Source organism: Amblyraja radiata, chromosome 33 (assembly GCF_010909765.2).
Source record: "Amblyraja radiata isolate CabotCenter1 chromosome 33, sAmbRad1.1.pri, whole genome shotgun sequence".
Classification (NCBI taxonomy): Eukaryota; Metazoa; Chordata; class Chondrichthyes; order Rajiformes; family Rajidae; genus Amblyraja; species Amblyraja radiata.
In genome coordinates this window covers 15,542,564-15,603,511 of record NC_045988.1, presented here as the reverse complement: position 1 = coordinate 15,603,511, position 60,948 = coordinate 15,542,564, and the positions used below count along the sequence as shown (strand labels likewise).

The following is a 60,948-nucleotide window of genomic DNA, read 5'->3' as shown; positions in this document are numbered from 1 at the left end:
ACTTTATCAAAATGCTTCAATGGGTGAAAAAAACTCATTTGAAGTAAGACAACCTTGCTGCAGCGAATTATAAAAGGCACTGAAGTCACTCTGACGGCGCATTGACTGGGGCAGCTGTTTTGGATGCTGTGACATTGTTTTTGATTCAGTTCTCTACCAACACGCACTCTGTGGATTTCATTGACACAGATCCTCAGTGTTTGCTTGAACAAAGGCAGTGATATTAATCTGGGGAAAGTGAAAACTTCCTTCGGCTCGAACGTAACTTCCTCTGCTCAGTACACCCTCTGGCATTTCACAGTCTCTGATATTCTCCGTCTAAGATGCGAGTTCACAGCGGACGGATCATCCTCACTTGACATTTGCACGATTGGATCTGGCCGCGGGCGGAGAGTTTAACATTTCCAGGGACGGGCAGAACCAGGCAAAGATGCAACTCCTCCTGAAGCTGCTTTTCCTCCTGCATGCAGGAACACAAGGCAAGTTATGTTGATCGGACAATCTGTGGACCAAGGAGCCGTGATGAGGATCATCATTATGTGGCATATTGCATCGATAGGTAGTTCAGGAGATAGTCTGTTATTAAAACAGCAAGTCGATTAATATCTCTGTGAGGCCGAGAAACCCTTCAAAATGTTTAGTCTCCATTAAATCTATATTTTTAATGTTGGAATAAAAGTTTTGCATCTTCATTGACGGCGATTGCCTGCAAAGATTCAATGAGTTAAAACATTTGAGATATAGTTCGGTCACTACAACTCCATCAGAGAGCACAAAGCAGGAAACTTACGAAGGTGTAGAAACGAGGAACGACAGATTCTGGTTTGCAAGTGAAGACACAGAGTGCTGGAGCAACTCAGCGGGTCAGGCAGGCAGCATTCCTGGAGAACATGGATAGGTGGCGTTTCGGGTCGGGACCCTTTTCCAGACTTTGAAAAATCATCTCATCTATGAGCTCCTGAGATGCTTCCTGACCCGCCGAGTTACTCCAGCCACTTGTGTATTTTCTAGCGTCCAAATATCACGGTGCCACCTGCCACCGAATCTGCTGAGAGAAGGCATTTGCAACCATCATGGAAGCGAGAATCGTTGTTTGAAAACGTCAGATTTGAATGTGTTTCTTTTAAGTATTGTTTCCGTTAGAAAACCAATCCCTCGTTCAGTGTGTAAAGTGGATGTTTATTGAACTACTAACGGGAGTATAATTGACAAATGTATTTATTTTCCACCAGGAGTTCCGCTAATCACAAATTTGATCCAGTCACGTCTGGTCAAGGTGTGGAGAGGCGAGTCCGTCACGTTAAACTGTACCTTTAGTTATAATGGAAGTGTGAATGCCTGGCTCCGCGTTTCATGGCATCGGACATCACCTGGAGGGTCTACTGACAACACGAACAACCCGCTCTGCATTCCTCACCCCCTCTGGGGTGGTTTCAAACACTGTACGGCATCACTGAAGATTGAAAATGTATCGTTTGGTCACTCTGATTACAACTACATTTGTGCGGTGAATGTACCACATGTCTTCCCTCCAATTCATGAAAAGGGCCAAGGAACACGAATACAGGTTTATGGTAAAGTATTTGTAATACTATGATGATCTCCAGTCTCTGCACTTTATGTTTATGAAATCAATAATGTTAAACGCAGTGACATTTGAACCAGCCATTTACAGATACTTTAACAGACATAATACCAAGCAGACCCAATTAGAAATAAGATGAAATGAACACATGTGTTTCAACCTAAATTAATAAGGCATATCACGACACAAAGGGCTGGAGCAATTTAATGGGTCAAGCAGCATCCCTGGAGAACATGGATATCATCTTCAGACCATGTTCCCCTGATATGCTGACTGACCCGCTGAGTTACGCCAGCACTCTGTCTTCTTTTGTAAACCAGAATCTGCAGTTCCGTGTTTCACAGAGGTACTTCAAGGTTGGTGTTTCCAGCTTTTTTTTTGGAAAACACAGCTTGTGTTATTGTTGCGTTGTCTCATTGGATCTTAAATCGTATATGAATACCAACAGTGACAATATTGCTCCATTTCTCTTTCTTTTCACTTTCTATTCTGTCCATACCAAAGGATGAGCTGGTTTTACAACAGTTAAAAAAATAACTCTTTGAGATAGTTTGATTGACTGCATTCAGTTAGGATTCAGTTTGTGAAAGATCTCACTGGCAATGGAGGAAGGGATGACAGGTCAGTATGGGAATGGAAAAGCGAATTGAAATGGATAGCAATTGGCAGCTCTTTCCCAGAGTGAGCAATGGTGGGTAGATGGGGATGGTGCATGGAAGGGGACATTTTAAGGGGAGTTCACTTCTTGTACTAAGAATTAATGGAAACAGAGCTTAGCCAAATCAAGCTGTTTATTGTCATTGGCACAAGAACGGTGAGGTACAGGTGCAACAAAAATCTGCACACAGAAACATAAATTATAAGTAAATTTATTACATAATCACATTTAATCACATAAAATTCTACAAGACGAAAAAATGGAAGAAGACTGTAAAACACAATAAGTAAATCAAACAAGTCCATGGTGTTCCATTGTCGTGGGAGGATTGGGGTCGTGTGGGTTGGTTCAATAAAAGTTGTAGGACAGTAGTGGTTTCTGAACCTGGTGGTGTGATACTCTAGGCTTTTATATCTCACCCTATGGTAACAGTGAGAAGAGGGCAAGGCCTGGATGGAGGGATAATAGATGCCACCATCTTGAGGCATGTAGGTGGGGAGGCCTGTGGTTATGATTGCCTGAGCTGAGTCTAGCCTCTTGAGTTCCTATGCATTGAAATTTCCATGGCAGCCCAAGATGCAACCAGTCAGAATACTTCCTACAGTACATCAGTAGAAGTTTCTTTGCATGTTGCATAACCTGCCAAATCTTTTTAAACTTCTAACAAAGTTGAGGCAGTGGCAGATCTTTTTCATGATTACAGCTATGTGCCCTGCTTAAGAGAGGTCATCTGAGATGTTATCATCCAGGAATTTGAAGTTGCTAACTCATTCCACCATTGACCCAACCTTAAAAACTGCATATTGTTGCCCGACTTTACCGTTCCAAAGTCAGTGGTTCGCTACTTGCACACTGACTGATCACCACCCATAATTCAGCTAACCACAATGGTGTCATTGTTGAGTTGATAGATGGCATTGGAGTTATGCTTAGCCACATAGCTATGGGTGAGAAAAGAGTAGAGCAGGGTGCTAAGGGGTTGGAAATTATATGACTGCCTTGGTCTCCTTTGTTTGCAACAATTTAGTCTGAGGAGCAATTAAATTGCAGTGCATTAAATTACATGAGGTCTCAACACACAAACCAGAAAGGACTTGGATCTCGTTGCCCGGAGTAATTTAGAAGCATAGATGTAATTTAGCTGGTAGAAGAATTGGGTTGATGTTGTGAACAAATAAATTCACTCTTGAGGTACACAAAAATGCCTGAGAAACTCAGCGGGTGCAGCAGCATCTATGAAGCTTCCTTCGCTCCATAGATGCTGCTGCACCCGCTGAATTTCTCCAACATTTTTGTGTACCTTCGATTTTCCAGCATCTGCAATTCCTTCTTAAACAAATAAATTCACTTAATCAGTGGCAGTGACTGGAACTCATCATCAGAATGGGTAAAAGAAGTAGAAATCTTCACCAAATTTCATGTACCTGAATGAGCACTTGAAGTGCATCACTTGCAGGGCTTTGAACTTGAGAAGTGAGAGTAAATTAAAAGTATGTTTTAGAGCAGCATGTATTCAATAAATCGCCTACATCAGGGGTTCTCAACCTTTTTCGTCCCGATTACCACTGGCAACTTTAATAGCACATAACAATGTTATTTCACTTGTATATGAACAACTAATGATGAACAGATACCGGTATGCCAGAACCAAACACAGTCAGTCAATGAGAAAAAATATGTACAAATCCAGACGCAACAAATTTACCCCCTGGGTAGGCGACATTTACCCTCTGGGGGTATATTTATCCCAGGTTGGGATCTCTTGTTCTACACCATAAATTTCTACAGTGATTATCATTAACTCAAGTTACCACTAGTTTCTCACTGAAATGTTTTACTGTGCATTACTGTGCATTACAAGTATCGTCAATACTAACCAAAAGACTACCGCATGTGAGTCTGTTGGATATACATAATCTCATTTTGCCAGGACCATGGAGTAATATTATAATGGTCCAGCATATATTTGACCCTTGATGCTTCTCAGCTAAAGAAGGGCTATATTTTTTATAATTCTACATCATTAATTTAACATTCTCTATGAAAATAGAGCAGAATTTTGGACAACTTACTCTGTCAGTAAGTTTCACTAACATTGAAATGTGTGATATATAGTTTAATACTTTATGCTTTATCTTCTCTCAGATCTTCCAGAAATGTATATACGGAGTGATACTTTGGTTGCTGGTCATGAATCCACTCTAAACTGCTCTGGCAAGGGATTGTACGACAAGGATATCTCCTTCACATGGACATGCACCTCTACAAATATCACTGCACCAACTTTTGAAACAGACAGGAATGGCACACTAGTTGCCACCAGTCATTACAAGATTGTCCCAAGAGTGGAAGACAATGGAACTGTTTGCAGTTGTCAGATTTATCATTCCGTTTTTGGACGGCCAGTTGTAAATACGATCAAACTAAATATTATGTGTAAGTATCATCTTTAACTTTTGAAGTGGTATTCACTGTATTGCTAATTTTTGAATTCTTATTGTATGCACATTATTGTGTTATAACTGATATGCATTGTATATCACCATCTATACCAGTGTAACTGAATATCTTCTGCATCTACTTTAACTGCTCATTGACCCAGTTCCATTAGTTTTATCACTTACATTTTCTCTCATTTATATTGTTCTTGGTTTCTTCTATTTTGCCTTTCTCTGTTGTCCTGTTACGCAGACCCAAAGTTTCAATTAATTCACCTTTCTCAATTGCTTTTAATTAATCTGCCCCAAATACTCTATCTTCTAACTATGATGATTATTTCCCAGATTTGATCATTCTCAGTTAAGTTTGAAGCTTATTTATAGATATCTCTTGGTAATCCTATGTGTGTGTCTCCCCATCTCCACTGAGGCAATCTTAAAAGCTAATCCTGCTAACCTTCCTTCGCAATCAGAGTTTATGACACTTACAGGGTGGATCAATATTCATCATCCCTCTCCCTTCCATATTCATGTTCTATCCTTTTTATTTTAGAATTGGACTTTTGCCATCTAAGCCCTCATTGTGCGTGTGTGCATTGATAAAAATATTTCAAGTATAACCAATTGCTCCTTCTCCAAACTTCTTGGCTACGGTCTCACAGAGGTTCTATGTTCCCATTCACCAAAACTCACTTTCTTCTGTCCTTATCCATCTCCTGCAACACTTCACCCTTTTGCATCTCTGCTTGTTTTGTACTTCATATCTCTCCATTAAATTTCTCTTTCTCTATCAACAAAAGTTCTCTCCCAGCTTTTGCAATGAGTAGTATCTTCTTCTCGCTATTTTCAATGCCCGTCTTATGTACTTGTCTTAACCTTAGGTCTTTGAATTCATAGCCCTCTGTCCTGCAATAACTTTGTTTTCAATATCAATTCCTCTATTCATGGCCACACCAACAATATTCCTTTATCATGTGTAGGAAGAAACTGCAGATGCTGGTTTAAAAAGAAGATAGACACAAAATGTTGGAGTAACTCAGCGGGAGTAGGGTCTCGACCCAAAGCGTCACCCATTCCCTCTTCAGAGATGCTGCCTGGCCCGCTGAGTTACTCTAGCATTTAGTGTCTACCTTCCCTTCAAAGGTGGCCCTACTACTCTCACCATATGCAGGGGTATCTGTGATCATTTGTGGTAGCCGTATAAATCACTTACAACCCCACACCAACCTGTGTTCCGACAGGCGAAGGAAATCACCTAAGAATTATATTAGTGGGTTGACTCTTCAAACGGTTAGGAATTTGGATCTCCATTTGCTACGTTTATCAAACACTTCATCTCTTTACTACCAGCTGTATAACCATCGAACAATTCTACATTTCTCCAGTCGTAATGTCGAAGATTCTCAACTTTCATCGTGCAAATGGTTCATTAAGCTCTAGCATTCACTCCCCTTTCCTCTCCGCATCAATCCCTCACTCTCCATAGACAAGAACAAGCTTAGCTTTTTGTTACGTATTCGATTCTTTCCAACTTGGCTTCAGTGGCAGTCCGAGTTGTACTGAGGTCCCTTGAGAATGATTAGCTCTCAGAAGTGCAAAATTTGATTGTAAATAGCTGTTCTGTGTCTACTTGCATGTTAATTCTTTTCACATTGCTTTAATCTACAATGAAGTGTACATTATCTTTACCATTAGATGGACCACAAGATCTATTAATAACATACAGGTTGAAAGCAGTGGATACTTTTCGACTGATCAATGATAACATCATCTTTGTTGCTGCTGATTCATTCCTGGAACTGAATTGTCGCGTAGATAGTAATCCGGTCTCCACTGTTTTCTGGACAAATGCCACGGAGAATCATAATGTAACGTTGCAAACTGGAGTCGGGTTCAACAGTTCAAAAGAATGGACACGTTTCCAACGTAAAGATGAAGGAATGTATTGGTGCATGGCAAAAAACGGCTACGGCTGGAGAAACAGAAGTATCTCGATAAACACAAAACAGAAAGGTAAATAGAAATGTAATTATACATGTGCCTAGGTAATTGAGGTGGAATCATTCTTAGCAAATAACACCTCAGCTTAATTAGTTCAATGTCTTTTTTCTTGATCTTAGTGATTGATCAATTGTAATATTTTATTTATTTTACAAATCATATATAGTAAAGACTAGTTAGTGCTGTCATCTTCAAATGCTTTGATTTTATAGTGTTTTTCCATTGTAGATTTTAAATTGTAGATTAAAAAAAATTAAACATTAGAGTGCTGCAGTTTTGTTTATTAATGGCTGTGTATCTCTTCTGGAATTGAAAGAAATATGTACCCTGCTGTCAAATAATGTAAAACGATTGCAGTGTTTTTTAAAAAACTTTTTATGTCTCTCAGAGCTGAAACATTACATGTAGTTGACATCTTGAATTTTCTTTCACAGATTATCCTTTTCTTTATGCTCTGGTCCTGATCCCCCTAACTACTGCCATGATTTTGGCAATAATATATGTTTGTCTGAACTGTAAGAGGCAACGGAAAGGTAAAACGTAAAATAAATCGTTGGTTGTAGGTGTTAACCAAATCGACAACAATAGCCAGCTGAAAAATAATGTGGTTTTCAATCAATCGTGTTTTTACACAATCTGTTTTGATATCCTGTGTGTTGATTGTTGGGTTAATTTCATGGCCAAGCCTTTCTTTGGTTAAATAAGTGTTACATTTCAAGTTAGAGGCTCATGAAAGATCTTGTTTAATATTTTCCAGCAATGCCCTGATCTCAAAAATGAATTTAGTTTAGTTTAACGATACAGCGTGGAAACAGGCTCTTCAGCCCATCAAGACAGCATCGGGCAATGATCACCCTTACACTAGTTCTGTTATCCCACTTTCGCATCCTACACATTTCCCATGGGGGGAAATTACAGAGGCCAATTAACCTACGTCTTTGGAATGTGGGAAGAAACCAGAGCACCAGGAGAAAACCCATGCGGTCACAGGGAGAATGTACAAACTCCATATAGATAGCACCCGTAGTCAGGATTAAACCCGGGTCTCTGGTGCAGCAAGTCAGTAATTCTATGGCTGTGCCACTGTGCTGTCCTAATTGAAAATAATATTATTTATTGATTCATAGAAAAACACAAAACTTGGCAAGCCATTTTCAAAATTGGAATCAGGAACTACATTACAAAAGAGGCAAATTTTAAAAATATGAGTTGGAGTAGTGCAGAAATTTTGAGAGCGCATTTTGGAAATAAAAATTAAGACTTTTTATGGGAAATATTTAAATTAAGATAAAGAGATGCACTACAATGTGGAAAAACAAGTAGTTCAACTATGTTCTGTTTTGCATTCTAGAGACATTGGGGTTTTTTCTACAATTCTTTGATTCTCTACGAGCCTTTCAAATTTATTGGCCATTATAATAGAAAAGGAAATGATCTTGAACTTGTTTGACCTACTGAAGTTAGGGAGGAATTCTGTAGAGGAAATTCATTTCTGGAAAAAGTGCAGCATGAATTCTCCACAAAGCCACCAGGACGTGGAATTGTTCATTAAGAGACTGGGAAGGAAAAGCCCTTTTATTTAGTTAACTCTGCAACGGTTAAAAGGATGAAAGGGCAAGTTGAATTATGAGAGAGTGACATAACATTTCACAAGGGGAGCAGCAAGAAAGTTTTGAAATGAAATTCGTTGAGAGTAAATTTAGAAAGAAAAAGTCTAATTCTCTGTTTGCTATTAACAGTTTATGATGACTTTGAAAATAATTTAGTTGTTTGGAAAAAAGAGACCTTTAAATATAGCAGGTAGACAAAAAAGCTGGAGAAACTCAGCAGGTGAGACAGCATCTATGGAGAGAAGGAATAGGCGACGTTTCGGGTCAAGACCCTTCTTCAGACTGATAATACAACAGAGTGAGACTGGATAATGTGGAGCCAATTTGATTTAATTGGGTTGATTGGATTTGATTGGACTTTTTCAAGTCGTATATGATTCTCGATATTAGGCTGCGTGACAGTTTATCTGCCCCCCAGCTTATTAAATGAATATGTGAAATTGAAGCTTGAATGCCATCAATGCCATTGGAATATTTTTCCTGCTGTGAATCTTATCACTGGCGTTTATTTATTGTCACTGCTTTGCTATTTCTTTTCACTTGCTTCACTCAAGGCTAAATACACCATCCCCCATGCATTTCCTGTTCAAGAGTGCATTGGAATCACCCCAAAAAAAAATCCTCAAGACAGCGGAATGCCTTGCCTTCCACTGCAGTGCAATTATAGTGCAATGTACGGGCCTTTGTTAACCAAAGCGTGATGTGTACTGACCACTACTTCTCCATATTTCTCATCACCCAGATCGTTTCAACATGAATGTACAGTATTACTTCACCACAACTATAGACCTGAAAATTTAAACATGCAGATTTCTGAAGAAATGAAATGCTGCTTTACAAAACCAGGCCAAGGTTAGAGGAAATTGCGTTCGAAATACATCCACCTTGATGTGGGAAGGAATCTATCGATGCTAATCCATTCTCGGCAACGTGCAAGAGAGAATATTTAGCATATGTATTTTGGGAATTTTGTTCATAGCTGCAAGTTTGACTTGGGCCTGGATAGAGTGGATGTGGAGAGGAGGTGTCCACTAGTGGGAGAATCTAGGACTAGAGGTTATAGCCTCAGAATTAAAGGATGGTCCTTTAGGAAGGAGATGAGGAGAAATTTCATTTGTCAGAGCGTGGTGAATCTGTGGAATTTATTCCCACACAGGGCTGTGGAGGCCGGGTCAGTGGATATTTTTAAGGCAGAGATAGATAGATTCTTGATTAGTATGGGTGTCAGGAGTTATTGGAAGAAGGCAGGAGAATGGGTTTAGGAAGCATGGGGTTAGATGAATCAGCCATGATTGAATGGTAGACTGGCCTAATTCTGCTCCTTTCACATGAACTCATGAACAAGCACTGCTTATCCAGTTGCAGTATTTTCTTTTAAAATTTACAATATCTTGCACCTACAAAAAGTGAATATAAACTGAGTTTAATATATGCCTTCAGTGAAGACAAAAGATTGCCTGCCATTGTATTGTCCTTACTCTAAATCAAAGCAGGTTTACTTTCCAATCTTTGACAGGATGGTCCAGATTTTGGCTTTTCGCATTTCTCCCTGAAAATTGTATGGTTTTCTTGACTGGGTTTCATCTTTCTGCTCTGCATTCTCATTGGATGAGTTTCCTAACTCAACTAGGATTTAGTAAAAACCTGTATTCTCTGGCAATGACCTTATCTGTTCCACCCTTTATGGTTTGTTGTATTGTTTATTTGGAGGGCAATTTGACTAACAGCCAGCGGATGGCCACAACAGGTTTTAAATCAGCAAATCTGACACTATTTACATGCAAAAGTAGAAAATTGCACTGAAGTAGCAAAAAAAATGGGAGCTAATGTATCAGCTACACATATACTGAATATTGGCCAGATTATCTTGGTTGGTTTGGGGAAGATCTCATGCTATACTACCCATTTTGCACTGAAAAATCAAGTCGCATTTCTACACCAATAATGATGATACTCAGTGAAAAATCAATTATTAAAAAATAGCTGAGTATCGATATCCTACATGCATTCTAGGTCCCAAATTTTAAATAAAAGAAAATGATGTAGCAATTAAAAAATGAATAAAACAATTTACAAATATTTGTTATTCATTTGAATTTTAAAACATCTTGAAATTATGATTAAAGTAATCCTGCTAATTCAGATTTTGGCTTTTCCTGTTAGTCACTGAAGCAAATAAATTGGATTTTAATCACAGAAATATAGCATTGGTCCATTGATACATCATTTCTTCCATCTTAAGGAGATTAAATGGTGTAATAGGGCAGGATTTGAAAAGTCCCAGTGTTCTACGCTCTAAGTTGTTCTTGTCAAGGAACAGAGGAAATAAAAAGTGGATGGAACAATAGCAGCCTTCATACAAGAAATCGCATTTCAGCTTGCTTGTGCAGTGAACTGTTACAAGAAGCCAAAGTAAAAAGGAAATTTGCAAAGATTGGAAGGGACAGTGGCTTTACGCTTGCAGTTCTTATGCTTGGCCTGGTTTGGAACTACAGTTGTACAATGTGGTTAACTGCAGCATTTGTAAGTGAGAGCATTGTGTGGTATGCAGCTGGATGTGCCTTTTGTATAGCTCTGGTGACCACAGTAAAAAATAGTAGTTCACTACAAATTGTCTATTTTTAAATTTTAATCATTTTATCTCAACTAGAGATAAAATATCATAACATTTTGGGTTTGGAGTGAGATATACAATCAGAGAAATCCTTTGCATAGTGTGCAATTTATATTTTAAACAAATTCATTTGGGATAATATTTTTTACTTAAACATTAAATGTTGCTTGGCCTTTTTTCGAATCATTTCAATTTGTTACCTATTATCACAGATAAATATCATGCAACAAAAGCTTTGTGACAAAAAAAGCTTGATAATTCTAATAAGTATTATTAAAATTATTCAAAGAAGATCTAAAATAAATTAGGATGGATTCAAAGTAAACAGGATATAACATTTTCCAAATTTTGAGAAGAATCTTTTTGAGAGGTTCTTGTCGCGACCCATCACGTTACCACAGATACAATTTACTGTATGAAGGCTACGGAACAGTGCTCTTCTTATTTTTATTCTTTGAAAATAAGATGAATTTACTATGTGCAATGCCACAATTTATCAATTACTTTATTCACTGAAATGGTGAATTTATACCTGTAACCTGATTCGAACTTGGAGATTTATAGTAATGGCCGCTCGTCGGTACTCGGGGCTCTCGTGGACATTTTTCATCATGTTGAAAAATCTTCACAAGTCTTCCCATGCTTACCTGCTGTTAGCGAGTCTTCCCGAGTACCTGCCGTTAGCACTAAGAGACGTCCCCGAGCTCCAACGTACCCGCTACGTTCATTCTCCGTGCTTACCACGAGTTTGATTTTTTTTTAAACTCGGGAGAGCTCTTGGAATGAACTCGCGCCGTGGGACAGGGCTAATACTCCCGGTATATTAAGCATTTGAAAAGCCTCTATGATATTCTCAGTGTATTTTATAACATTTTTACAATGGTCAGGTTTTTTTTCCTGAATTGGTGCCACTGGTGTTCAGCATGGAAGCATGATGATAATTAGTTTTCAAGATATATTCAATTGTACAATGGATGACTGCATAATCTGATTTGCTACTGATGATTGAATGAGGAAACAATACCTTTTGCTGTTAGTTAGTTTGTACCACATGGTTTTGTGAATTCATCTCAGCAGCAAGTCTTTATGTAATGTTTCCTCTGCTTATGCAACAAGGCAGCATGCACAGTTACACTGAAGTATCGAGCGGCACTTGGATCTGCAGAAGGACTTCTCACATCCTGTGTTATAAGGATGATATTATTATCAAGCAGGCCAATTATGACTTTACAAATAATTAACAAGGAACAAGCTAGCAGTCAGTGTGTGAGGCAGGAGGCAGAGAATGGTAGCACTCTGACCCAAAATGTAGGGGTGAGAGAAGAAAAAGACAATAAACAGAGAATAAGAGAGGGTGGGTTTCTTAAATGTGTATATTTTAATGCTAGGAGCATTGTAAGAAAGGTGGATGAATTTAGCGCCTGGATTGACACCTGGAAGTATGATGTTGTGGCGATCAGTGAAACATGGTTGCAGGAGGGCTGTGATTGGAAACTAAATATTCCAGGATTTCGTTGCTTCAGGTGTGATAGAATTGGAGGGGCAAGAGGTGGAGGTGTTGCATTGCTTATCAGGGAAGATATTACAGCAGTGCTTTGCAGGATAGATTAGAGGGCTCGTCTAGGGAGGCTATTTGGGTGGAACTGAGAAATGGGAAAGTGGTAGCAACACTTATAGGGGTGTATTATAGACCGCCAAATGGGGAGCGAGAATTGGAAGAGCAAATATGTAAGGAGATTGCAGATATTAGTAGTAAGCACAAGGTAGTGATTGTGCGAGATTTCAATTTTCCACACATAGTCTGGGAAACACATTCTGTAAATGGGCTGGATGGGTTGGAGTTTGTAAAATGTGTGCAGGATAGTTTTTTGCAGCAATACATAGAAGTACCTACTAGAGAAGGGGTGGTGCTGGACCTCCTGTTAGGAAATTAGACGGGTCAGGTGGCAGAGGTATGCGTTGGGGAACAGTTCGGGACCAGTGATCACAATACCATTAGTTTCAATATAATTATGGAGAGGGTCAGAACTGGACCTAGGGTTGAGATTTTTGATTGGAGAAAGGCTAACTTTGAGGATATGTGAAAGGATTTAAAATAAGTAAATTGGGACAGTTTGTTTTATGGGAAAGATGTGGAAGAGAAATGGAAGACATTTAAAGGTGAAATTTTAAGAATACAGAATCTTTATGTCCCTGTTCGGTTGAAAGGAAATAGTAAAAATTGGAAAGAGCCATGGTTTTCAAGGGAAATTGGACACTTGGTTCGGAAAAAGAGAGAGATCTACAATAATTATAGGCAGCATGGAGTAAATGAGGTGCTTGAGGAGTATAAAGAATGTAAAAAGAATCTTAAGAAAGAAATTAGAAAAGCTAAAAGAAGATATGAGGTTGCTTTGACAAGTAAGGTGAAAGTAAATCCAAAGGGTTTTTACAGCTATATTAATAGCAAAAGGATAACGAGAAATAAAATTGGTCCATTAGAGAGTCAGAGTGGACAGCTATCTGCAGAGCCAAAAGAGATGGGGGGAGATATTGAACAATTTATTTTCTTCGGTATTCACCAAGGAGAAGGATATTGAATTATGTGAGGTAAGGGAAACAAGTAGAGTAGCTATGGAAACTATGAGATTCAAAGAAGAGGAAGTACTGACACTTTTGAGAAATATAAAAGTGGATAAGTCTCCAGGTCCGGACAGGATATTCCCTAGGACATTGAGGGAAGTTAGTGTAGAAATAGCAGGGGCTATGACAGAAATATTTCAAATGTCATTAGAAACGGGAATAGTGCCGGAGGATTGGCGTACTGCGCATGTTGTTCCATTGTTTAAAAAGGGGTCTAAGAGTAAACCTAGCAATTATAGACCTGTTAGTTTGACGTCAGTGGTGGGCAAATTAATGGAAAGGATACTTAGAGATAATATATATAAGCATCTGGATAAACAGGGTCTGATTAGGAACAGTCAACATGGATTTGTGCCTGGAAGGTCATGTTTGACTAATCTTCTTGAATTTTTTGAAGAGGTTACTCGGGAAATTGATGAGGGTAAAGCAGTGGATGTTGTATATATGGACTTCAGTAAGGCCTTTGACAAGGTTCCTCACGGAAGGTTGGTTAAGAAGGTTCAATTGTTGGGTATTAATGGTGGAGTAGCAAGATGGATTCAATAGTGGCTGAATGGGAGATGCCAGAGAGTAATGGTGGATGGTTGTTTGTCAGGTTGGAGGCCAGTGACTAGTGGGGTGCCACAGGGATCTGTGTTGGGTCCACTGTTGTTTGTCATGTACATCAATGATCTGGATGATGGTGTGGTAAATTGGATTAGTAAGTATGCAGATGATACTAAGATAGGTGGGGTTGTGAATAATGAAATAGATTTTCAAAGTCTACAGAGAGATTTATGCCAGTTGGAAGAGTGGGCTGAAAGATGGCAGATGGAGTTTAATGCTGATAAGTGTGTGGTGCTACATCTTGGCAGGACAAATCAAAATAGGACGTACATGGTAAATGGTAGGGAATTGAAGAATGTAGGTGAACAGAGGGATCTGGGAATAACTGTGCACAGTTCCCTGAAAGTGGAATCTCATGTAGATAGGGTGGTAAAGAAAGCTTTTGGTGTGCTGGCCTTTATAAATCAGAGCATTGAGTATAGAAGTTGGGATGTAATGTTAAAATTGTACAAGGCATTGGTGAGGCCAATTCTGGAGTATGGTGTACAATTTTGGTCGCCAAATTATCGGAAGGACGTCAACTAAATAGAGAGAGTACAGAGGAGATTTACTAGAATGTTGCCTGGGTTTCAGCAACTAAGTTACAGAGAAAGGTTGAACAAGTTAGGGCTTTATTCTTTGGAGCACAGAAGGTTAAGGGGGGACTTGATAGAGGTCTTTAAAATGATGAGAGGGATAGACAGAGTTGACGTGGATAAGCTTTTCCCACTGAGAGTAGGGAAGATTCAAACAAGGGGACATGACTTGAGAATTAAGGGACAGAAGTTTAGGGGTAACATGAGGGAGAACTTCTTTACTCAGAGAGTGGTGGCTGTGTGGAATGAGCTTCCAGTGAAGGTGGTGGAGGCAGGTTCATTTTTATCATTAAAAATAAATTGGATAGTTATATGGACGGGAAAGGAATGGAGGGTTATCGTCTGAGCGCAGGTATATGGGACTAGGAGAGAATACGTGTTCGGCACGGACTAGAAGGGTCGAGATGGCCTGTTTCCGTGCTGTAATTGTTATATGGTTATATGGTTTTGGTTATAAGTACACATGCTATTGCTGAAGATAATACTCAAATAATGGTCTGCCCATTCCACAAACTCAGACAGTATTCAAAAATTGGTAATCCTATTTTAAAGTGTTATAGAGTCATGCAGCATGGAAACAGACCCTTCGGCCCAACTTGCCCATGCTAACCAAGATGCTCCATCTTCACAAGTCCCACCTGCCCATGTTTGGCTCTCTAAACCTTTCCTATCCATGTACATATTTGCTGTGTGTTCTGTGTGTTCACTATCATTGACACCATAAGTGTTATTGGATGAATGTCTTGGTTTGTCTTAAGCATTCCTGTGAGTTACTCCAGCACTTTGTGTCCTTTTGTGTAAACCAACATCTGCAATCCCTTGCTTTTACACTGAGAATTCTGCTGGACTGGACTTGGAAAGACCCAAGATACAGTAGAAAGGCAGATGTGGGAAGCAGAGGGCAGCTGAGTGAATGTCAATACAAACAGATACTGTAGTTAACAAAGTTGCTTGGGTGGAATACTTGTTCTAGTTTGCATTAGGTACTGAAGATGGTAGAAACATTACTCACTCTCTGAGCAATCACCTCTTCTTGTTGGGCTAATTGCTTACTGATATTGTGAAGTGCCTTTCAACATTTTGTACTACAATGAATAATCGTACGATTTCCTGGCAGTGCACCGAAATAGTAATAACTTGTCAAACAGCCTTCTGGTGGACTAAAGAACATATAATTATGCATTATCTTTTTCTGTGTGAAATTATACTTACTTTACTTAATCTCTTTAAATTAAGAACATTAAATCATTGTAGCTGTTTGCTGCATAATCTATACAACATGTTTATGACACTCCCAAGTTTGGGTGCAATAGTTTTGTCAGAGAATTGGCCACAGTATTATGGTTCTTAACATGTTAATTAAATGAAAACTCCTGAATTCTCCGAGTATATTATTCTAGTTACAACCAAAGCATGAAAGACGGCCGGATAAGTCTCTAGGGAAAAGTACTTTCAAATTAATTCATTTTTGATTAAATCTTATCTATTGTCTTCATAATTTTATATTACCTTCATGGGTGTAGTCGACCATCATATCCTGGTTTCACTTCCCTCTTAAACCAGCGAAGACTCAGCTATACTGAGTAGTAGGAGTCGTTTTGTGACAATTCAGCTGTGCAAGTGTTTCTCCGTGTTTGCTGAACCCATGTGATGCTCCACATCTACATATTCAGTCAAACAGAGAGGACGCATGGATTTGAGTCAGTTAAGACAGTGACCCCAGCAATGAGTCAAGAGACCCGGGCTTCATGAACAGATACTTTATGATACATGAAAGCTATTATCAAGCACAATCGTCTAGCAGGATAGCAGTGAAGACTATTTTTAGAAGCATGGTTATATTATTGTGGTCTAAAGCAGCCTTTAGTAGGAATTGTAACAAATTGATGCTCTATTGACAAAATGCATTCTGGTAATAAACAGAACTTTAAAAAAAGCGATGGAAAAGATGGACTGTAAAGCTAAAATATGATTACTATGGTAATTAAAGTACATTTGAACCTAATATTTTAATAATTTAAAATATAGGTCTGGTTGAATATTTTTTTCAGTTTGTTGACTTCATTTTTGTTTTAGTGATTGTTCCCAATATTCAGACCATCCACAGTCTTATCCAAAAGTTATACTTCAGTTATATACTTACACAGATGACTGATCTGCAGAAGTACAATGGGCAGTTTTGCGGAACACTCCTAAATTGCCCTCTGTGACGTACAAGATCGTTATTGATTCTTTATGCCCAACAAAGTCCATTTGCAGAATATACGGACAAATACTCTTGGTGCACAAGAAGACCAAGGTGCAAACTTTTGATTCAAGGGTTTCTCAAGGAATTCCTCTCTGGAATTCACTCTGGATATCATTACAGCCCAGAGATCAGTTAATCACATGGCACAACGTTGGTAGTCTAAAGTAACAAATATTGTTCATTGTCAATAATATACACACTTCATCCTGAGATGTGAATCTGTGTAACTTTATCGGAATGGAATCTGGATTTCCCAATTTTAACGAGAAGCGAGTGAGCAAACTAGTACTGAATTAATTAAAACTGTGGAAGATGCAGGTTGACATTGCCCTTCGTGTTGAACGTCTCCAGAGTAGGATGCAAGCCCACAGCCTTCTGACAAAGTGTTACCAAAGTGATGCTTTCTACTGAGGGAGCAAAAAGCCAATGCTAATGATACCTCAGGAGTGACTGATCTAATAATCACAACTGACAAGCTATGAGTTGAAATTAGCATTCGATTGTCAAATACATGTTTTCTTTCCCTTTCCCCAGATCCAGTCAATGTAACCATTGAGCTGAGGTAAGAACTTTGATTTAATTTTAACATTATGTGAAAACATTTGATTAATATATTTATAATATTGCACAGTTTGTTTAATGATTTCACATTCCACCAGATCACTCAAGTACTAATTTATATCATTCCCAGAACCCCAAATTCTACTGAAATGCAGTAAATGAGAAGTTGATGATAACAGTGTCAGAAAAGTACTGCAACCCTTCATGATTTAACATATCTCAGAAGTAAAAGTTGATGTGTAACAACAGATATCAGTGTAGGGGTCTGTGAAAAGCTTCATTTGTCCATGTATATTCTACACGCCCAATTCTTATAAGTTTGTTATCCACAGAAAATATAAGAAAATGTAATTGAAAACCTCCAAAGGGAACAACGCCTAACCAAAATGTGTGACAATGAGATGGGTGTTTCCCAGTAGGTGATAGAATTAATGCTTTCAATTGGAATTAGAGGAAGAACTAAAGACAATGTAAAGGCATTAATTGCACTGACAAAACACTGGTAGCTCATCTTATTTCACTTTCACCTTCACCAGTCTCCATATGCAACTCTGTATGCATTGCTGAGGTGTCCAACAGTTTTCTTCCAAACATCTTACTACACTTTAATCCCTGAGAATATTTCCCATCTGAGAGTCCAAGCATTAGGTGTCTTTCAGGCTTAGTGTATTTTTTCATTCTCTCAACCCCTGTTGCACCAGAGCCCAAAATACCTAAGATGAACAATGATTAGAAATGTTACAACTGCTATCACTTTTAGCTGCACTACCCGATGGTGACTCTAAACTGTGCCTGGTCAAGGTTTTTGTTGGACGATCAGTAATTCCCCTCGAACATTCAGTCAGCTCATCAGCAACTTGTAGTTTTTTTATTCATTGCTAATTTTAACAACATTAATTTGTTCAAATGATGGGATTTAATACTTTCAAGAGAGGAAAATCCTTATGTCCCATTCCCATTAATAAATGTTATTCTTCAATGGCTTTACATTAAACACCATTTACTCATTTAAAATGGGTGACATAACCATGGTAAGTGCTCTGGATGTAATTGAATACTTATGTAAAAAGATGATGAATTACACTGTATGGAAAGGAAGTCTGGACAAAGGTGACAGACTGTGCATTATGATATTGGCTCGTAACATCGTTCAAGCCATAAAGCAATACATGGTTGTGGGAATTGTGCAAGTTATTAAAATGCATAAGACTGTCACTTTTTTACCACGTATACAATGTCATTAGACATTAGAAGAATGAAATAAGGCTAATAGTATTCTCTTTTAAAATTCTTCCTACCTTGTATTGATTTTGTCTTTTTTATTTCTATCTGTTCAAGTCCTGAAAACATGCACAGGGATGCAAACTGCAACAAGGAGTTAGGTATGTATATTATATGCAACTGTGTTTAGTTTAGTTTAGTTTAGTTTAGAGATACAGCATGGAAACAGGCCCTTAGGCCCACTGAGCCTGCACAGACCAACAAACACCTGTACACAAGTTCTACCCTACACATGAAGGACAATTTACAGAAGCCAATTAACCTACAAACCTCACGTCTTTGGAATGTGTGAGAAAACCGGAGCAACTGGAGATAACCAAAGTGGTCACAGGGTGAATGTCCAAACTCCATACAGACAGCACCCGTGGTCAGGATCGAACCAGTGTGTCTGGTGTTGTATCAGACAGAGTACACTAGCTATTCAATGTCAATTGTGAAAAGTTCAACTGTACATGTGAGACCAAAAGAGCATTGAACTAAAATGTAATCAGCGGGTTAATGCTTCTTCAGCAGTTCTAAAGGATACAACTTTATTTGGACCAGTATCTGAGAGTCCAAGCATTTGTCATGTTCCATTATCTCAACCCCCATGCCCAGCTTTCCTGCTGATGTCCTCAAAACCATCCCACCACAATCCTGATCATCAGCCCAGAGCCTCGACTCCTGCCCCGTCCTAGCACCACCACCCATCTAAAACAACAGCCTGGCAGATAATATGAAACAGGACATAAATTAAAGCAAAACGTGACATTGGTAGATAACATACTACAAGCATTAAACTGATGGAAGATTGTGGTTATTATGCAAGTTACTAGGCAAAACAGTAGGGAATGGAGAGATATGGATTACATGGAGGTAGAGAAGAGATGGTCTGCCATCATGTCGGCACAGACATCATGGGCCACAAGGCCTGTTCTTGTGCTGTCCTGTGTTCTATGTGGTAAATGTAGCATGCTTCAGACGATGTGGGTGACTTTTGACATTTCGCTCTCCTACATTTCAATAATTTTCCTCAAAACATTTCTTGACGTGTAATTGGAATTTATTTCTCTGATCAGTCAACAGCATTGTATGAGGCAGTTTAAAGATTGGTAAAAGGCTAATAAGGTGGGCCTTGGTCTTATACCTCCTGGTAATGCTTATCTTCCTGAGAAGCTGGTGTATAACAGCTAGTAAGGGCTAACCCTGAGGGTCCTTCAGGAAAATGGGATTCTCTTCAATTGTAAGCATGTAGGTTTCCTCCCACATCCCAGAGACGTGCAGGTTTGTAGGCTAGGTGACTTTTGTAAATTGCCCCAAATGTTTAAAGAGCGAGTAAGAGAGTGGGATAACCTATTAACTAGTGGGAATGGGAGAGCAATAATCAGCCTGGCCTCGGTAGGCCAAAGGGCCTGTTTGCATGCTGCATCCCGAAAACTAAAACTAAATTAAAAACCATCACACTGTGGACACTGGGGAGAACTGCAGAGGAGTACTTGAACACGTATGGGGAAGATAGGTATTAAGCAGATGCACGTTCATTGATTTTGGGGTTTTTTCGCAGTAGGTGGATGCATAAATGTGGTCTATTATGTGGTCTGAAATATAGTCACAGTGACATATAGCATGGTAACTACCCTTTGACCCTACTTGCCCATGACAACTGAAGTGCCCAGCTACACTAGTCCCACCTGCCGGTATTTGCCCCATATACCTCCACTTTCCCTGTCCATGTACAAGTTCAAATACCTATTAATGATTTAGATGAAGGAATTAAAAGTAGCATTAGCAAATTTGCAGATGACACAAAGCTGGGTGGCAGTATGACTGTGAAGAGGATGCTATGAGGATGCAGGATGACTTGGATAGGTTGGGTGAGTGGGCAGATGCAGTATAATGTGGATACATGTAAGGTTATCCACTTTGGTGGCAAGAACAAGAAGGCAGATCATTATCTGAATGGTGTCAGATTAGGAAAAGGGGAAGTGCAATGAGACCTGGGTGCCCTTGTTCATCAGTCAATGAAAGTAAGCATTCAGTTGCAGCAGGCAGTGAAGAATGTGAATGGCATGTTGGCCTTCATAATGAGAGGATTTGAGTATATGAGCAAATAGGTACTTCTGCAGTTGTATAGGGCCCTGGTGAGACCACATCTGAAGTATTGTGTGCAGTTTTGGTCTACAATTTTGAGGAAGGACATTCTTGCTATTGAGGAAGTGCAGCGTAAATTCACAAGGATGGCAGGACTGTCATATGATGAAAGAATGGAACGACTGGGCTTGTATTCACTGGAATTTAGAAGGATGAGAGGCGTTCTTATAGAAACATATAAAATTATTAAGGGATTGGGCACGCTAGATGCAGGCAACATGGTCCCGATGTTGGGGGAGTCCAGAACCAGGGGCTACAGTTTAAGAAGGGGTGGGCCATTTAGAACTGAGATGAGGAAAAACATTTTCAACCAGAGAGTTGTGAATTTGTGGAATTCTCTGCCTCAGAAGGCAGTGGAAGCCGACTCACTTGATGCATTCAAAAGAGAGTTAGATAGAACTCTTAGGGCTAGCGGAATCATGGGATATTCGGAGAAGGCAGGAATGGGGTACTGAATGTGGATGATCAGCCGCGATCACATTGAATGGCAGTGCTGGCTCGAAGGGCCAAATGGCCTACTCCTGCACCTATTTTCTATGTAACTATGTATGTCTCTTAAATGTTGTTGTTGTATCTGCCTCAACTACCTTCTCTGGCAGCTTGTTCCATTTACTCACCAGCCTCTGTGTGAAAGCATTGCCCCTCAGATTCCTATTAAATCTTTCCCTCGCGCCTTAAATCTATGTCCTCTGGTTCTTGATTCCCCTACTTCTTGGGTAAAAAGAAATTCTGTGCATCTACCCTGTCTATTCCATCTTGATTTATCTTGAATTTGCATCTCTGAGCAAAGTGAGTGCAGTGAAAGTCCTCTCTGGGAAGCTCAAATAATCACAAGGATAAAAGCTGCTGCAGCTCTGTGCTTCCTGCAAAGGCAGAGTGGGATGAATGACATGGTGAAGCCTGCGACCAGATTAAATCATTAAAATCCCCCCAAAAGTTTGCTCATCCCTTCTTTGCAACATATTTTCAAGAGGGTTCCTATTTGCACATTCAGCATCATCAGCAATAGAATATTAGCATCTGCAACACATGTACAAGTCTATCTTGCACGTTTTGAGGCTACAAAGCCGCTCGGCCTTGTATTTTTCACAGAACAGTTTATTAAATTAGTTGCCAGAATCTCTTTACTGAGAACACTACAGCATGCTTTATAGTGAAGTAGTTACTTTCATTTCTAAGCATGCATTACAAGGCACCACATATGCAACCACCTGCTTTTTTCTAATGCCAGCCATAAACCAATGTAAACAGCACCGTTGAGACTTTATTCAGAGAATCAGTAAGATAAGCCTTTAGGCACACTAACAAACGTTAAGACACAACGGTTATTACTACATCCCAGTAGTGGTGTCAGAGCTACATTCAATTCTGTATATCATTTGTGGTTAAAAAAGCATGTGATGCTGCAATTTTAGGTCAAGGGGAGGATATGACAATGAAGCTCTGTGCTTGATGCTGATGGTTCTTATGGTCTGAATGCAGGTAGATGGGACTAGGTGAGAGTAAGTGTTTGGCATGGACTAGAAGGGCCGAGATGGCCTGTTTCCGTGCTGTAATTGTTATATGGTTATAGGGGCTGGCAGAGTGTGGATCAACTTACTGCAGCTATGGTCAAGAGGGAAAAAATGAAATACTCAGTACTTATGATCCTAACTACTAATTATTTATAGAATTATATAGCACAGAAACAGGCCTTTTGCCTGCACAGGCCATTCAGACCATTCAGACCATTGTACTTGTCTATACTTAGCCCCATTTGCTCGCATTCAATCCGTATTTTTATTCGGAATAAAAACAAAAGATGTTAACGAAAGTAAGGTGGAATCAGGAACAAAGACACAAAACATGTCAAAATTGTACATATGAAAGTATTACCACGACAAAACTTTGAGCCAAACCACGCTCTGCTTTTTTTTGTAGTTTGGTAGAAAACTTCCAAAGACAACCTCCTTATAGTTCAGCTGATCTCAGAGGCAAATCAGAGGTCAGATACCAAAACATTTAAACCTCCTTTCCACAATGGACTAATCAACTGGTGGTGAAATGCTTGAGTGTTGTTACTAAAACATCCACATTCATATTAATGAGGTCACCGCCACTGAATATAAATGAAATTGCTAGTATGTGGTTCACTTATTTTTCTTTATTTACCAGGTCTAAAACTTCAAGGTGCTTTTAATTAATTTTATCTTCTACTTTAAATAATTGTTATATTTTTAAAAAATGTTTGAAACCTTTTTAAGCTGCTTTTCATGTTCTCAGGGGCATTGAGAATCAGCTTGAAATGTCCTCTAAAATGTATCTAGAGGTTAGTGTGGACAGGTGAGAACCTTTGGCAGTAAGTTCAGGTACTGGGTCAAAACTAGAACAGCATCGGCCAATATCCAAGCATGGCTGAGACTGATCAACTTGTACTATGTGAACTTGTGCCAGGGAATATTAATGGTAGGCATATTGTTTCAGTTGGTAGCATTCAAAACAGATTATAGAAGTACAGGCACCTCACGTTTTATGCATGTTTGATATATGTGTTTTGGAAATAACGCACGTGTTTAATTAATTACCAAATATCAAATTTATGCGCTGTATTTTTGAAATATTGCGCTCAAAATTACACATGTATAAATGTATTTATTAAATTTATGTATCTTTGAATTACATGCTCCATTTCAGGAGCGTAACCCCTGCGTAAAGTTTAAAGCACTGAAAGAGCCTTACCGATCTTTGCTGGTATTTATTTCTCATACTTAGCTAAACTCCCACCCTTAACTAAACTATCCAGGTGTTAGATGAATTTATTACTACTTCTGATATTCATGCATTCTGATTTATTTGGCAGATACAATATATGCAGTGGTCAGGAAGAATGGCCCACCAATCAGCAGACCGTATTCAACCGGTAAGATAAAATTCAGGGACTTATGCTTCTTCCATATATTACAATAAATGCTTCACATGTTCGTTCTTTCCCCCACAGAGGTTGCATTTGTTAATGAAGGGAACAGTGAAGAAGAAGTGTCCTATGCGGACATTGTTATCCACAGTCCAAAACAACGCTACAACCAAAAAGCCAAGGTATTGATAATTGCATCAGAGAAAGCCACCTTGTTTATTTATCCTTGATGTATCTTAAATACATCAGCAATTGCAGGACACTCATAGCTATATCCCCGGAGAGGAATTATATCCAACCAAGTACATATTTCCCTGTGGCCGCATAGGGTTTCTCTGTCCAAATTGTCCAAAATCCCTTAATAATTTTATATGTTTCTATAAGATATCCTCTCATCCTTCTAAACAGGGTTTCTCTGTTTGTTTCAGTTTCCTCACACATTCCAAAGACGTGCAGATCAAATGGCTTCTGCAAAATTGTCCCTCGTGTGTTTGATACAACTAGTGTATGATGCATCATAGGTCAGCAGAGACTCGATGTGCCGAAGGGCCTGTTTCCACACTGTATCTCTAAACTAAACTAAATCCTTTTGCTTTTGGCATAGATGTAAAAATTATTGAATGAATCACATTGCCTTGTTTTAGAGACACCACTATCATGCCCCATAATCTATATTACAATTTTAGAAAGCTCCTTTAGCCTAATAAAATGTTCCAAGGTGGTTCATTATCGAACAGGATTTGCCATTGAACACCAAAATAATGTTAAAACAGATCACCAAATTTGGTCAAAGAAGTCGGATTAAGGAAGGTGAAGTAGGAAAACAAAAAGATTTATATAAAAATTTAAAAAATTTTAAAAAAGATTGCCATTATCACATTGAATGGCAGTGCTGACTCGAAGGGCCGAATGGCCTACTCCTGCACCTATTGTCTATTGTCTATTTAGTGAGTGGATAACTGTTCTTACGGTTTAATCAGCTGAAAAATACAGCAGGCATTAATGGAAAAAAATAACCTAGATAAAAGTTAGATGTGAGCAGATAGTAATGTGGGTTCAAAACAGATCATGCTGGAAATACTCAACAGAACATGCAGCATCTGCGGAAAGAGAAACCGTCAGTTTCAGGTCAGAGACCTCATGTCAGAACGGTTGTAAGATTGATTACTATTAGCATTACTTTAGCAGCACCACCATCCCGCTTCGTAACCCACAGAACAACTTTACAAAGCTCCCATAACCCAGTAAAATGCCTCAAAGTGGGTCATTGGAAAGTTTTCAAGCAGAACAGTTTCCATTTTCTCAAATGTTGCCTGACCGACTGAGGGAAGGGTCTCGACCCGAAACGTCACCCATTCCTTCTCTCCTGAGATGCTGCCTGTCCTACTGAATTACTCCAGCTTTTTGTGTCTATCGTCGGTTTGAATTAGCATCCGCAGTTCCTTCTCACACATTTCCTGTTTTTACTTTAGTTTTCCAGCATTTGCAGTTTTTTTTACTACCTCTGTGGTCTGCAGGGCTGGCAGAGATGGAAAGGAATAGGGCAGGCTGAGGCTTTGAGGAGAGGGTGTGGCTTCAAAACAAAGGTGACTATTTAAAAATTCAGCCGTTGCTTAACCAAGAGTTATTGGTATGCAGCAAGAATGTGTATAATGGCTGAACAGCAATTGGTGCAAGTTAAAATGTGAGTTTCAGTAGCGAGTTGTTTTGGGTATACAGGGATGAGATTGTAGGAGATGAGACCTGAGTGCCTATGGTGGTAAAGCATCGGTAACAGATGAACTGAGGTACAGGCCATGTTGGACAACACAAACAGAAGTGTAAATAGTCAGTCCAGAGTGTTTGCTGTGTGGTTAGAGACATGGCTGGGCTTGGACTCGGTTATATTCATATTCATCGATGTACTGATCTTAAACACATTCCCTGGCAGATAGCACCTGATCCTTCAAACTTCAAAAAATGTTTTCATATTTTCTTAAAACAAAGATGGAGGCCATTCAACCCATCATGTCTCTGCCAGCTCTCAGCATAATCCAATCATTCACTACCCCATTCATTTTCTGCAACCTATTCTCTGGTAAATTAACCCCCCTCCACTCACCTCACAACTGTGTCAGATGCACTGCACAGGATCCAATAACATTATATCTTTAGGATGCGGGAAGAAACCAGAGCAGATGGAGATGGTCACATGGAGTATTAACAGATTCCACCCAGTCAAAGACCACAGTTCAGATTTGAACCAGATCATTGGAGCTGTGAGATAGCTGTACTGACTACAGTGCCACTATGCCATCCTAACGTAAAGGTTTAATACGCAGAATATTTCCCATCATTTATCTTTGATGCTCCAAATTTAGTTTCGAGCTGAAGTGGAAACGGATGTCAGTGCCTTCAGTCAAGTATCGACATTTTGATCATATTTTTCCATTTGTACATAGAACAGTACTGCACAGGGACAGGCTCACAAAGTACTTGCCAAGCATGATGTTAAGTTTATCAAATCTCCCTTGCCTGCACATCATCCATATCTCTCAATTCCATGCAAAACCATGTGCCTATCTAACTGCGACTATTGTATCTGCTAAATGTCGCTAACATATTTAATGCTAGTCTCGTTTCTAATAGAGAACCTGTATATAGTTCTCCACATAATGATCTTAAATCATCGTAACATTCCTAACAGTTCAAATTTAACTGATTTGAATAAAAATCTGTTTATTTTTAACTGAAAGTAAATTAGATAGTCTCCATGCCATTTACCGGATATGTCCTGGTATTATTTGACATTCCAAAATACATTAATACCTGTCTGTATTAAATCCATCTTCCACTCCTCTGCCCAATTTTTGAACTAATCAATGTTGTTCTGTTTTCTTTCACAACCCTCGTCACTATCTATTATTCCATTAATTTTTGTGTCGTCAACAAGTTTACTAATCAGTCCACCTACTTTCTCATTTAAAGATACCCACAAAATGCTGGGGTAACTCGGTGGATCAAGCAACATCTTTTGGGATCACTCTGTCCCAAGCCAACAATTGGTCTATCAGGAACCATCCTGCCTGTGGTCATCTGTTGCTGGCCCTGATTTGTCTTTTAGTCTTTTCTTGCTTCCTGCTCTCCCCACCCCCACCACCCCCATACAATCAGTCTGAAGAAGGATCCCGACCTGAAACATCACATCCATTTTCTCCAGAGATGCTGCCTGACATGCTGAGTTCCTCCAGCATTTTGTGTCTATCTTTGTTACAAACCAGCATCTGCAGTTCATTTTTATTACTTTCTCATCCAAGTCATTTACAATGCCATTCACCACTGAAAAATAGAAAAATATCCCTCAACTACTATCATTTTTTAAACTAGAAAATATTGTAAAATAGTAAGACTTTTTCAAAATATTATAAGATGACCCTTCTATTACTCTGATAGCCTTTGCTAACATCCATGCAGGCATTATTTATAGACATTTGCAGGTAATGTGTGAATCATCAGAAATATCACAGATAATATGGAAAGTTCTGTGCTCATGTGCCAACCACTGTGTTTTTCACAAATCTAAATATAATATAATATTAATTGTACATAAATATAAAATTGCTGATTTGATTTAAATCAGTACTAGTTGGCTCAAATGAGTGGATAATTCAATTTCCATTCCACAAGGTACATTTTGTTAGTTTCCTCTATCCACAGTTACTGCCCGACCTAAACATTTCCGGTAATCTTGGTTTTATTCCACTTGCCCTCGGCACGTGATAGTGATTATTCTTCTTTTTTATGTTCATTCAGCAAATTTGCGACGTAATGGAGAAAAATGCCAAAAAAACGTTACCGTATGTTTACAGCTCATCTCCTCGCCATCATGTTGATGATACATCTGAATATTCTGTGGTGCGAGTTTCACGTCAAGACTTGAGGACTGTGTGACCTTGAAATTAGTTCTCAGCTACTTTGTAGCCTCAGGAATGAACTACTCACAAGTGGTTTCACAGAGCGACATGGAGGACGAGCATCTGGGAACTGAGTGGCCAACACCAAGACTACCGTGCTCAGCAATAGACTTCATCGCTTTATAATTCTTCCTATGGACAAGAGTCAATTGTTCACTTTTCTTAGGTGTTAGATATCCTTAAGGAGTCAAACGTTTTGTCAGGCATATTTTAGTCCCAGTTTTGTTTTTCTCTTGCAAAAGACAAAATTATTTGGTGGCTGAACTTCTTTAGGAGCTGGCAGCTCCAGGAGTAACTCAATAAGTTGACCATTTTCTCAAGGGTCTAAAAATGCAATTTCTCTGGTGCTTAAATCGGGATGTTCCGTTGACCGAAGACAACTGTAAACTGTCTTTGCCCATCACATGTGGAGTTTACATGAAGAGGTATTGGACATTCATCTGACTTTTGCATGCAGTCCAGGCCTGGGCACAAAAACAACGGTCGCTGACCTCCCATCCTGCAGAGATCAGTACAGGACGACTGCAATCCTTATACTTCAGCTCCAGGCTGGACTGTGAGCTCACACTGAAATATAATTGAGCTGATGAGAAACATTAACACAGCCAAGCTGCTGTAGTGAACAGTAAAATTATTTGCATGTATTCTTCTGTTTGAATGTACAAGTCTATACATTAAAATTGTGAAGAGAAACTTGAATTCTATGTAGAGTGCACTGTGAAAATTCTTTTTTTTTTTGCTCCATTGCTTTTATGAAATCAGACAGGATTTTGTAATACTGCCCCAATTAAAATTGGATTTAAAATTGTCCTACAATTTTACAAAACCCAGAAGCATACAAATTTTATACAAACCAGCTTATTTAGTGAATGGAAGAATAAACTGTAGGGCAGTATCTGACAATGAAAATACCAGGATATCAGTTAAAATGATCCGACCGACCAACACAGGAACACACTGCGGCCCAGGGCAAGTGTCCAGCAAATTTGTGGCAACAGAAGATCTGCCTTGTTACCATACTTTAGCATGAGCGAATAAATAGCCAAAGATCATGAAAGAAGAATGTTTACAGACAGGTAATGTGATTCCTATGCAATCTTTTAACAACATTCACTGTGCATGTGTTGGACAATGTGGGAACTCTCACCTGTCAATATGTTGCTGCCATTAGTGCTCTAACATTGATATCTGATGTGTAGGAAGGAACTACAGATGCTGGTTTAAAACGAAGATAGACACAAAATGCTGGAGTAACTCAGCGGGACAAGCAGCATCTCTGGAGAGATCTCTATCTGAAGAAGGGTCTCGATCCGAAACGTCACCTATTCCTTCTCTCCAGAGGTGCTGCCTGTCTTGCTGATTTACTCCAGCATTTTGTGTCTACCTTTGATATCTGATGTACTGGGTCGTTACCTAGGATCATGCAGCAGATATAGTATGTATAGCTCACAACATCAATCTAGATGAGATCGGAGGCATGATTGTGACTGGCTCCACCTGATAATTCTCTCTAGTTCATTTTCTGATCATTATTGAAAATAAAGCATAAGAAGGAAAGACAAGAGACTGGAGATGCTGTGATCTGGAGCAAAAAACAATCTGTTCAACGGATCAGGCAATATCTGTGAGGGGGAAGGAATCATCAATATTTTAGGATGAGTGGACAGGACTGGTAGAGAGAAGATAGCCAGTATAAAGACTTGTTTGTCCTTGTGATGAACTAAAAATATACTGAGCAGTGAGTTAAAGAGGGGGAAATATTTCATTCATGAAAACATGAATTCTCAAAAGACTGCAAATATAATGTAATTGAGTGATCCAATTAATGGGATTAAGGTCAGTTGTCTTATTGTTTGATTTTCACATTGTTTGAGTTTTGGACCACTCCAGCCTTTGATAAAATACAAAGTCAGTTCTCAACAAATCCTCCAGTAGGTTTAAATGGGACTGTGATGCCTATGGGACTGTGTTCAAACATGAGTTGATGTGGAGAAAGGGGAAAATGATACTACCATTGGAGGTATCGTAGACGGTGAAGAAGGTTGTCAAATGTTACAGCTAGGTAATCGGGCCAAAAATTGGCTCGAGGCATTCATTTCAGGTAAGTGCGAGTTTTGTATTTTGGCAAGTCAAACCAGATTTGGACTTTCACAGTGAACGATAGGGTGCTGGGGAGTGTTGTAGAACCTCGGAGTGCAAGTACATTCTTCCCTGAAGGTTGCATCACATGTAGACAGGGAGATGGATGTGACATTTTGCATGCTGGTTTCATCTGTCAGGGCATTGATTTGAGGAGTTGGGACATTATATTGCAGTTGTACAACTCACTGTGAGGCTGTACTTGGAGTATTAGGTACAGTTTTGGTTCTCATGCTACAGGAAAGATGTCATTAAGCTGGAACGATTGCAAAGATGTTGCCAGGACTTTTGAGCCAAAGTTAAAGGCAGAAGTTGGGCAACAAAGACTTTATTCCTTAAACCATAGGAGACTGAGTGGAGGCCTTATAGAGGCACATAAAACCAAGAGGGTCATAGATAAGTTGAGCGCACACAGTTTTTTTCCCCAAGGAAGGGGAATCAAAAACTAATGAGCATAGGATTAAGATGAGAGAGACTTGAGGAGCAACCTCTTTACACAGAAGGTGGCAGATATATGGATCAAGCTGCCAGAGAAAGTGGTTGAGGAAGTTTGAATGGATATATGGATAGGAAAGAATGAGACTAGAGGGATGCGTGCTTAACACGGGTAAATTGAACTAGCTCAGATGGACAATTTTCTCACAACACACACTTCCATCCAGATGTCTGGCTCCATTACATCTGACAGCTTCATCCAAAGAAAAGATAGAATGTAGAAATGCTAGAGTAACTCAGCGGGTGAGGCAGCATATCTGGCGGAAGGAATGGGCGACGTTTCGGGTCGAGACCCTTCTTCAGACTGATGTCAGGTGAGAGGGCGTGGCAAAGATAGAAAGTAGGTGGAGACAGTAAGACTAGTGGGGGAACTGGGAAGGGGAAGGGGATGGAGAGAGAAAACAAGGGCTATCTGGTTAGAGAGGTCAATGTTCATACCGTTATGGTGTAAACTGCCCAAGTGACGAGGTGTTGTTCCTTCAATTTGCATTGGGCCTCACTCTGATAATGGAGGAGGCCCAGGACAGAAAGGACAGATTGGGAATAGGAGGGGAAGTTAAAGTGCTGAGCCACTGGGAGATCAGGTAGGTTAAAGCGGACTGAGCGGAGGTGTTCAGCGAAACAATCGCCGAGTCTGTGCTTGGTCTCACCGATGTAGAGCAGTTGACACCTGGAACAGCGGATACAGTAGATGACACTACAGTAGATGCAGGTGAACCTCTGCCTCACCTGGAAAGACTGTTTGGGTTTATGGATGGAGTCGCGGGGGGAGGTAAATGGACAGGTGTTGTATCTCCTGCGGTTGCAGGGGAAAGTACCCGGGGAGAGGTGGTTTGGGTGGGAAGGGATAAGTTGACCAGGGAGTTTTGGAGGGAACAGTCACTGTGGAAAGCAGAAAGGGGTGGAGATGGGAAGATGTGGCCAGTAAAGGGATCCCGTTGGAGGTGGCAAAAATATTGGAGGATTATATGCTGTATGAGATGATGGGGTGGAAGGTGAGGACAAGGGGGACTCTGTCCTTGTTATGAATGGGGGAAGGGGTAGTAAGAGCGGAGCTGCGGGATATCGAGGAGACCCTAGTGAGAGCCTCATCTATAATGGAAGTAGGGAACCCCCATTTCTTAAAGAATGAGGACATCTCCGATGCCCTGGTGTGGAACACCTCAGCCTGGATGCAGATGCGGCATAGACGGAGGAATTGGGAGAAGGGGATAGAGTCTTTACAGGAAGCAGGGTGGGAAGAAGTGTAGTCAAGATAGCTAAGTGAGTCGGTAGGTTTGTAGTAGATGTTAGTCAATAGTCTGTTTCCTGTGATGGAGATGGTGAGATCTAGAAACGGTAGGGAGATGTTGGAGATGGTCCAAGTGAATTTGAATACCGGATGGAAATTAGTGGTGAAGTTGATGAAGTCACTGAGTTCTGTATGGGTTCAGGAGGTAGCACCAATGCAATTGTCAATGTAGGCGGAGGTAGAGTTTGGGGATAGGGCCAGTGTATGCCTGGAACAGGGATTGTTTGACGTACCCTACAAAGAGGCAGGCATGGCTAGGGCCCATGCAAGTGCCCATAGCTACACCTCGGATTTGGAGGAAATGGGAGTCAAATGAGAAGTTGTTGAGGGTAAATCAAAGGAGAAGTTGTTGTGCGCAAGTTCAAAGGACAGAACGTGCAGAGCAGGAGCCCAATAGCAAGCCCTAGGTCATGTACCTGCCACAGCCTCCCTACCCAACATTAACAATTGTTTCCATTTCCTATGAACCACGTAAACCCTCAGCTAGTTTGGTTGTGAAATTAGAACCTAAGACTTTATGCTTATAGCTACAAACCAGCTTCTAGTTTAAATATAGAACATGGAAACTGCTGATAAATGTTGTTATATCTCGGGCATTTGAAATAAAATGTGCTGTTACTTCCAGTTTTAGCACTCAAATTTAAGATATCAGCTGGTTCTATAATCAGACGCATGAACTTGCATACAGATGAAAGTTGTTCCATGCTTTTATCATGTTAGAATAGATTTTAACAGCCCCAGTAGAAAGGAGATAAAATTAAAATTAGCACACATTTACATTTCATAACTCTTTTTAAAAATTGGTAAAGTAACACATTTAATGATATAAAATTATAGGCATAGAATTATAACAGTGAATTATAACAGAGAAAAATAGAATTATAACGTAGTAAAACATTTCCAAACCTTTCATAGGTCTGTTGCCAAATATGAAACTACATTAAAGGATACAAAATGTTGGAGCAACTCAGCGTGTCAGGCAGCATCCCTGGATAACATGGATAGGTGATGTTTCGGGTCGAGACCCATCTTCAGACTCCAGCACTACGGGTCCTTTCGTGTAGTAACCAGCATCCTCAGTTCTTTGTTTCTGCATGAAACTACATTTGTAGATATCACAGTGGATGACCAAAACTTTGCTCAAAGAGGTAGGAGATCAGGAACATTCTTAAGGAGGTATGAGAGGCAGTGGCGGACTGGCCAGGGTGTCAGCTTGCCTGATGGCAAGTGGGACCCTGATGAAGTGGACCCCCTATATCAAGTGGGCCCCTGATGACGTAGGCCCACTTTGTCTCCTGGCCAAGAACGGAACTCACTTTCAAAACATGGAGGGGACGGGGGACACAAATTTTTGGCGGCCACGCACGCATGCGCACACTCACACACACGCGCGAGGCTTCGGAGGCTCAATCCAGCACTAAAAACAGCAATTTTTAAATCGGGATCACAAAAGCTTGGGGGGGATGTGCCCCACCTCTCAAAACATGAGGGGGACGTGTCCCCTCTGGCCCCCCCCGGGTTTTCCGTCCCTGCTCCTTGGCAATCAATATTTTCAGACCCAGTCCGCCACTGATGAGAGGTAAAGTCTTGTTTGAAGAAAGGAAGTAGAGGAATTAAAATTGAGATGCTGAAGAAGTCAGGATTAGAAATGAGATAAAATCATGCAAAACATTTTAACAGAAGGAGATTGTTTAGTCCTTTACACTATGTTCATGTTGGTTGAAAAAGAGCTATTAGCTTAATCCATTTTCCAGTATTTGGACCATTGCCCCTAGGATCTCTCTTCCAGTGCACATCCATGTACTCTTTAAGTGTGGTTGTTGGCTTAATCACACCATGGAGTAGTGAACTCCAAACCTTATATCAATTTCTTCAATTTTATGCCCCAAATGTTTGACACTTGTACGAACAGGAATACCGTAGCTCATCCTCTTTGCTGTCCAGTTGCCTTGTAATTGCATACACCTCATATAAATCTCCCCTCACACTACAAAAGAGCACAAATCCAGCCTATCCAAGCTGGAGCTCTCTCTTAGATGTTTTTATTGTTCATAAGTTGTGGGAGCAGAATTAGGCCATTCGACCCATCAGTCTGTTCTGCCATTCAATCTTTCCCTCGCAACCCCATTCTCCTGCCTTCTCCCCATAACCCATGGCACTTGCTATTGTGACCAATACCAAGTGTGGCCTTGCCCAGATCCATTCATTCTATATTAGATGTCCTGTCTCACTGATCTCGAGTTCATGATGTCTGTCATAAGCTTTCCTTTTTGCCTTATCTTACCGTTTTTTTATTGTCCAAGGAGATTGCAGGCAATCTTACGGGAACGCGTGCATCCTGTTTTTATTTGTATCACTTTCCTGAAGGTCTCCCATTCCTCTCATTATAATTTACCTTCAAGTATCTGAACATTTTACTAAAACATCTCAGCTGAGTGAAATTTGCTATCACTCAGTTTGCAACTACAGCTTCTGTTTCATCTTTCATCGTTTCCACTATTATGCTAACTCTGTGCTCATTGCTGCAAACATCATCTCCCATTGTTATTGGGTGAATTGCAATAACTTGGAAAGATTTTTTAAGGCTGAAGGGACTGATCTTGAGTTGTATCCAGAGACAAATTCAACCCATTCAGCCCCATAAATCTCTCCCAGATATCTGCATTCATCCAGTAACAGTGGGAGAGTATTTTGTGGTACTGACCCGAAATGTCACCTATCCCTGTCCTCCCGAGATGCTGCCTGACCTGCTCATTTACCACAGTGCCTAGTCCTTTTTTTAGTAAAGCAGCATCTGTACTTCCTTGTGTGTCCAAGTCTAAACATGGGAGGCCAATAAAGCGTATCTTGGTCAAATCTTAAGATAATAAAAATGCAGGTCAGTGTTTCATCGCATTTGATTGCGACAAACAGAATGGGAAATATTCGATTCAAAGAGTAATTGAGTTGTACAGCATAGAAACAGGCACTGTGGCCAACCAGGTCTATGCTGGCCATGATGCCTACACTGATTCCGCATCTCTCTGTGAAGTACCTAAACGGATGCCTCTTAAATATTGCAATGGTTCCAACCTCCACCACCTTCCCTGGTAGCTCATTTCAGATACCAACAAGTCCTTGTGTGAACATTTACCCCTCAGAACCCCTTCGAGTCTCTTCCCGCTCACCTTAAATATTGTATCCTTTATCCTTTCTCTGTGCACTGTGGTCGTCTTGATTGTAATCATATATAGACTTAAGGGCCTGTCCTGGGGAGCCGCGCGCGGCCGCGCGTCATTGCCTACACCACCGCGCCTCACCACGCGCCATGCGCGCATAATGCTCGCAATGCGCACATCACGACACGCGCGTCATGCATCATGATGCATAAATAATGTTGCGTAAATGATGCGCAAATGACGCCCAAGTGGGACAGGCCCTTTATCTTTAACTGGATAGCACGCAAACCAAAGCTTTTTGCTGTACCTTGGTACACGTGACAATAATCAACTATACTTCTTCTTCTTATCGAGTTCACACGCAAGATTAAAAGTTGTTCAGCCAGAGCTGATCACACTTCTCGGCATCTGCATATAATGGTGTCTGTCTTGCATTTCTTGTGCTTCTTGTGTGTGGTGGTGGAAAGATTGGTGAAAACAGGACCGCGACGTGAACGCTCTTGCCTTGACCCCCCATCAACTATACTAAAAACTAAACTAAAACCTTTTCAATTTTAGACACATTTACCATGGGAAACATTCATTGTTTATCTGTGGTACGTATTATTTTATCTACTTCTATCATGTCATCCCTCAGTGTCCTTTTATCCACTATTGAGGTCAAAATGATCTATCCTCATTTAAAAAAATGGATACAATCCTAAGCTTAACCTGTGGTCAAATATCACCGCAAGGTTACATGTGGCCTAATTTGGTTTAGGTCTTTGGTTCAGGAAACAAATTGAACCAATAGATAGGAAACATTGTTTATGGTAAGACAATGTCTATTATTCAATAGTTGTAGACATTTCTGCTCATTCAGTGCTAGAGACCAGGAGGTTTAAGAACTTGGAAACAGTAGCAAGGTCAGAAGAGATGTTGGTGAATTGGAGCTCAAAATCAAAATAATTTGTTTGGAAACTGACAATCTTCTCTCAGGCATTGCCTCCCAGTAGCACCATATAAATGAAATGACAACTGTTGTCAGAGCCTGAATTTTGCTTCCTCATTTTAGTGTTACTTTTGTTCATATTCATTTTTATTCATATTTTTTTGAGATCGTCAAAGAATTTGCAGGAGTCACGTTATATTGCCTGCTGCCTGAAAAATTACTTTTATATTATAAATGAAAATAACAACGGTGGCCAGATTTTATCAGATTTGTGTGAAATAAAGACGTTATGGTAAATTCCACTTAGTCTCTACTTGCTTTTGATCTTTGCTGCTGACAGAGACCGTGTTTAACATCAGCATAAATTTATCCAGCAAGCAGTCTTGCTCTCTGCTCAATTTGATACTTTGCTACAGATAATGTTCAGCCCACTGGCTTGATCGTTATCAGTATGCAAATGTTGTTTAATTCATATTATTTTATGATTCATGTCTTCATTGTCAAATGTCAGGCATTAAAACCCCGTCAGAATTTCTGACCTTTAAGAGAATATTTTATAAACTAGTTTAATTAGTTCCACAGAAGACACACTTTAAAACTTGTTGATTCTATAAAGTTTAGTTTAGATCTTATCTCTCTCTTATTACATGCAAACATTTCTATCACCATAAATGGTATTGCAGAAAATTGTGCTCATTAAAGTAGGTGGTCTCAATTCGGTACAAGGATTGAACGAGGAAGAGCAATGTAATTTTCTTCTCAAAGGCCAATGGAAATCTAAAAATCTCACGAGAGCCTCTTGTATTGGTGTGGATTGATAACTTCAAGGTGAAGGCATAAACAAGTAACCCAATGAATGCGATTTAGAAGCGGATCTGCCGCTATCAGTATATACAAGAACCTGACTGGAGGCCATCTGTGAAATTATTTACATTGTAGTAGGTTTGCAATTCAACAAGTTGCCACCAAACTTGAACCCTGCTTTTCAATGTAAAATATAAAATCATCGCAATGAAAAGCTTTCAATTCCCTCAGTTTCCTGCACGAGCGATAAATGAGCACATTGTGATGAAGCATACTATAAGTAACGTGTAATCCAGAACACAGGATGTGGTGCAATGGTACAGATGCAGGAAATGTTGGTTATTCCGAAGCACAAGTAACTACATTATGAATTGTGCCTTGACCGGATGGCACCACCTGGAATTTAAAATATTCTGTATTCGTGCTCAGCTGAGCCGATGGTAGAATGTTTGTATTACATGAGAACTGTCAACTGTGCAGCAAATAACTTGAGTCTTTCTTCAGTTTGCAATGTGCTCTACTGAATCGCATGATGGTTCAGCCCTTAACTGGATGCTCCCCCTTGTATAACACAGGTCGGTTTCCTGTATTCTGCTCAGTTACTTGGTACTACTCATTGTGAGAGTGCATTACTCTCTTATTTCATACTTCTATGTGGCATAGAAGGAGGCCAACTGGCCCAATGTGTGGGCTGACAGAGGATTCCCATCAGTTGACATACTTTCAACAACGAACAACCCCCGATACTGTTAATCCTGGCTAAATTGCACCAGCTGGGACTTCAAAATGGGGTTAAGTTTCAGGGATGCTGGGAGATTTGGTCAAATTGGAATTACTCTCTGCAGAGCTGGGACAAGCTGCGGAGAGGTACCAGTGTGTCTGGAGCTTAGGTACAACTTGCAATCAAAGAATGGGAAGCTCTGAAAACCCTGTCAATCTGGTGCAAAATGCATAGAACGGATTGAATGGCTGCAAACCAGACATACACCTTGTAAATAGTTGTAAATAATGTTGCAGAGTTTGACTTTGCTAAGTGTTGATTGGATGAGGTGTTGAGTCTTGTCTGAATTTTCTGTTAATCAGGGTATATGTTTCCAAGTTGACTTCCTCTCGAAGTCAGTTGTGAATACAATGTATTGAACTGTTGTATCATTGGGTTAGGGAAATGCCTGCTATGTATGGGGTTATTCGATATCTGTAATTGGGTGATTAAGAGACCACCCCCATGTGGTTCGACCCCTCGAGGTCCCGGGACATACAAAAGTCCGCGGTCACGAGGCTCGGCGTCGATCTTCTGGGAGAGCGCTCAGGACCGTGTAAACTTCTGGAGTGCCTCTGTCTGAGCGAGGCCTAGAGGGCTTGAACAGGCAGACACGAGGATTGAACCCGCGGTGGGATAGGTACAGTGGGTGATCTGTGACGCGCTTTTGGTAAGATAAAATTTAGTAGTTTCATATGCTTGATTCAGTTTTTTTACTGAAACTAGACTGGGGGGAAGCGTAGAAATGAGCAATTATCAATACTTCCACAATCACTTCTACTTGGGGGCAAATCACAAATGTCAATTAATCCACAAACCCGCAGATCTTTGGTGTGTGGGAGAAAACCTGTGCAGTATCACGGGGAATCTAGATTAAGATGTAGAAACAAAGAGCTGCAGATGTTGGTTTATTACAAAGATGCTGGAGCAACTCAGCAGGACAGGCAGCATCTTTGGAGAAAAAGGATAGGTGATGTTTCGGGTTAGGCCCATTCTTCAGACTCCGTCTTCAGACTTCAGCATCTGAAGAAGGGTCCCAACCTGAAACGTCACATATCCCTTTTTCTCCAGAGATGTTACCTGAACCACTGAGTTACTCCAGGCCTTTGTGTCTATCATAGACTACTGAGCATAGCATTATACAGCATTGAAACAGCCCTTTCAACAATTTATCTATCCTCTCCAAACTGCTTATTTAGGCTAATCCCATTTGCCTGTTTTTGGCCCATATCTCTCTAATCCTGTCCTATCCAAGTATCTGTCCAACTGTCCTGCAAATGTTGTTATTGTACTTGTTTCCAGCAAATCCTCAAACTCTGCACAGACTGTGCACAAGATTAGGATTGAATCCAGGTAACTAGATCTGTAATTTCAGTCAATGGTGCAGGAAAGACTTGAGGAAAATGATCCAAGATAACGTCCAAGCCTGTCGACTCTTTGTGGGCTGGTCACAGAAGTGGATATGCAATCACGCATTATAAAACTTACATAAAATTAATGCCATTCAGGGCTGGTCTCTGAAAAATCGGCAGGTGTCTAAGTCTTATTTAGAAACAGTGAGAAACCATACATCAACTGAAGTTGGCGTTGTCAAGAAAATAAATCTGACACCTAGTGAAAGGTGTCATCATGATTTTTCACATATTTTGGAAACTTGGCTTCGATAAGTGGGTATTTTCTATAAGTAAACCATTTATTTTGAAGCCAGTATCACATGTGAAACTGATGTGCACCCCGAACTGTGAGATTGCAATTATTTGCCTGTATGTTTCTCACCCTTGCATGGTTCATGTCAGTCCATACAGGCACCCATGCAAATATTAATTTGCACAACTCATTAAGGCTATCCTTAACACCAGGGCAAGGAAAATACAGCAAAGCCCAGTCAAGGATAGTCAGAAGGTAATCAAAGAGGTAGATAGTTCAGCACTGCTCTCTGGTTGTGGTAGGATGACCTGATAACAGCTGGGACGAAACTGTCCCTGAATCTGGTGGCATGTGGTTTCACACTTCTATACCTTTTGCTTGACGGGAGAGGGGAGAAGGAGTGGTCTGGTTGCGACTCGTCCTTATTAGTTCTGCTGTTGTTCCCCCTACCCCCAAATCCAAGGATAGACTTCCCCTGGTCGTCTCCTTTCACCCCAGCAGCCTCCACATCCAACATATCATTCTCTGACATTTACACTACCTGCAACCTGATCCAGCCACTAGTCACATATTCCCATTCCCTCTCCTGCCTTCCACAGAGACCACTCCCTCTTGCATCTCCTTGGCTCACTAATCGCTTCCCACTCAAAGCACCCCCTCCCCAGGTACTTTCCCCTTCAACTGCAGGAGATGTTCCTATGTGCCTGAGTTGAATCTGTGTCACTACCTCCTCCCTCACATCCATCCAGGGACCCCAACAGTCCTTCTAGATGAGACAGAGATCAACGTGAACCTTCTCTAACTTTATTTACTGCATTTGGTGTTCCCAATGTGGCTTCCTATACATTGGTGAGACGAAGCATAGCCCGGGTCTCTGGTGCTGTGGGGCAACAGATCTACCAGCTCTGCCATCCACTTTTTTTATTTTTCAATATTTATAATGAATTTATAGCCAGGTAGATGCCCAATTGATACCAAATCCCAACCCCTGAGCTTACAGCACAGAAACCTACAATGTTATGAGGTGCTTATGTTCATGATCAAGTCAACAGTAACCTCCTCCCATTGCCCTAGTTCAGATATTAAGCACAACACAGCAAGTGAGAGGCTCAGACTAAAGTGTTTGAAAAGTAGCCATTTGGAAACCAAGGGAATAACAAGTCTCCAGCTATGGTGTAAAGAATTTGATAAATGTTTTGTTTAGGAAAGAACTGCAGATGCTGGTTTATACTGAAGGTAGGCACGAAAAGCTGCATTAACTCAGTGGATTAGGGGGCATTTCTGGAGAAAAGGAATGAGTGATGTTTCTGGTCAGGATCCTTCTTCAGACTGAATAATGGAAGAGGTAAACTGGAGGCTAGAAAATGCCAGAACAAATCAGGACTGACAACAGATGACCTCACTAAGGGTGGAGGCCATAATAGCCCATTGTTGGCTGATGAAGATGCACTAATGAGAGGGATACAAAGATGTGAACAGTGGAAAAGCAAGGTCAACTAGAGAGGGGAGGTGAGGGCATGCAGGTGTTTCTTGAATTGTCGTTATGTCCAATACGGTATATGTGGTGATGTGCATCAGATCCCTTCAGCATACACTTGGGAGTTTTCTTCTGTTTGACTTGTAATGCAGCCCATGTGGGCATCTCAAACACTACCCAAACTCCTTCACTTGTTTGTCAGAGCACTTCATGTAAACAAAAGCATGTTGTGGATCTTGTTGGTCATATCCATCCTTTCTGTAGCTTTACAGGCTCCGGTTTCATCTTGGTAAGTTCTTTCCATAATTAATGTTGTTTCTCAAGTTTTCTTTATTTCCAACTAGAATACAGCACAGCAAAGTATACAATCATTCACTTTAGGAGAAGGAATAAAGGCATAGACTATTTTCTAAATGGGGAGAGGATTGAGAAATCGAAGGTACTAAGGGATTTGGGAGTGCTGGTGCAGGATCCCCAAAAGATTAATTTGCAAGTTGAATCAGTAGTAAAGAAAACAAAAATGATGTTAGCATTCATTTAAAGAGGACAGGAATATGAAAGAATGGAAATAATGGTGAGGCTTTGTAAGGTGCTGGTCAGACCACATTTTCAATTTTGTGAGCAGTTTCGAATCCCATATCTGAGGAGGGATTTGCTGGTGTTGAAGAGGGCCCAGAAGTGGTTTATGTGAATGATCCTGGGGATGATTGAGTTAATATACAAAGACTGTTTGATGGCTATGGGCCTGTACTCACTGGCGTTTAGAAGAAAGAGGAGGATTTCAATGAAACCTACTGGATAATGAAGTGGACATGGAAAGGATGTTTCCAGTAATGGGAGAGTCTAGGACTAGAGAACGCAGCCTTGGAACAAAAGGATGTACCATTAGAAAGGAGATGAGGAGGGGGTGGAAGATTGCAACCTTCACGTGGCCTGCCCTGTTTCAACGAATGCAATCAACCCGGCGTGCACAATCAAATAAGATCAAATACAACAAGTTGTCCTACAACTTTAGGCTGTGCACGCCATACGCAAGAAGAAGAAGAAGGAGATGAGGCGGAATTAATTTAGTCAGAGGATGATTAATTCATTGGCACTGATGGCTGAGGAGGCCAAGTCATTGGGTATTTTCAAACCAGGGGTTGTTGATGAATAAGAACATCAAAGATTACGGGGAGAAAGAGAATGGGATTGAGAGGGAGAGATATATCAGCCATGATGGAATGGCAGAGCAGACTCAATGGGATGAATGGCCTAATTCTGCTCCTATGTCTTGTGATAGATAGCACACTGAGATCAAAGTGCCACACTTCACGTGACAATCTCTCAAGAATATTTGAGAAATGAAAGTACAGTCGTGTCATTGAAGTTTAAGATTTTGATCCCAGCATCTGGAGAAATTTGTCTCCTAACTTGACTGAGTTTTATGGATGAATCTTGTACCTACAGCTTTTGTCTAGATTCTATGGAAGTTGTGTCTGCCTGCAAGAATATTTCTAACCTGTCACCTTTCAGCAACCAGGAATAATTGCTAGGACTGTTGTAGTCAATGATTGAAACTTCACTGATGATCAAATAGAATGATACAAGACGCAAGTTATATATTAGTTGTGACTATCCAACGTAGTATGTTGCATTGTAAACATTTAACTTGTTTTTTATTAATCTACTATTGGCCATTTGTGAAATTGAAAGACAATTCTTTCTATTAGAGATTCACACTATGGAAATTGATGCTTATCTCAAAACCAGGCAGATGTGTCACATTAAAGGTGTTGGTTAGTGAAAGTGGTCACCTTGCTAACCTCATAATCATCAGCACATCCTCACTGTGAGCCAACAAGTCAACCTGTTAACCTCATTCTTTTTTTCAATAATATCTATAGAAAATAAGAAGAGAAATAACAAGAAAGCTATTAACTCAGGCCTTGTCGATAAAATTAAGGAATGGAATCGTTAGTGTAGGGGGCATCTCCTGGATTTTGTAGAGCTTGTCACGTCTCAGGAGAACATGTGTTACCACAATTTTAGGTACTGCTATGTACATATTAATACAATTGCAGGTTCTGAAGCAGCTAACTTCACTTGCATCAGGGGAAGAGGAAAGCACAGGAGTCTGTGTGACTTTAATTGATGGGGGAGGGACGGTCGCTGAGTTTAGCACTTGCAGCACACTCCATAGTCTTGGCATATGTTCACACAATGCCCTGCCCTGACCTGCCCACATCAACCCAGCCCAGCCCAGATATCATCAACTCCAAACAAACTATATTAACAATGCTTTGTTGTTTTGTGTCTTTAGCCTGTGCTTTGCTTTTCTTCCGCCGATTAGGCTGTGATTTGGGTTATCACATCCATAAACGTGACAACGCTGTGCACCTCTTCTCTCCTTCCACATTCATCGCTGGCTTTATCTAAAACAAAAACCACAAAAGAGGAGATGTTAGAATGAAGAAGAAGAATGCCATTTTATTGTCACTATACACATGTACAATGAGATTAAAAGCAGCTCGTACTCAGTGCAGACATGCAACTAGTTCAAAAAACAAAAAACAAAACAAAAGGGGGGGGGGGGGGGGGGGGGAGATAAGATGCACAGTTCTGCGGCGCTATATACATATCTATAAAAAGACAATGGGTGAATAGAGTGAATAAATAGGATTCCTATATACAGTATGGGTTATTGCACATATTAAAAATTACAGTTACAGTACAAATTACAGTAGGTGGATAGATGGAAGTCCGGGGGTTAGGCTGTGAAGTCAGTGCATGTGTGAGTTCAGAGAGGTTATGTCTTTTGGAAAGCAACTGTTCTTGAGTCTATTTGTCCTTGTTCTGATGCACCTATAGCGCCTCCCTGAGGGCAGCAGGTCGAACAGGCCAAACGCAGGATGGGAGCTGTCCTTGATGATGTTCTTCGCCCTGTTGAGGCAGCGGGAGGTGTAAATGTCCTTCAGGGAGGGGAGAGGGCAGCCAATGATCTTCTGTGCTGCCCTAACTACCCTCTGAAGCCTCTCCCTGTCTGCCATGGTGCAGCTGCCGTACCATGCTGTAATGCAGTATGTCAGCAGGCTCTCAATGGACGAGCGGTAGAAGGTCAGCAGCAGGTTGGAGTCCAGGTTGTGCTTCCTGAGGACCCTCAGGAAGTGCAGCCGCTGCTGAGCCTTCTTGATGACCGCTGTGATGTTGTCTGTCCAGGAGATGTCAGCGGAGATGAGGACGCCGAGAAACCGGAAGGTGTAGACCCTCTCCACACACTCGCCGTTGATGTATAGGGGGGCTAAGTCGGTGCTGTGCCTCCTGAAGTCGACAATGAGCTCTTTTGTTTTCTTGGTGTTCAGAGCCAAGTTGTTTTCTGAGCACCAGGCTGTCAACTTCAGGACTTCCTCTCTGTAGGCTGCCTCGTCTCCCCTTGAGATGAGTCCGACTACTGGCTTAGGAGATGTCTCCAGGAGACTAGTGACGATGTCGGTAGCGATGAACCAAAGATCACTCAACAATGATAGATGCAAAAAGCTGGAGTAACTCAGCGTGTCAGACAGTGTCTTTGGAGAAAAGGAATAGGTGACGTTTCCGGTCGAGACCCTTCTTCAGACTGAAAGTCAAGGCTCAGAATGAAGAAGGGTCTCGACCTGAAACGCCACCTATTCCCTTTCTCCAGACATGCACCAGTTTGAAGAAGGGTCTCTAACTGAAGCATCACCCATTCCTACTCTGCAGAGATGCTGTCTGACACACTGTTACTCCAGCTTTGTGTCTATCTTCGGTTTAAGCCAGCATCTGCAGTTCCTTCCGACATGATTACTCAACAATGATAATTGTCAGAGAGGAAAATAAATAATAAGAGAGAGTGGTAGTGAGGATGAGGCAGCAAGATTCTGAGGAGGACAAGGATGAATGACAGTAGGAAGAACAAGTGAAAGAGAAAGAGAAGGATGGAGACAGGAGATATGTGGGAATGCAGTGAGAGAAACAGAATTGTGAGCAATGCATCTATTAATCACTCTGCCGTTTCAAACGTGTTTGCTCCAACCCATTATCACAACCCAGCAGGTTGGTGAATTTTTAAACAATGGACAATTACCATCATGAAAAATGGCCACCTGGATGGCACAGATATACCAAAAACAAATGGCCTGAATTCCGTAAACTTCAGGCCTTCAGTTATGTAATGTCCCCTGCACTTCAATTCGCAAAGAAAACAATGAAACCAAGCTTGACTTACCGTGAATTTGTTTGTGAATGATTAACACAAAGTGATTCAGTGCCAGAGCCTGGGTGATTTTTCCAAGGGTGTCATTTAAACTCACCTATTGAGGGAATAGAAAAGTTGATAAAGTGACTGTATATTGATATTTAACATATCTTGTTTGGACCACATTATCAAAATTAAAATGAGGACCACAGGATAGAATTTTTGGTGTAACTTTGTCGGAGCCAAAACATGGCGAGATTTGTGTACTGCCGAAGTGAGGTCTGCAACATGATTTCCACTAGATTGAATGCAAAACAAAGCATCTCACTGTACGTAGTGTCACTGAATTCCCAACCCCTGTTTATAAACTCCACCTGGTGGTATAACAACAGAAATGATTTAACAACGCAAACATGGTACTGATGCAGACTGTTGTGTTAAAGTATGAAACAGGAAGGTGTTGCATTCGCAACACAATGTGAAACGACATTCAAGAAATTGCTTAGCCCTCTAAAGTAAATTTGACTTTGTGTAGAATTATTTCAAAAATGCAAATCTGTAATCCACTGTAATCACTATAAGGCCAAAAATAATGAAGACATTTTATGCTAAAGTTTCACTCAATTAATCTTTTTAATCCTGCTTTCCTTTCAATTAAGATATTTAATTTACTTCTACCTTGAGTTCTTTAATATATTAGGTTTTACATCCTAATTTCCTTTGCTAAATGCTATCAATGATAGGTAAATTATTACTCAAAAATATTTGATGATACCGACCGAACCATACAGATACAAATGGGAAAATGAAATAGGTCATCCTATCACGAAAGATATGTGGGACGAAAGTTTACAACAAATACATCAATGTTCATTAAATGCCAGACACACTTTAATACAATTCAAGGTCTTACATAGACTACACTTCTCTAAAATAAAACTAAATAGAATCTTCCCACAAATCTCTCCTATTTGTGATAAATGTCTACATTTAGAGGCTAATTTAACACATACGTTTGCAAACTGTATAAAACTTAAACATTTCTGGACTGATATTTTTGAAATAACTTCAGAAGTTATTAATACAAAACTGGACCCAGACATAAAATTAATAATACTTGGAATATCAGAACAAAGCTTAACACTCACAACAAACCAAAGAAATTTCCTCAATTACAGTATAATAACCGGAAAAAAATTAATATTAAAATTTTGGAAAGGCCCTACAACCCCCACAATTAAAATGTGGATTACGGAAATGTCGGAGACCCTATACTTAGAAAGAATTAGACTTGTCTTAATGGACAAACAAGATCTTTTCCATAAAATTTGGGCTCCATTCATTAACTATCTGAAGGGATAGATTGGCACAGCACGAGGACCCAGCTGAAACTTGAACTCAGGAATAGATGAAAAACTATACTTTATAACCTACGAACCTATCTCCATTGATGTATTACAGGTAACCCATTCCACCTCCCTTGTTTTTCTGCTGTGTTTTTTTTTGCTTTCTTTTTTATTTGTAACTTTCTACCCTTTCTTTTTTCCTCTTTCTATAAAAAATAAAAACACTAGAAGTAGAAGTAATTGATAATGGAAAATTTTAATAATGTATGACTGATGTATATGAAAAGTTTTTTTACTATAATATGTAACTACATTTTATAATATGTCTACTTCTAATAAATAAATAAATAAATAAATTAAAAAAAAAATATTTGATGATTATTTTAAAAGGTCTATAGATTCTTAAATATATATATATATATATATAAGTTCATTGTGAGGCAGCATAGTGGCACGGCAGCAAAGATGCTGCCTTACTGCCCCAGAGACTCGGTTTGATCCTGACTACAGGTGCTGTCTATACGGGATTCGTACGTTCTCGTTGTGACCGTTTGGGTTTTCTCCTGGTGTTCTGGTTTCTTCCTACACTCCAAAGACGTACAGGTGTGTAGGTTAATTGGCTTCGGCAAAATTGTAAATTTTTACACACTAGTGTGTAGGATAGTGCTAGTGTATGGGGTGATCGCTGGGCGGCACGGACTCGGGGGGCCGAGTGGCCTGTTTCCGCGCTGTACCTCTAAAGTCTAAAGTCAAGCTTACAGAATGCACAAGAGGAAATGGTCTTACCTTACTGAAGCGGTTGTAAATAGTTTTCATAACAGGGTCAGTGAGCTGCAGCTTCCCATCGAGAATTAAAGACTCCATGTTCCCTAATGTGACTATACCTTGTATCATGCTGCATATAAATCAGATAGAATATTTATTCTCTTACATATCAAAATATCATGGTAGTCTGTTTACCAGCTTGTGCTCCAGCAATTATCCATTGGCACTTCAGATTTATTTAAAGGGGTAAAGGAGGTTTCAAATTGTGTCTAACGCGCTTTGTGGGTGGAAGTAGAAGCTTAAAGCTGCCAAAACATCAAGTCATCAAATTAAGTCCATTGAAACTTCTTGCACTTTCACCCATTGGGTATGTGTCATAGAATCATTTGATCATGACTGGATGGAGGAATTTTTACTTGCTCCCACTCCGGGCCTTACACCCCAGTTGCAACACAGTCAGTTTTGTGAAGCACATAAGCTCTGTGTTTGGGAATGGTTGGTTCTATTTATGGATCCCAAAGGTTCATATGCTCAAGATAGACACAAAGTGCTGGAGTAACTCAGCGGGTCAGACAGCATCTCTAGAGAAAAGGAATTGGTGACGTTTCGGGTCGAGACTCTTCTTCAGACCCAAATGCTTCATGGTTGTCCTTTCACCAGCCTTTTTGTCCACTGCCATCATTCTCACTCTGTGCCATGTTTTCTACACTTGTACAACGAGAAAATCTGGAAATCGTACGTTGCCCTCCTATGCCTTATAAAATACATATGGGGAAATAATACTGTCACCATCTTTCCAATCTAAAAAGTAACATTTTAATAGGTCTGAAATGTAAAAACGGGCGATGCTGGGAATCAGAAATATAAACAGAAAATGTTGGAAACACTGAACACGTCAGGCAGCATCTATGGAAAGAGAAACGGTTTACATTTCATCTCCAGGATCCTTCATTAGAACTACACCTCTTTTTGCTGATGCTGCCTGACATTCAAGTATTTCCAGCAACTCATTTTTTTCATTTCGATTGCACAGGTCTTTTCCTTCTTCCAATAAGTTCTTAGCCTGTCTTCCTTCTCAGCCCATTTTATTTTACAGGTTTCTATATTGTTGACTGATATTATATCTTGGATATCATTAAACACCTTAAGAAAACTACACTACCCTCATCAACCCTATCTATTAGCTTAAGAACAACAGCCTGGCTGCTCAACACCCGGCTTGAGATCTAACTATTCCTTTGGTTTATGTTTCATTCGCAGGAAGAAGAGCTTAAGAAGAAATCCAGTCAGTGTTGTCAAATGAAATTTGTTTCAACCAAATTTATGCTGGTTCTCCTGTTCCACTTCTGACCTCTAAATAATTATCACATATTTTCCTTAAGGTTTTCCCTCCATAGATCTTTCCTGGCCCATTGAGTTCCTCCAATTGTGTGATTTTTGCTGGAAAATATATTGTTGCCCACATGCTACAAAGAAGATGAACAATTTTATCAGGTCTCCAGTTTTAAACAGCTTGGACCAATGAAAGGTAATAGGAAAAATAGTGCTTTGTTTTAGACATGAAGGTGATGGTACATACGTATGACTAATAAACAACCATGTTATGTGGCCAGAAGCCAAAATATTAATGTTCAATGTTTTAGAGATGCTGTTGCTGCTTTCACCAAATCAACATTTGAAACCAAATATACGTACCCACAGGAGTCAACGACTACTGCATTGGCTGCGCTCTTCAGTTTAAGCGTCTGGATAACATCCTCGCAGGAAACAGTGGAAGCAACAGTCTGAACTGTGGGAAGCTTAAGCTGATTTATTGGTGTATCCCACCAACTACAAAGGATAAAATAAATGAATCAATAATCAAAACATTAGATGAAGTTCTTCCTGATACCTTGAGCTTGCTATTTTAGTGATTGCTATGGTGCATGGTAACATTTTTCATTGTGGTCATACGAATCTTCATTGCCTTTCTAGGAACCAAATATGACCCTATTCCCTATGTCTAGCCTCCATTATTACTCTTAACATTCGGATTTTCACACCAGTAGAATTGACTTCCAGAAACCCAAGGTATATATCCCATAGCCATCTCTTGCTTTCCAGACTCATTATTTTATTAATTTCTGCACCTTTTAACACGTTGGTGTAACATTCGAAGGAGTATTGCATACAAACAAAAAAAAAGATTGATCTTCCCTGCAGCCCATGGCACCATTCAATAATCTGATGACTGACATGATCTTGTCCTCAGCTCCAGTTTCCTCTAGGTTCTCTATAACCCTTGATACCCTTATAGGCCAATGTTCTGCTTAACTTGTTCTTGAATGTCACGGATTGAATTTCCACACTCAAGGATAGATCCAAACTTTCTTGATCTGAGATTCCTTCTCATCACTTTTGTATATTTTGTATTAAGACAGTACAGTGGTGCAGCGGTAGAGTTGCTACCCAACGCTGTGAGAGACCCGGGTTCAATCCTGACCAAGGGTGCTGTCTGTATGAATTTTGTAAGTTCTCCCTGTGACCACGTGGGTTTTCTCCGGGATCTCCGGTTTCCTCCCACACTCCAAAGACGTGCAGGCTTGTAGGTTAATGGTCACAGTAAAATTGTAAATTGTCCTTAGTGTACAAGGATTGATTTGGTGGGCGAAAGGGCCTGTTTCCACACTGTATTTCTAAAGTCCATAACAAGAGAGTATAAATTCAGAATAAGCATCCTTTTGTACCTCAGTACACGTGATAATAATAAACTAAACCAAACTAGTTCTAGATATCCCGCACAAGAGCAGACATCTGACATACAACTATCACCTTCATTACACAGAATCCTGTTATTAATTAAGATCTCAGAAAACTTTGAAGCCATACCTTTTTTGGTTATTCTCCAGATATGGAAATCCTTTCTTTTCCATCCAATTGTCACTAAGAAATTTTGACCTATATCAGAGTACATCAAAGATGAAACAAATGCTCAGCTTAAATACAAAACTTTAAACATTCAGATATATTAAATCCTGAATCCTTATGTTAGGTCACATATAAACTGTAATCTAAAATCTACATGAAAATAAGGCTGACTTTAAATGTTAATAGTTTTGTCAACCTTTGCAAATGTTCCATTATTCAACACTGGGTAAGTGTTTGATGTTAATGTTGAAACACTAGTGCATCACCCACTCGCTCTATCCACTAACGCGGAGTAATGTATGAGCGCACTTTCATTGGTCGACTTACTGGTAGATATTGCTCTGCTCCAAATGGAGCTTTGGGCAACATGATATCAGCAAGCCTGCACTGTCAAAATGGCTGAAAGGAACTAGCTGGCTAAGCCGTGCCCTGAGGCTTTACTGGCTGTCAAAGCTGAGGCCTCTGAGTGTTTCTGAATGTTCATGACATGGAGAGCATTGGAAACAATAAACTTCCTTTAAACTTATGAGATTGCACTAAAGGTTGAATGACTAGAAATTGGATTGTACCTGATTTGTGTGATAAAACAGTAAGAGTTTAGCAATCATAATTAAATGAGCCAAAAAAGTACTGCAACTAACTTAAATCCAGTCACAAAGAAGCACTAAAATTGGGATTGCTAGATTTTCAGCAGGACCTCACCAACTTCATTGATCTCACAATATTATGTATTACCTTGTATTACATGGGAATTAGAGAAGGGCTACAGCCCTTAAAGGCACTCCTACAACACTCCTTGGCTTTTAGGAGTGAGAAGAGGAAGGAAGACAGCTCCCACATTCAATCAAAAGGGACATGCAAGTCCTGGTGAATAATATACATGTGCATCGGGGGGGGGGGGGGGGGGGGGGATGGGGGGAGAGGAGACCCGGCAAATTCACCAGAAGACAAGCCGTGCAGTAGGTGGCAACAATCACCGTCTACCAAGAGGGGCAATCCCTGCGCCATGCAGCAATGCGGAGAGAATGTCACGGTGAACGACAGACCAGTGTCTACACCTGCGGAGCGAGGACCCCACAGATCTATGTGAGGTTCTGGCTTATTTAAGGAAGGTGCCACATCAGGAAACAGATAGAGAGATTTTTCAAATAGTCGGCTGCTTAAATCAGTGGAGCAAGGCTACCTTTATTGATGAATGCAGGTGGACCTGAGCTCATGGAATGTCAGGGAACCTTGTGTCATCTATGTTTCTTCAGCATGAGTATCCAATGATAGGAATGGGGCTGGATGACGGGGTGGAGTGAAATGAATGAAGATGGGAGAAATGGAAGTACACCAAGTACACTGGGATGGGGGGCTGGAAACACATTACGTTGGAGAATTCCATGTTCATACCATTGGGTTGTAAGCTACCAATAAGAGGTGCTGGTCCTCCATTTTGCATGTGGCCACGCTATGGTAATGGAAGTGGACAAGGACAGAAAAGTTGGTTTGAACATGGAAGTGGAGTTAAAAAGGCTAACAACCGAGAGATCCAACAGACCTTGGTGGACAGATGTCAGTTTGTTCTTCGCATTATATTCCACGCCAGTGAGGAAGAAGAGCCACTAATTCAATGCGAGGTTTGTCCCTCGACACATGCAGGTACTGAACGTCCTGGTATTTTAAACACAGCGCCTTGGAACTACTGGCATTATCCAGGAAGTCCTGGCCCATTACTTTGCTCCAAAATCTCTCGGCAGATCTAGCATCAGTGGAACTCTATACTGAGCCCTTCAGGAACTAGAGTGTTTGAGTAAAGATCACGTTCTTTACAACTGGTCAATGTAAGGAATAAATCATTTTAAAGACTTGCATGTAATTCCGGATGGTGTCTGGGAGTATCACAACACAGCGTTGGCCTTCTTTCAATTCTTTTGCTACTGCAATACCTGCACACATGGCACTGCCAGAACTTCCACCTGCACAACAAGAAAGATGGAAACTAAGGGTTACTCACGGTCTTGCGTCAATCATACATTGACTTCAATTTGCACTAAGGTAAAATAATGACATATTCTTCAGTTCACTCCAGCAAAGGGCTGCTCTAGATCCTAGATTTTAATGCAAGGCTGCAATTAAGCAATTAGTATTTCATGTTGTCAGGAGCCGATTGGGGGATAAAGTTCAAAGAAGCGTGATGGGCAAGGGTGATTGGCCAACACTGAGACTGTGTGCTGAGAGGAATGGGTCCTGTTGGAAGACTGGTAAACTACTAAAATTCAAATCAGGACTTCCTCATTTGAATAGTCAAACGGCAACATAGACGTTAGATATAGAGCGTGGAAACAGGCCCTTCAGCCCACGGAGTCCGCGCTGGACAGGGATCACCCTGTACACTAGCGCTATCCTGCAAACGAAGGACATTTTACAATTTTACCAAAGCCAATTAACCTACAAACCTGCACGTCTTTGGCATGTGGAAGGAAACCGGAGAACCCAGAGGAAACCCATGTCACAAGGAGAACGTGCAAGCACCATACAGGCAGCACCCGTAGTCAGGATCAAACCCAGTTCTCTGGCACGGTAAGACAGCAACTCTACAGCAGCGCCACGACTTAAATGGTTCACCTAAAGTGCCAAAGGTGCAGTCTGACGTGCTGGAAGTTTCAAGCACTTTTTTATCCATGATTTTCTGCATTTAACCAAATTTCTTCACAATAGGTTTCTTCATTTTGCTCGCAACAAATGTTAATTTAGCTGATCCATTTTTCCTTGTTTTCCACATCCTCCTTACGTAAATAATTGTTTCATTTGCTAAATACAAATCTGCTGAGATTAAAATCTCAATAATATGGAGATTAAAATCTCAGCAGATTTGTATTTAGCCAATGTAACAATTATTTAAGTAAGGAGGATGTGGAAAACAAGGAAAAATGGATCTTTAATAAATGTGTTGTCTCTGCAACCATCTCTTTTAGTGTTTGAGAAACAATCTCTCAACAACAGATCAGACTTTGTTCCAGTTTTAATGCCCTGACTCTCTCCAATACATGGACCAGAAATTTGTCCCATCTTAATGCCCTATCTCCAATACATGGTGATGTAAATTGCATTAACCTTGTTCAGTCTCAGAAACTATGTTTCCTCCCTCTTGTTGCTACATTTATTGTATCTTCTGCATTTGTTTAATGGTTCAGCTACACTCTTATGTTCATATTATTTCTCCCATCACTGTATCAATGGCATACACTCTTACACTTGATAAATAACATAAATATCACCAGTAACTATCAAAGAACCATTTGGGACAAAATTGTTACATATCCACCTTCCCAATTCTACTTACGACTGGTATCAGAGCATTATTATTAGACATGTTACACCCATTGTTAATGTCAATGCGTATTAAATATTTTTCAAATCAATATTGTCAGCACTGCTACTCTGGAAAGGTACCGTTTGAAAGGTGACATTGAGATAATACAATATAAGAATAATTAGGTCATCTATACACTATTTAAACATTGTTTACCACAAAACAATCCTTCTTTCCTGATTAGCTTCCGAGCCATTGCAAAAGCTTCCTCATCATTAGTCTTTATCCATTTGTCAATCACCTGAAAAATAATATTTTTTATGAAATTGTGCAGGATAATTTTGCTTTGAGCCTTTAAGCTAAATATTATAATGTTCTTAACTTTTATAATCTAATCAGAGAAATGTTCAAGGAAGTTTTACTAAAAAGCAAATATAGGCTATCATTCACTGTATCTTTAAATGTTATGATGTACTCGTGCAGCTAATTGGGTTGACACTTTCACTTAATAGCACTGTGTTCCAATAGACACACCAGTTATTTTCTTACATATTCTGCATTTGTCACAAAGCAGAAGCAGATATTGCTCAACTGCTCACTTTTCCTGACCTTGAATTATGAAATTATTATTGCCAGTTGGAAGGAGCAAACTCACTGTACTGGGAACCCTTTCCAAAAATATTTCATACCAGAAGATAGGCACAAAATGCTGGAGTAACTCAGCGTGTCAGGCAGCATCTCCGGAGTAAAAGAATAGGTGACTTTTCGGGTATCGACCTGAAATGTTGGTCTGAAGAAGGATTCCAACCTGAAATGTCACCTATTCATTTCCTCCAGAGGTGCTGCCATATACTCCAGCATTTTGTGTCTATCTTCGGTATAAACTAGCATCCATCCTACTAATATTTCATACGTCAGCTTTAATAGATTGAGACTTGAGACCAGCTACATCAAAGTGAAAGGATTCAACCCATGTAGAATGCTTCATCGCCAACTTATACAAAACAGGAACAGTTTTGAGTTGAATTGAGCCTAAAATACAGTGTAAAGGGTTCAAATGGAACCAACCTAAATGTCACTTTATCTTGAAACTATTGGACTATTGAAAAGTTATAGTGATAATCACAAAACTGAAATGAAAATTCATACTTTTCTGTCCAGTACTGCAGGTGTAAAATTATGACCAATCCCTTCCACTTCAAATGAAGTCACACTCGTTTTGTTAAGTTCTTTCGGTTCAGCCACATTTGAACCTTCGGGGTCAACAGCAATGATCTAATAATGATGATAAGAAAAAATGTCACATTTTCCAAATGTATTTTCATGACTTTTTGAATCTGTCTATTTAAAATAAAATGAGATTATAGCAGGTTGCCAGTAAAGAACTAGCTTCCTCCACTCTTACTAGAAAATTGGAATAACGATCTCTCAGATAACCCCGAGTTTTATTGTACTTTATTTATGACAATTTCACCGCATATTTTATACCAATATTTCTTTGCAAATGTTTTTGAAGTGTTTTTTTTTTTTAAGTTCAGAGCAATTCTGGAAACCAGAGGTCTGACAGTGAATGTGATCTATGGAAATATTCTCACTTCATTGTCCTATCAGCTAAGCAACAGGTTGCTCAAGTCAAGAGGTCAAGTCCAGCATGAGCCTCCTCTCTCCCTACTTCAGTTAGCCCAGTCAGTGCATCATTAATATTGGGCGGCAAGATGGCACAATGCTGCCTTACAGCACTTGCAGTGATTATGGGCGCTGTCTGTTTGGAGTTTGAACGTTCTCCCCGTGACTTGCGTGGGATTTCTCCGAGGTCTTTGGTTTCATCCCACACTCCAAAGATGTACAGGCATGTACAGGCTTGGTATAAGTGTAAATTGTTCCTAGTGTGTGTGCGATAGTGTTAATGTGCAGAGATCACTAGTTGGTGCGTACTCGGTGGGCCTAAGAGCCTGTTACCACACTGTATCTCCAAACTAAAATAAACTAAATGTTTAAATGTTTTTGTGGCATTTAATCTCCACAACCTCTCTTGGATTCCAAGATCTGCATTGTCCATATTTTACAGAGAGGAATGTTGCCTTGATTTTCTATTGTGACATCCTTAGATTTATGGATCTTAGTTATGGTGTTCCTCCAAATAGAAACATTCTCTCTACTTTTACTCAAAGCCCTTAATTTCATGGATCACCTTTAGCTCACCCTCAACAATCTATTTTCTAGAGAATAGCACACCAGGTGACAATGAGGAAAATATATTGTATGAGTTACTGCAGCATTTTGCATCTATCTTTAGTATAAACCAGCATCTGTAGTTCATTTTAATTACAAAATACATTGTAAATCAATTTGGCTCCTGCAATAGTGCCTGTCCTCTCTAAAGCCCCGGTCCCACTTTCTGAGTTACTCACGAATTCTCTCGAGTTTTCCCCTTGCTTCAAACTCAGAGAATGTCCGTAGCGAGTCCGTAGGAGGCCGTAGATATTTTGTAGCGGCTCGTAATGCCAGCCATAGGTACTCGGGGCATCCGGTAAGTTGGGATGTTTTTTCAGCATGTTGAAAAATGTCCACAAGTAAAAAAAATAGCCCCGAGTACCTACGGCTGGCTATTACCATAATTCTCTGAGTTTGAATCAAGGGGAAAACTCGGGAGAATTTGTGAGTAACTCGGGAAAGTGGGACAGGGGCTTTACTGTAATATGGACATTTCTCGATCAGTGGTATATTTCTGATAGAGCACCAGGGACAAGCTCTCCTCTGATCATATGTTTCGTTGTATATACAGCAGCTCACAACTTTCCTAATCACAGTTACTTATGTTTCACAAATTCTAGTCCGATGTTATTCAAGATGAACTAAAAGTAATAAAAATTGCTTGATTGTTTTAACCTGATTGAACGTTTGGTTGAAGTAATGGAGAAGCTTGATGAAAGGAATGTGCTTGATGTTTTCTCCACAGCATTTTAGAAAGCATTTAACAAAGTGCCACCTAACATATTAGTTAATAGATTTGAAGTCTACTGGAAGTATTTTTTTTTTTCCATGGATTTCTTTCACCTTGAAGGATAATGGTCTACAATGAGAAGACATTAATCATTTGTTGTCTGGTTTCCACCTCATGACATACCTGGCAGGTGGGACATTTCTCCTTGAATTTCCGTGCAATGCCAGTGATGGTACCACCTGTTCCAGAACCTGCTACCAAAGCATCAACGTGACCTAAGGGAATAAAATAATGTCTTTCAGTGTTGCAATCTCTCAGATGCTGGATTATTAAGAATTGATTCAATGATTTTGTTGGAACTGCTCCATCGATGATTATCCCGATGATCTGGAGAATTGGGCCAAGAGCTGGCAGATAGAATTTAACTCGGTCAAGTATGATAACCTAAACCAGGCCAGGACTGACACGGTAAATGGTGACACGATATTACATCCTGAAGCCGCGGTCTCCGGTAGGAAAGTGCCGATTCGGGACCTCCAAGTTGTGTGTGTTGAACCAGAGTGTGTTGAACCGTCCCGACGTAGGAGCTTCAAGCATCCCGACGAGAGGACCTGTACATCTGGCCGTCCATAGCGGTGTATACGGAGGGTTTATGGCCCCGACCACGGGTGAACAACGAGGAGATCTGGCTGAACTTTGTTGCCTTCCACCACAGTGAAGAATGCTGTGGTGGATGTTTGTGTTAAATACTATTGTGTATTGTGTGTTCTTTTTTTAAGTGTATCACAGCTGGCAAATTCATTTCACTGCACCTTCGGGTGCATGTGATGAATAACATTGACTTTGACTTTGGTAGGGTGCTGGAGAATGTTGTAGAGCATAGAGACACGAGGGTACAGGTATATTGTTTCCTGAAAGTGGTGACATAGGTTGACAGGGTGGTGAAGAAAGCATTTGTCATACTTGTCTTCATCGGTCATTGCATTAATACTTAGCTGGAATGTTATGGTGAAAACACACTTGCAGTATTGTGTGCAGTTCTGGTCATCCAGCTATTGAAAGGATGTCATTAGGATGGAAAGGGTGCAGAAGAGATTCACGGGGATGTAACTGAGACCTTGAATCAAGGAATAGCTGGACCTTTATCTCTGGTGCAAAAGGAGGTTGAGGGGTGACCTTAACTTGGTATATAAAATCATGAGGGGCATGGACAAAGTGAAAAGTCACAGTCATTTCCCCACATTAGGGGAATCTAAAATTAGAAAGCCTAGATATAAAGTGAGAGGGGAAAGATTTAAAAGGAATCTAAGGGGCAATTTTTTGTACGTGGAGTTTTGTGAGTATATGGAATGAGGTTTAAGAGGAAGCTGGAAAGATTGGTTCAATTCTGATGTTAAAAAAGACATTTGGACAGATACATGAATAGCAACTGTTTAGCGGGAAAAAGGGTCAAATGCAAGCAGATGAGACTAGCTCAGATAGATATCTTGGTCAACATGGGCAGGTTGGGATGAAAGGCCTGTTTTAATTCCCATCTCTTGAAACATAGGGCTGGCTTACCTGACTAAATATTTGCAGCATTATTAACAAAATTAAACCTCCATGAGATGTTTTAGAACTGTATGATTGATGTCAACATCATAGGTAAGCTGTGGCTCTTAGAAGATTTATTTTTGTCCATGGTAACTGTGCTACCATCATCGATTTAACCATATGAAACATCGCAGGGAAATAATGTAAAGGGTAAGAATGGACTAAGGGCATGGCCTCTGTAAGTTGTTCTCTGAAAGTAATTAAAGAAACAATAATTAAAGCAGAGAGTACAAGGGGCTGTAGTGTAGGGGTGGAAATAAGATACCGATGGTGAATTGATGGGATGGAAGACAATCTAGAACCAGAGGAACAATCCATGGGGGCTGAGCCACAGGACTATGGAATGTTTGGATGCATCAAGGCTATAGCAGCAAGTAAATAGATGAGAATCTGAATCCAGAAGCAAAGGTCTGGGCCAAGATTAGATAACATATGTTCAGAGATTGATTTTACCCTGAACCCTGCACAGAGAACACAGAAACAGCAGAGCCTCAATTAAGAGTGAATTCCTCAGACAGATAATGAATGCTCGTTGGTGCATAGGTTACAGAGTCACTTCCTACCCAAATTACTGCTCCGAGTCTGTCACAGAATATAACCATGAAATCTCTGCTGCACCAAATGCTTCAGAATTTCCAGGTGTAGATGTCTTTCTCCTTACTGAGGCAATGGAACGGGTGCTTTTGTTAGCTGATACTTTCCAAACACGTCCAATTCCTCCACCATCACAATATCAAATTGTCCTTCGGAGAAATAAGGTGTCTTTCCTGCCGCTCCTGTTACGTCACTGAAATCAACCCGACTACTGAACTGAACTCACTACTTGAACCAAACCTGGTTGAATTAGGTCGGTATTTTTCTATGTTACTCTTGAAATTGTGTATCTATGGGAATTGTGGTTGTATGAATGCCCCTGCTCTCAGTCCCAGAAGAAACTAATGTGGGTTGGTTGTAATAATAATAATAATAAATTTTATTTATGGGCGCCTTTCAAGAGTCTCAAGGACACCTTACAAAAATTGAGCAGGTAGAGGAAAAACATGTAAGGGGAATGAAATAAATAGTAGAGACATGACTAGTACACAAAGTAAAGACAGAATTCAATACAAAACACAGTATGAGGCAATTAATGCACAGATGAAAAGGGACGGGGACGTGGGGCTAAGGATAGGCAGAGGTGAAGAGATGGGTCTTGAGGCGGGACTGGAAGATGGTGAGGGACACGGAATTGCGGATCAGTTGGGGGAGGGAGTTCCAGAGCCTGGGAGCTGCCCTGGAGAAGGCTCTGTCCCCAAAACTGCGGAGGTTGGACTTGTGGATGGAGAGGAGACCGGCTGATGTGGATCTGAGGGACCGTGAGGGTTGGTAGGGGGAGAGGAGGTCAGTGAGATATGGGGGGGCCAGATGGTGGAGGGCTTTGTAGGTGAGGACCAGGATTTTGTAGGTGATCCGTGGGAGATGGGAAGCCAGTGAAGTTGTTTGAGGACTGGAGTGATGTGATGCCAGGATTTGGTGTGGGTGATGAGTCGGGCGGCTGCGTTCTGGACCAGTTGGAGTCGGTTGATGTAGTTGGAGCTGATGCCAAGGAGAAGTGAGTTGCAATAGTCCAGTCGGGAGGAGATGAAGGCATGGATGAGTCTTTCAGCAGCGGGAGGTGTGAGAGAGGGTCTGAGTTTGGCGATGTTGCGGAGATGAAAGAAGGAGGTTTTAATGACATGGCGGATGGGAGGCTCAAGGGAGAGGGTGGAATCAAAGATCACGCCAAGGTTGCGGGCCTGGGGAGATGGGGAGACAGTGGTGCCGTCGATGGTGAGAGTGGGGTTATTCATTTTGCTGAGTGTGGCTTTGGAGCCTATGAGGAGGAATTCTGTCTTATCGCTGTTGAGTTTGAGGAAATTATGTTGCATCCAGGTTTTTATAGCCGACAAACAGGAGTTGATATGGGAGAGGGGGGGGTTGTGGGGGGATTTGGTGCCAAGGTAAATCTGGGTGTCATCAGCGTAACAGTGGAAGTCCAGATTGAAGTGGCGGAGTATCTGACCAAGGGGGAGGATGTTGATGATGAAGAGGAGGGGGCCGAGTACGGAGCCTTGGGGAACGCCTTGAGTGACTGCGGCTGTAGCAGAGGTGTGGTTGTGGAGAGAGATGAAGTGGGATCTGTTGGAAAGGTAGGAACGGAGCCAGCTGAGTGCAGAGCCTTCAATGCCAAGGTCTTTGAGTCTGATGAGCAGGATGTACAATGGCCTTTAACTGCACATTTCCAGTCACATTACCAGTACCTTGCTCTGTATTCTATTTGCATTCTTAGCTCAGTCATGGATATCCTCTGCAAAAATATTCTTAACCATTGCACATACCATCACATTGATCCAGAATTTCCTCTGCCGTTGTGTCATAATGTGCAAGTGGATTGCCTTGGTTTTGATACTGAGGACAAAAGAAAGTTTACATGAAGTTGTCCGTATATTTAACAGCAACACGTTGTCAAGCATCACAGTTTTACTGGGAAACATTGGCGAATGTCTTAAAATGAGAATTAGAGCTCTCGGAAACGTGTTTTCTCTGGAACATGGGAGGCTGAGGGGAAACCTGATAAACGTTTATAAAATTATGAGAGGCATAGGCAGTCGGAATCTTTATCCCCAGGGTGGAAATATCAAAGACTAGAGGGTATAGCTTTAAAGTAAGAGGGACAACATTTCAAGGAGATATGAGGACAGATTTTTTTTTCATTACACAAAGTGGTGAGTGCCTGGGCGGTGGTGGATGCAGATACGATAGTGGCATTTAAGAGAGGCACATGGATATACAAGGATTGGAATCACGTTGAGGCAGAGGCGATTAGTTGAACTTTTTGGTGCGGACATTATGGGCCAAAGGGCCTGCTCCTGTGCTGTACTTTGTATGTTCTGTGAAAATGCCACTGTACTTTGTTTGAAATTAAGTCATCTGCCCCCGGGGTTCAGTTTAAAATATATCTTACAATATGTTGATGTAATGTGTAGGATGTCTGTAGTTATACTGAGAGATGAGTGTTCACCTGATCAAACACATGAGAGTTTGGAATCTCTTTCTTCAATCTCCAGGCCATTTCAATATGTGAGTCAGGGCCAGTATCGTTTGCTGTATCTGGTGTTCTCACAATTTCCACCCCCAATGATTTCAACATATCAACCTGCATAAAATGAAAACACTTGAGTAAATAGGGTGGGAGATTGCCTTCACGTGGTCCACCCTGTTTCGACTGATGCAATCAATCCGACGTGCACAAACAAGATCAAATAGAACAAGTTGACCTACAACTTTAGGCTGTGTACACCATACGCAAGAAGAAGACTTGAGTAAATGGAGCTAAAGAAATGAAGGTTCAAGAATTTAGGATGAGAGTGGATCTTATTGAAACAGATAAGATTATTAAGGGTT

At 40.4% G+C, this 60,948-nt stretch overlaps 2 protein-coding genes across 2 annotated transcripts in view; one reads left to right on the top strand and one right to left on the bottom strand.

The window, feature by feature from the left end:
• The first annotated feature begins 280 nt into the window (after window positions 1–280).
• Window positions 281–28,479, top strand: LOC116991253 (sialic acid-binding Ig-like lectin 13). Its single transcript, XM_033049715.1, has 10 exons — window positions 281–479; window positions 1,233–1,574; window positions 4,389–4,679; window positions 6,377–6,694; window positions 7,117–7,215; window positions 17,492–17,519; window positions 18,857–18,900; window positions 23,769–23,828; window positions 23,907–24,004; window positions 27,615–28,479. Exons 1-10 carry the CDS (start codon window positions 431–433, stop codon window positions 27,750–27,752), a joined length of 1,467 nt encoding a protein of 488 aa, XP_032905606.1. The 5' UTR covers window positions 281–430; the 3' UTR covers window positions 27,753–28,479.
• A 13,062-nt stretch (window positions 28,480–41,541) lies between these two features.
• LOC116991176 (cystathionine beta-synthase-like) overlaps window positions 41,542–60,948 on the bottom strand; it is a 23,912-nt gene continuing 4,505 nt past the window's right edge. Inside the window, exons 5-15 of the mRNA XM_033049546.1 lie at window positions 60,566–60,700; window positions 59,883–59,952; window positions 56,116–56,207; window positions 54,138–54,263; window positions 53,205–53,289; window positions 51,546–51,651; window positions 49,652–49,720; window positions 48,479–48,613; window positions 46,805–46,913; window positions 44,703–44,787; window positions 41,542–42,891 (exon numbers count right to left, since the gene is read on the bottom strand). Coding sequence (XP_032905437.1) covers window positions 42,806–42,891; window positions 44,703–44,787; window positions 46,805–46,913; window positions 48,479–48,613; window positions 49,652–49,720; window positions 51,546–51,651; window positions 53,205–53,289; window positions 54,138–54,263; window positions 56,116–56,207; window positions 59,883–59,952; window positions 60,566–60,700 — 1,098 coding nt within the window. The 3' untranslated portion in view covers window positions 41,542–42,805. The remainder of the gene's footprint in view (window positions 42,892–44,702; window positions 44,788–46,804; window positions 46,914–48,478; window positions 48,614–49,651; window positions 49,721–51,545; window positions 51,652–53,204; window positions 53,290–54,137; window positions 54,264–56,115; window positions 56,208–59,882; window positions 59,953–60,565; window positions 60,701–60,948) is intronic.

Coding starts and splice junctions, on each gene's coding strand:
- LOC116991253 (XM_033049715.1), top strand. CDS start 431: ATGCAACTCCTCCTGAAGCTGCTTTTCCTCCTGCATGCAGGAACACAA. Junction 1,575..4,388: donor AACACGAATACAGGTTTATG/GTAAAGTATTTG, acceptor ATCTTCTCTCAG/ATCTTCCAGAAATGTATATA. Junction 18,901..23,768: donor AAACTGCAACAAGGAGTTAG/GTATGTATATTA, acceptor TTTATTTGGCAG/ATACAATATATGCAGTGGTC.